The 72,089-nt window shown below is 38.7% G+C and overlaps 2 long non-coding RNA genes and 1 pseudogene across 3 annotated transcripts; 1 reads left to right on the top strand and 2 right to left on the bottom strand.

Moving 5' to 3' along the window:
• Nucleotides 1-13,295: 13,295 nt before the first annotated feature.
• LOC115287017 lies at nucleotides 13,296-19,336 on the bottom strand (annotated as a pseudogene).
• Nucleotides 19,337-22,750: 3,414 nt separating this feature from the next.
• On the top strand, nucleotides 22,751-53,361 carry LOC115287779. 2 transcript variants are annotated; one of them, XR_003906652.1, is made up of 4 exons: nucleotides 22,751-22,898; nucleotides 44,057-44,170; nucleotides 44,510-44,572; nucleotides 51,607-53,361. It is a non-coding gene; the product is annotated as an uncharacterized LOC115287779 (long non-coding RNA). The 2 variants fall into 2 exon arrangements; XR_003906653.1 differs by lacking the exon at nucleotides 22,751-22,898 and adding an exon at nucleotides 35,238-35,312.
• On the bottom strand, nucleotides 36,761-38,074 carry LOC115287781. The gene is made up of 2 exons (XR_003906655.1): nucleotides 37,986-38,074; nucleotides 36,761-36,965 (listed from the first exon to the last, which is right to left on the bottom strand). It is a non-coding gene; the product is annotated as an uncharacterized LOC115287781 (long non-coding RNA).
• Nucleotides 53,362-72,089: the final 18,728 nt, after the last annotated feature.

The following is a 72,089-nucleotide window of genomic DNA, read 5'->3' as shown; positions in this document are numbered from 1 at the left end:
ATTTCCCTTTAAAGAGGCACTATAAGTTGGTGGTTCATGCTTAGAACCACCTTAAGTTAGAATTTAGGCTCTGTCATTCACAAGTTGTGGTCCTGGGTAAGACACTTAACCTCTCAGTGCCTCTGTGTCCTCACTTGTAACGGAGGGATAAGTGATGGTAACAGTACCTATCTCACAGAGCCAGCAGGATCAGTGGATTAAAATTTTGTAAGGTATCTTGAGCAATTCTTGACAAAGTGTTAAGAACTAAGTATTCATATAAGTAAATAATTCTGTGATTATCTGCTACAAAATCTGATTGCTTATTATCATGTATTCTCCCTCTGATCACAGGAGCAGACTTCTTGTATAAATGTCCTGTTCCCATGCTTCTCACTTAGCCTCGCAGCTTGTACTGCTAACGGGCTGCAGAAGGCTTCAGGGATCTTCCTGGGCACACTCCAAGACCTTGCTGATCCAACCTAGGGATCCCTGATTGAGCCCTTCAGGGCCACAGGCCGCTTTGGGGGAACTGGGCTTGTTGCAAAAGACCTGTCAGTTTGGTCGCTTTCCTCGAAGCCTCTATCTTACAGTTTAGTCCAGAATCTGCTGTCTTTTGGCAACTGGTTTTCATAGTTTGTGGTCTGATGTTGTGATTATTTTCTAGCTTCATTGGAGATGAAGTTTTAGTCTCTGTCTTTATCATTGTTTTGTTGTTTAGGTTGGTTTTCAGGACAAAAGCAGGGGTAGAAGTGTCTTTACTAGGTTGTCTGAAGCTAAAAGTTGAGTCAACTTGATTTAAATCACTTTTATTAAATCAAATTCTAAATTGCTGTTCAGAAACGAGAAAGCTGTATATTTATGTTTTATAAATTAAGCACTGCAATTCACAACTTATAGGAACAAGTTTCATTTTTAAGTTTATATATTTTAGGCAGTAATTAAAGGCCTCTTATTAAATAATAACTCATGTAGTTACAAATCAAATAAGACAGAGAAGCCTAAACAAAAATTCCTCTGCCCCTTTCCTATTTCCAATTCCTTCAGTCCCACTTCTCAGGAACAATCATTTTTACCTATTTTTTCCTTTGTTCTTCCGGCAGTTACCTTGATATATTTAAATGATCAAGAATGAATTTATATATGTGGGGGGGGGGTTTCTGGTTAATTTTGCAATGCATAAAAAACCAAAATGGCAGACTGGCTTGTTAAAACATGTTCTGCAGATTGCTGTCACAATTCCTCTGATAGAGTTTCACCATGTGAATTTTACATGAAACTTCATTAATCCAGTCTCAAATACAAACTATTCTTGATTTGCTATCAGAGTAGATTTTCCCTCCTGCCAGAGAACTGATTCACCGACTCTCAGGTAAATGGGGGCGGTTTTCTGAAGACTACAGGAGTAGTCTGTTCAAAGCATTCTCTGCTGTTTCTGCTTGTGTTTAAGTCAGACATTACTTCCTTACTCAGATTTACTGGGAGTTTTCCTGAACGCACTTTAATTCAATCTTAGATGTAAAAAAGTTGGTCTTTTGATTAGTCCTTTGGTAGTGTTTCCTAATACAAGTTTAAAATGCTTTATTACAATTCAAAATTAAAAAGCTCTGAAAACCCCAAGTTGTGTGTGTGTGTGTCTGTGTTTAAACTCATTTGGTGGCAAAACATGACCCGAACTGATTTGAGGGAATATTTATTTCCTCAAGTGTTTAATAATGATGTACTATCCCATATCCCATTGGAGCTATTACACAATTTAATATATAAACACTATTGCCTTTCTAAAATCTGAAATATTCTGGATTCTGAAACATTTCTAGCTTGGAAAACTTTGAATAAGGATGTTGTTGATGTATTATGAAAGTGAAGTGTTTTTAGTACCAGAATTCTTAGCTTAATACATGATTCTTGTGTGCTAAATGCCATTAGGCTTATAGTGCTGTTTACATTTGCATCCCTTAGTGTCCAGTCAGGGAAAAGACCAGTTATTTTAATAGGGATAATTTAAAAAAAATAATTTATTGTCAAGTTGGCTAACGTACAGTGTATATAGTGTGCTCTTGGTTTTGGGAGTAGTTTCCTATGATTCATCACTTACATACAACACCCAGTACTCATCCCAACAAGTGCCCTCCTCAGTGCCCATCACCCATTTTCCCTTCTCACCCTCCCCCATCCACCCTCAGTTTGTTCTCTGTATTTAAGAATCTCTTATGGTTTACCTCCTTACCTCTCTGTTAGTAAGTTTTTCTTCTTTCCCTTCCCCCATGGTCTTCTGTTAAGTTTCTCAAGTTCCACATATGGCTGAAAACATATGATGTCTGTCTTTCTCTGACTGACTTATTTCACTCAGCATAATACCCTCCAGTTCCAACCATGTTGCTGCAAATGGCAGGATTTCATTATTTTTCATTGCCAAGTAGTATTCCATTGTACATATAAACCACATCTTCTTTATCCATTCATCAGTTGATAGACATTTAGGCTCTTTCCATAATTTGGCTTTTGTTGAAAGTGGGGAGTACATGTGTCCCTAGAATCAACACTTCTGTGTCCTTGGGATAAATTGCTAGTAGTGCTATTGATGGGTCATAACAGGGAGAATGTAATCTAAGAGCTTCGTAAAATGGTTGTTAAAGAATGAAAAAGCAAAATGGGAGATATTACATTTAGATGGAGGCAATGGTGGTAAGAAGAATTACTATTCCAGGATGAATAAAGGGAAAAGTTTGGAATGATTAGAACCTAAAAAAATGAATAGAGACACTGGGGATTGGAATTTAAGTCTCTAAAGAGATGGCACTACCTGTCCAAAACTGGTATGTTATTTATTTATTTGTTTATTTTGAGAGAGAGGGTGAGAGGAAGCAGGTAGGGGCAGAGAGGTGGGGAGAGAGAGACGGAATTCTAAGCAGGCTGCGTGCTAACAAGAGGCTTCATGGGGCTGGAATTCACAAACCCTAAGATCATGACCTGAGCTGAAACCAAGAGCCAGACACTACCCAACTGAGCATCTCAGGCACCCCTAGAGCTGGTATGTTTGAGGGGGCATTATGAGATTGGTACCAGGAGTGCCAGAAAAAGACAGCGTAGCACCAACTGCTGCAGCCAGGGTGAAGGGCAGTTGTTGGAGTACATGGACAAGAACAGCAGGCAAATAGGAGGAATCCATCTTCTCTCTCCTGTGGCCTTTCTGTCTCCCTCCAGTGCCTTCCAGCAATACAGCCTATCAAAGAGCCAGCGGGCAAGGGAGGGATAAAGTGCAGATTTTTATTGGCAGGTTTACAAAGCAGAGTATAGAAAGGTGGGTTTGGAAGTGAGGGCCAATCACTGAAAAATGGGCACAGTTCAAATTTGGGGCCACTTGACATCCATATACCCCTTCAAAACAGAGAGAGAGGGAGACCTAGAATGTGAAGCAGGCTCCAGGCTCTGAGCTGTCAGCACAGAGCCTGACGGGGGGCTCGAGGTTACAGACTGAGAGATCATGACTTGAGCTGAAGTCAGACGCTTAACTGACTGAGCCACCCAGGCGCCCCTCAACAGTGGTCTTATCTTGGAACACAGGGATCTAAATGAGATATGTTAAAATGGTATGAGTTTAACGTGCTTGTTTTGCATGTTGGTTTAGGATAGTTAATCTGTTTTGTGAGTCCTGGTACAGTTTTGCAAATTGTGTTCTCTGCTTCAATTTTCAGATACCTTCTCACAGCTACCATCTGGGGTTTTTGTTTTTATTTTTATTTTTGTTCTTTTTCTTGTTTTTGTTGTTGTTGTTTTGTTCTTTACTTTACTAGACCCCATTTCTGAAAGATAGACTGATTGACTGTTATCATCTGAGGATGTGATCAATCCAGATTGGCACTGTTTTTTGAGAGGTCATTATTGTGTATTGAATTTTGAATGGTAGCTGTTTTCATCTCTTTAACTGTCAAGCCTTCTTGTTCTCTTTGTTGGATGATCACTAGTTGAATTACATTACATGGCAGGAGCTATATAACAATTAGGACTCTGGAGATAACATGTTTGGCTTCTGCAACACAGACAAATACTAAGAAAAAGCTTAACATTAAAGTTTACATAGTACTTCAAAAACAAAATACAAGACTTCCAAATCTGAGCCTTGAAGAGATGTCTCATAGTCCTTTTATAATTAGATGACCTTTCCTCTTAACTTGGATATGGATTACTCAACTTTGCCGGTGTCCAAATAATCAATCCCATATCTGTTGACGGTCATGGGTAAGGATCTTAAGAATACTGTGATTAAAGGCCAGGGATGCCTACAAACTATTTTGAACCTAAACCAACTAAGAAAGAAGAAAATAACCCAAGAGTTAAAGACCAGAAATATGTAAAGAAGTGAGAAGCAATTAGAGGTTTTTGACATCTGATGGGTCTTATTCTGATGGTTGTGGGTGAAATGAGTCTGCCTCTCCGAGTCTTCTTCTAAAGCTCAAAAGAGAGAGCCACCTGCACTGCAAACTGGACTTGCTACAGAGCCTTTTCTTCTGTGCCCACTCAAAATTTGCAGGCTTGGAAGTTGTTTGGTAAATGGGTCAGAGAAGCACACACAAATGTGGTATATATTTTCCTCTGATTTGAGAGTCCTAGGTTTGGTACCAACAGACAAAAGTTTAAAAATCTGCACAGTATTTAACCTTCTTGGACCTTAACATTTTTAGAGAGAGAAGAGAGCTGGACTCTAAATGTATCCAGATGAATAGATCTGTTGTCTTTTAGTTCCATTATAATAAGCATGTTAAGAAGATTGTTCTCAGCACATGCTAACTAGATGAGATTCGTTACATGCGTTATGTCATTTAATGCTGCCCAGACTAGAAGGAAGTAAAATTAGACAAATTTTCAAGTTTATCCTTAATGATCCTTGGCTCTTGGAGACACAAATTCATAATTTACAAATTCAAAGTAACATCTTCACTGATGCTCAATGAGAATTTTAAGAGTTCCTCAAGGCTGGTCTGAAACTACTTAACACAGAGTAATTTCAAAAGCTTAGTGAAGATTAAGATGTTTAGATTTCATGCTCCAATTTCCTTATGGGTATTTTTGAGGATGGAGCCTTGGAATGTTCAATTCATCAAGTTTCCAACATGATTCTTATGCACAGTAAAATTTGGGGACCCCTGTTTTACCTGTAGTCATTCATTTCAGATTTTCATTGGGCATGTTATTTATTTATTTGTTTGTTTATTTGTTTATCTTTTTTATTTATTTTATTTTATTGAGAGAGAGAGAGAGAGCATGAGTAAGGGAGGGGTATATAGAGAGAGGTGGACAGAGAATCCAAAGCTGGCTCTGGGGTGAGAGCAGCAAGCCCCATGTGGGGCTCAAACTCACAAACCTTGAGGTCATGACCTGAGCTGAATTCAGATGCTCAACCCACTGAGCCACTGAAGTACCCCAGTATGTTAATTTTTTAAGAGAAATTTCCTAAGTAATCTAGTGAAATGCCTAAGGAATTTCATAATATTAAGTTTTTAACAAAGTCTTTGACCTCTTGCACTTATTAAAAACACCTTAATAAAACAGCTGTCTCAGTAAATATCCAACATGTTATATGATAGTCCACCCAATTTGTTAGGTGTAGGCTCCTAAAAGTACCATGGAAGGAGAGTTTACAGGCAACAAATTTTAGAACTTAAAGGAATAAAGAGGTTAGAAGATTAAAGTCCTACGTGAAACTATTCTTTTCTGCATTCTTTCCGCGAACACAAATTAAAATGATAAAGATATCTGGCTAAATAAAGGGATTATCATTGGGCATTTTACACGTCTCATATTAGTATTTCAGTCTGGGTTCTCTCTGCTGCGAGTGGCAGATAGCCAAAGCAGGCTGATGTGACTTAAAAACCTTTTCTTTGGTTGGCCTACATAATTGAAAAATCAAGTTGGTGAGCTCAGTTGGATCCAGGTGCACACATGAGCACTTTAGGAATCTGTGTCCCTTCTTTAAGTCTTTCTTGATGTACCATGCAGTGTCATCATTTCAGACATGCCTTACCCAATAGCGCAGAATGGTGGTCACCATCAAGGCCAGGCCTGGAATACATTGGTTTGGCAATCTCTGGGGTGAACCTTCTCTTTCCCAATAATTCCAGTAAAACTCCTGTGGCTGGTAGACTCCCCATACACATTGACAAAAGGATGCAGAACTTTTAATGGTCAGATCTGGGCCATAGTTCCAAGCTGGGAGTGGAGTTTGCTCTGAGATGGTGGGGGAGGGTGATTTCTCAGAGGAAAATCAGGAGGCTCATTTCAAAGAAGTATAGATCATGAACAAAGGCAAACCACAGCTACAGACTGTAAATGGAGGAGTGTGTATTGGTTTCTGTTAACTGCTGTATGATATTTTAAGAACATCTTTAGAACCTTCTTTATACTTTCAATAAGATGCTTGTTAAGTTTGTTTGCCTTTGTTGTGGATAGACTTTATACAAAGACTTCCATCTTCCTTCCTTCCTAAGTTCCTTCCTTCCTCCCTCCCTCCCTCCCTCCCTTCCTTCCTTCCTTCCTTCCTTCCTTCCTTCCTTCCTTTCTGCTTTTTGTCTTTTTTTTAAATAGTCAATGATTTTCTAATTTTTGACTCAGTTTTGAGTTTTTTTCTCCTCTTTCTGGGTCCAGAGATAAAAAATAACCAGAAATCTTAGCTTGCAAAAACCTTTATTTAGCTTTGATTTAAACTTTTGGCAAAGCTAATGAGGTATATCTCACACTCCACCCCCATACAGAGAATTATATATATTTAGTCACAAGGATGGTGTTGTACTGTTTAAGCCCACAGTCCCTGGAGTCAGACTGCCTGGGTTCAAATTCTGTCTTTGCCGTTTGCTAGCTATGACCTCAGCACATTTTTAGACTTTATATGACTCAGCATCTTTATCTATAGAGTGAGGCTAACAGTGCCACTCCAATAGCACTGCCATGGAGATGGATTAAGTGGTCTGACCTGTGTGGTGCATGGTAAAAGCTCAGTGAGTGTTAACAAGAGTCTTTATTCATGCCAAAGCTCATGAAGTCTAGTTTCCCATTTGCTTTCCTTTGTAGATATGTGTGTATAGCTCCAAGCATGAGGTCTACTTTCTCTCAACATTCTTTTCTTCTTCACAAAAGATTTTTATTGCAAAACTCTCTACTCCAGTTCTGCCGCATACTTTACCTTTTTTCTATTTCCAGCTCTCAGGCTCACCTTTCCTCATTACTGCTGAGAAGACTGACTCAGCAGTTTCTTATATGGAGCTGAAATTCTTGATTTTGCTAAAAAAAGGTATATAAAAGTAAAGCCACACGAGCAAAATTTTTGGTGAGGTCAACTCAAGGTGGGGGTAGAATGTGTTCTGTTGTGCATTGGTTGTCACATACATTTCACAATCGTCCTGACTGCCACAGACCTCTGACTGGAAGAGAGTTATGGAGATGCAAAGGGAGGTAAAAGCTAAATGCTGCATACACTCTGTTCTTAAGGCGAAGAAAGTTTTGCACCCTTTTCTATTATTAGGTATTTGAGTTTAACACAAATTAAAGCCATTTTTATAAAATGATTTGATTTTATAAATCTTTTAAAAATAATTTATTATTTTCTCTGCATCTGATGAATCAGCTGAGGATGATGAAGATGATAATCACAATTGTCACTAATAATTATTGTATGCTTAACATGTGCTGAACTCAGTTCTACTTGATTTATAAATACAAATTGTTTCACTTTGCTATACTACTCATTCCCACTTTGCAGATGAAGAAAAAGAGAGGTCAAGTTCCTTGTCTAAGATCATGCAGCTTGTAAGTATGGATTTTGCATAATGACTATACTGAGGAGAGTATTTGCTTATTAGGCATCTACTTAAAGGAAAATCAGAAAGCCTATGAAATAAAATGATGTAGGATTTTTTTTCAAATCATTGCAGTCATCTACAAGATTCCTCATTTTGAAAATTCAAGGCTTTTAAAGTCTCTCGTAATGTGGCATTTCCACTTTTGTCCCTTCTGTCATCTTCTTCTTTTTGTTCCCATTGATTTGTTGCATAAATATTATTGGATGTCCACTCTATGGGAAATCATGTAGGACTGAGATAAATAACAGATTTTTTTTTCTCTACAAGAGTAGGCTGTTTTAAGTCTATGAAGACTCATCTTTGGGAATTATAAGTTGTTTTTCATTAAATATATTTTAAATAATTTTTTGGAGTGATGTTGACAAGGAAGCCTAGGGTAAGTTAATAAGCAGGCAAGATTCTTTTTTTTTTAATGTTTGTTTATTTTTTGGAGAGAGAGAGAGACAAGGTATGAACAGGGGAGAGTCAGAGAGAACAGACACACAGCAGCTGAAGCAGGCTCCAGGCTCTGAGCTGTCAGATCATGACCTGAGCTGAAGTCAGATGCTTAACCCACTGAGCCACCCAGGCCCTGCAAACCAGGCAAAATTCTTAACAGCACTTTACTGGCAAAGTGTTTTGGGGAGAGGAAAATATCTTTTGGGGGAGGGCTTTTTCTTCATTCTGCCTTGCACCATGTCCACTTTGCCCACATTCATAATTTGCTGTCAAAGAAACTGGCTGATGCACAAGATAAAGAAAAAAAAACTGAAGTTTTTAACCACCCATGCCAGAATAATTAAATATTTTTCTCTCAGTGGTATTGCCTTAAAGTCCAAGCTGACTCTCAAAAAGGTAGTAAGAATTTTCAAGATGGCCTCTAAAATTTTCAATGTTATTCTACACACTTGGTAAAAATAATTTACATGAATGCCTTTATTGTTGTTCACTTGTCTGTTTTCAAAATTTTCTCCGTTACAATAATACCACAGAGAAAATATTTACCCTAACAGATGCTGGCCAATATTTATTTCGTGGGATTGTGTACAGCAGTATTCAGAAAGACAAAAATTCTAAAAAGTAGAGTGATTTGATGATATAAACTATTTTATTTCTATTAATACTGCTACATTCTTGTTCTTTTCTGTTTCCACCTCACCTCTGATAGAATTCCTAGTTCAATAAAACAAAATATCCCATCTCCTTAGTAAGAGAGTAGAGGAAGCATTTCTCAATTCCTTACAAAGGCACGTGGAACTGAAGACACCGATACTGTCTAAGCAGGAAGCTGGGACCTTTGGTCCAGGATTTGGTGAACTACAAAGTTTTGGATCTAGAGGTGAAAAATGCGAGCCCTGGGATACAAAGAATCCATTTCTCACAAAAGAACACCATAATTTAAACAAGTGCAAGACAAAAGTTTGCTAGCTGTCAATTTCATTTATTATGGTTTCTGGAAGCTATGTTAAATTAGTCCATGTTTTAAAATTTGGAAAGAATAGTTAAATTCAACTTCAAGATCAAAAACTCCTCCCTCCTTAAGATAACTCTTTTTAATATATATTTGACTTTAGTTTTTTCCTGTTTGCAAAACATAAACACTTAACACAGAGTAAAGATTGAATACATTCAATTTAGATTTCATGCTCATCTTCATCTTTGACCAGAGGTTAGTGTTTCTGAACATGTTTTTTGGTTGCTGAATAAGATCCACAAACCTAGGTGCAGTTCTGTGATACCAGCTTGGAAAACCCCTAGTGTTCAGTAGAAACCACTTGATTGCACTGACAGAATTGGAAAATATTCTTTTGGCCAAGCGGCAGAGCTGGTTATTGAGAAGGAAACGAGGCGTTGCTCCATATAATGTGTGAATATGCTACTTCTCAGGCTTAAAAAGAATGCTTATTGATTAAAAACTGAGGCCATGTGAGATATGAGCAATCAGCTTGTTCACATAAAGGTGCCAGACCCAGCAGGATTTTTCTGGTTTTGTTTTTATTTTTCCTTCTCCCACTCCATACTCATGGAGTCTGTTCTAGTTAGTAATTTGGGCATCTTCAAAATTTAAATTTCTACCTTTCCATAGAGGATCTAGTGAAAAAACTTTGTTGTTTTTTTTTTAAAAATCCAGGTGCCATTGACTTTTAGCCCAACATATTTAAGCCTCAAATGAGCAGAGCATTTTAAAGATTTCCTCAAGGTTTTGAGGACAGGAAAGACAGAGTGCCTTTTAGCATTAAACATACCTTTAAATTTCTCATTTCCTGTCCCTAATGTGTTCACCTTCAATATTTCTTTCATACCAACAGATTTCTGAATAGCTCTCCAATAGCATTCCATTTGAAATGGAATTGATTTTGTTTTGAGGCAGCTAACATTAGGAGCTAAATGCATATTTCCTGTTGAATCATTTCAAGTTCATTTCCTAAAAAATGAACACCCAGAGTATTTAACCTATTTGGCGGTGGGGGAAAAAAGTACAGACCTTTGGCTAAAAGCCTAAAAAAAATGAAGAAACCCAATAAGAGCTCAAGAGGACGCAGTTTGGGAAGCAGTTAAGTATGTAATTAAAAAACAAATCTAGAATCCTCAGATTGCATTAGATAAACTCTCAGGGTTTCTGAGGGTCAATGTTATAAGACATCTAATCCAATCGCCCATTTTGGATTTGAATCCCATTATATCCATGCCAAGTGGTTGTAAAATGCCTTATCATTGTGAGGACAGGGAACTTAGCACATCTCCCTAACTCTGATCACAAGATTTTCATTATGTGTACTCAGAAACTATGTCATGGTAATTTTTACTAATTGGGTCTGGGAAAATCAGTGGGAGGGGGCACACAAAACAAGTTCCAAATTCTGTTCTACAGATCATTACACTTCTAACGACAGACCGACACCTCCAATTTTGTAACAGCTCCTGCATTCCACGTCTGTTGAACAGACTCCAATGTGTTTATGACAGTTTGTGACCATAGCACCCAATCTCAAACCCCTGTTCAAGTTGCAGACTGAGCAAAACACAGTCAGAACTTCCATCAGCCTCATTTCAAGCAGGGTTTTCGAATTAAATAAAGTCCTAAATGACATGCACTCTTTTGGTAACTGTTCTACAACTGAAATCTATTGAAAATTTTATCAACTACTAAATCTTTCTAACAATCGTTTACTAGGTAATACTGCTACCAGTGCTCCCCACACCCACAATACTAATAACAACTAACATTTTTTTTCTGTTACTTTGTGCCAGGGATATTTAACTGTTCTCCATACATTAACTCACTTAAGTTGCTATGAGTTAGCTATTATTATTACTCCCTTTTACTGATGCAAGAAGTGAGGGAGTTAAGAAGAGTTAAAGGTGCTTGCAGAAGTTTATGCTTCAAGTTATACATACAGGGGATTGATGGCAAAACTAGAGAATGAACTCAAGCTCTTTAGTTGCATATAGAAAACATTTCATAATTAGTTGGCTTTTCTGGACTCAAGTGAAAGGCTGGTTACATATTTCCATTTTATCTGTTTATGTTGGCTTACCACCCTGATTGATCCAGATCTTTCTAGATCCTGAGCTGACTTCTCATTCTTACCCTAGGTTTCAAGTCATTAGCATCAGCTTCTTGTCTAAATCTCATCCAAGATACTTATAAAAATGTAATACCAGACAGGGCCAAAGTAAGACACAGCCTCTGATACATCATGCAGTGCTACCTCCTCATTGACATCTATCCATGAATCAACAACTTTGGATAGAAGTACTCAACCATGTATGTGGCTTTATAATTATACTGTTTTTCTGGCTGAAGCTTTCTCAACTCTAATGTCACAACATACTGTGTGTTGTAATCAACTGTGAGGTGTTTCATAACTAATTTGTTTTTTAAAAAATAGAGTAGATTAAAGATTATTACCAAATTATTCTCATTCACTGCCACTTTGTCAAACTTTCTTGAACATGATAAATAAGGTAGGGGGGTATAGCTAGCATGAGAATAGTGGATATGTCCTTGGGAGAGTGACAAATAGAAAACTCAACTCTCAAATGTGTAATGGTGGAAAAAAAGGTGATAAATGTTTCTCTGGTCCACATTTTTCCATCTTGGTTACAAGGATTTAATGAGAACCTTTGTCAAATTCATTTAGAGTATTTTCCCTCTCCATTCCCATGGTCGTTACCTCATATCAGATTCTTATCCTCTCTTTCATAGAGTATTAGAATGGATTTTTTGCCTTTTTATTCTGAAAAATATCAAGTGTATCAAAAAATGGAAAAATAGTTATAATGAACATCCCTATACCAACTCATATTCAACACTTCAACTTATTTGTTTTATCTGTATTTATATGTATACATTTTGTTATCTGAACTACTCACAAGTAAGTTGCAAGCATCATGACAGTTTCCCCCTGGGGTCAGTCATTTGCCTACTTTATCTGTTTCTTGCTTTCCCTCTGAATTTTCTGTATCTCAGACAGCCAGTGCCTGCAAACTAGGTTTCCCATACTCTCTGGCCATTGGGTTCTGTCTAGGTTTTGGCCAATGGCAAGCACTGGCTGGAGATAAGATGGTAAGAAGAGAGAAGAAGACAGGATATTTCTACTGTGTTTGGGGAAGTGTCTTTGGCAGTGTCTTTGTCTATTTCTGTCAAAAAGCGCCTTTCTCCATGGTCTAATCTTCCACTGGAGAGCCCCTGTCAATTTCTGGACAGCCTTGGCTCCTGGGCTCTGATAACACCACTTCCTCCCATTGTTTCTCCCACTCAAGAGCTTTCTGCTGTCAATCCCTGGATTGCTTCTTTTTACCTCGTTAGCCCTTTTAACTCTTCTAACACCTTTTTAACCAGTTCCCTGGTTTTGAACTCTCTTTCTTGTGGGTTCTGTTTTTAATTTCTTCTTCCTCTTCTTCTTTTTTATTTCCCTTTATGTTGTGCACTTTATCCAGCTGGTCTCCCATCAGTGTACATGTAAGACCTGGCTGCCTCCATGCCAACAACCCCACACCCAGGGAAACCCAAAGCCTTTATGTATCTCCGAGTTGAGGGGGCAAGGAGGAAGGCCATGATGGCAGACCATTCAAAATAAAACAGAAAGAACAAGTATTAAGACAAAGATTAAAACACTTTGGACTATCTAATTTACACAAAAGTACTGCTATCATCTTCCTTTGTGTGGACTCTGAGCAGGACTGGCCCTTCTCAGGGAGAAATGGGTGGCTTTGGGGAAGGCAAGGGACTTCCTATAACAATGCATCCCACAATATTTGGAATGCCTATTAAACAACAACAACAACAACAACATACAATCAAAGTCCCTAGCCACACTGTAGAACTTCCGGGATGCTCACTCCAACCAACTGCTGTCCCCTTCACTGTTTGTTTTTAAACCCCAAGTCACTAAAAACTAAAAACCAAAAGACAAAACACACACACAAACAAAGCCAAATAAAGCCATGTCAGTTTCATCTTGTTTTCTATCCAAGTTAGGTTTTGTCAAGAAAGAGTGTAAGGCACGAAAGGAACAGTCCCACCTGGAAGCCTCTGCGGTGGACGATGGAGGGACAGGACTCGGCAGAATCCTGCTTGCCAACCCACTTCTGCTGGAAGGTGGGCAATGGGGCCAGGATGGAGCCACCCATCCACTGGAGTGCTTGAGCTCATACGGTGCCATGATCTCGCTCTTCATTGTGCGGCGTTTCAGGGCGAGGACCTGCATTCTGTCAGCGACATCAGGATAAGTGGTGTTGCCACCAGATTGCACCCTTTTGGCGTAGAGGTCCTTGCAGACGTCACATTTCTTGATGGAGTTGAAGGTAATCTCGTGCATGCCACAGGATTCCATGTCCAGGAAGGAAGGCTGGAAGAGCGCCTTGGGGCAGCGGAACCGCTCGGCACGTTGCCCATGGTGATGCCCCACGGGTCTGGCAGCTCCCACGTAGCTCTTCCCCATAGCTGTCCTGCTCCAAGTCCAGGGCAAGTAGCACAGTTTCTCCTTGATGTCACGCACGATTTCCTGCTCGGCAATGGTGGTGAAGCAGTAGCCACTCTTCGTAAGAATCTTTACGGGGTTGTCCGTCAGGTCCCAGGACAGCCAGGTCCCGACGCAGGATGGCGTGCGGGAGGACATTCCCCTTGCAGATGGGTGCAGCGTGGGTGTAGGGGACCCAGTCACTGGAGTCCATCGGGGTACTGTGGCACAGCCAGATGCATACAGGAATAGTACCGCCTGGATGGCCACATATACTTGGCTGGGGTGTTGAAGGTTTCCAATACGATCTGGGTCTACTCTCATGGTGGGTTCTGGGGTTCAGGGGGCCTCGGTCAGCAGCATGGGATGCTCCTCAGGGATCACATGTAGCTCGTTGTGGAAGGTGTGGTGCCAGAGCCTCTCTATGTTGTCCCAGTGGGTGAAGATATGCTCCTTGGGGTACTTCAGGGTCAGGGTGCCCCTCCTGCTCTGGACCTCATTGCACGCGTGGGAGTCCTATTGGTCCATGTCCACCATCATTCCTGGGACGCACCACAATGTAGGGGAAGATGGCTTGGGGGGGGGGCATCGTCCCCTCTGAAGCAAGCCTTTGCAGTAGCCGTTGTCACAAGAAACACAGGAGCGTCGTCATCCACCACTGCGAACTGATGGTGGTGTAGACTGAGGCATAGCAGCTGAGGTGCTGGAGCAGCGAGGGCTTAGGGGCCTGTGCTCACGCGGTGGACTCTGTCACTGGGGTCGCAAGTTCTGTTTTCTTGATTCTGAATACCACAGCGTTTAAGTTCTTTGACAACCTTCTCCTAAAAGTAAGTTTTCTATCAACCTCAACATCATTATCACTTAGGAAAACTAGTAATAACCCTCAAAGATCATCTAATACTCCAGTCTATATTAACACTCCCTCACTTGTCCCCAAAATACTTTTTATAGGATTTCTTCAAAGTAATGAAATCAATGTTCAATCGTTGCATTTGATTATTATGTCTCTTTCGCTTCTCTTGATCTAGAACACTTCCAGGACTTTTTTTTCCCTCTATGACATTGGCTTCAAAAAAATTTTTTTAATGTTTATTTAGTTTTGAGAGAGAGAGAGAGAGAGAGAGAGAGAGAGAGAGAGAGGGAGAGAAGGAGTGTGCTGGGGAAGGACAGAGAGAGAGGGAGACACAGAGTGTGAAGCAGAATCCAGGCTCCGAGATGTCAGAGCCCGATGTGGTGTTCAATCACACAAACTGTGAGATCATGACCTGAGCCAAAGTCAGATGCTTAGCCAACTGAGTCACCCAGGTGCCCTGACATTGGCTTTTTGAGATCCAAAAGTTGTCTTCTAGAATTTTCCACATTCTTGATTTTTCTGATTTTTTTTTCTTTTTGTTGCTAATGGACTTATTTCCAAACTTCCTACAGCATTTTATAATCTGGAAGTTAGGCAGAAAGGCTGGATTAAATTCAAGTTAAAATTTTTTGGCAAGAATGCTTATTAGATGTTGCTATTTATTTCATATTGTGTCACAATAGGAAACAACATTATAGGATGTCCCACTATGAGTGATGAAATGTTTAATCACTTTGATAATATTATGATTACTAGATCTTACAAAGAGTTAATTATAAGGCTGTTTGACACTTTTGCATTTTGTTTTTGGCATTTTTGTAGCCCTACATGATACCTAATTGAATGCTAGTATTATATTTCTATTACATTTTAACCCTTGCTTCATATATATAGCTGAGAGACCTAAGTAATTTCTATAGAATTGGAGATAGGGAGTGTTTTGTGAAGATTTGTGAAATGAATGGCCAGCCATGAGTTTCATAAAGTGTGATTGATTGCTTTTATATCCTAGGGCTTCCTTTACTGATCTCTTTCCTTTTTTGCTAATTTCTTTTACTCTTAGCCTTTACACCCAGTAAGAACAAACAAAAAACAACAACAAACCACAGTGAAATAGAAATGAGTTAGGACTAAAGTCAACTTGCTTTCTGCCCATTCAAATTAGTTGACTCAACATGTCTGAAAATGAACTCATCATCTTTCCTACCAAACTTGCTCTTCTCCCTTTATTGCTTAATAAGGTGATTAGCATCATTCAGTGGCACCGACTGCCAAATGAGGCTGCATCCTTGACCTCTGACTGTCACTCACACCCCATATCTAATTATTCCCCAAGGTGTGTCCATTTTGCTTTCCTGGCTGTGTCTTCCTCAATAACTTGAATCTTATCATTACTCAAGTTCAGTTTTTCACCAACGCTTATGCAGACTACTTCAAAAACTGCCCTCCCTGATTCCAGGCTCACACCCTCTGATCTTTCTTCCATGTTATTTTCAGAAAGTTCATTCTGATATGCAGATTTTCTTATTTCATTCTCCTGCTTAAAATCTTTTAATTGCTCTCCATCACCTACAAAATGCAAGGCACTCCATATCAAGGTGCCTGCCGTTCAGCATTCCGGTCTCCCATCTTGATGCTCTGTTTCTTGCCCCTACTGCACTGAAGCTGACATGTTACAGTTCCACAACAGGCTGCACTTTCTTGTCTACACACTTATATCCATTATGTTTTTCCACCCTGAAATCTCCCTCCACGTCGTTACCTCACCTGGTTACCTCTGCTCATGCCTCAAGTGTCAGCTAAAGAGCTATCTTTATGTGAATCCTTCCCTGACACTCTCAGGCAAATTACTCTTGGATCCCAGTACCTAGCACAGGGCTGGTACAACGAAGTGAGCAATACTTCTCACCAGCCCCCTGAAGTGGGTACTCAGTCCTCAAAAGGCTTTCCCCGACCCTTCCTTGCATCTGAATTAGCCTACATCCCTACAAATTGTTCTCTCAGTAAAATTTTCCCTATTTTCCTAGACTTGTGATCATTGGATATAAATGTAAGGATATTAAAAATATAAAAACCTACCCTAAAAATCTCAAGGAGCAGAGATCCTCAGGCCAGCATCAATGCTCCTGCCTAGGCCTGTAGAGAAGCCTGGGGACAGAAGCCTAATGAGGTCACAGAAATCATCAGGCCAGAGTATGCCATTGCCAGGAGTCAAGGGCCAAGATCCAAATCTGGATGCAAGAACCACAGCAGGGCTAAAGCCTGGGAGAAGTAGCCACGAGAATCCCACTGTGCCCTTCTTTTCATTTCGTCTTTGGGGCTGTGAGGCCAGTGATGAGTCTAGAAGTTTGTAGTTTGTGCCAGTTCCATGAAATCACAAGATAGGGCCGACAATAGTTGTATAAGAAGGAAGACTGGGCATTGGTCTTAAATTGTGGTACATTAAATAACCATTTCTTTTTCTTGAATGAATCACACTTTTTTCTGCATCTTTTAGAGCATAGGCAAATGAAAAACAAGGACCTAAGGAAGAATAAAAATAAATCAATGATGAATTTTAATAAGGCCAATTCAGAAGAATGCAAATACTACTGCACGAATCTGGATAGGAGAAGGAAAAATGTTTTAAAAAGTGATTATACAAAGAATGATAAAAATAGCAGTATAATGTATGAGAAAATGTTACACATGAAAAATAAGAAACCACTATCTCCTTATCCCTTATTGGCTTAGTATCTGGTAATCATGTTACTCTTCTTCCCAAAATCTTCCAATGCTTCCCTAATATATTTGGAATAAAATCCAAAAACCTTAGTGTGACCTGCAAGGTTCTGAGACCTGTCTTCTGTCTCCATTTCCAGCTGTATCTCACCCCTCTCTTCTCTGTCACTGGGTTCTAACCACACTGGCCTTTCTTCTGTTTTTCAAATACACTAAGTCCCTTCTTTCCTCAGAGCCTTTTGCAGATATTTCCCCCTCTTCCTGGCATGGTCCTAATCCCCTGCCCCCAATTCTGTGCCAGCTTTTCCTCTGGGCTGTTCTTCTCCCCATAACCTTCAAAAGTCTTTCCCTGATCCCTCTTCCCATCTAAATTAGCCTCTATCCCCATTAATCTCTCTCGCAGCCAAATTTTCCTTTATTGTACAAATCAAAGTTTGTAATCATATATTCATCCAGGTGATTATTTGTTTGATATTTGAGATCTTCATAAGAGTAAGAACCATGCCCATTTGCTTAGTGCTATACAGTAGGCAGGGGACCTGGTGGCTCAGTTGGTTGACTGTCCAACTCTTGATTTTGGCTCAGGTCATGATCTCATGGTTCGTGGGATCAAGCCCCATGTCTGGCTCTGTGTTGACAGCACAGAACCTGCTTGGGATCTTTTCTATCCCTCTCTCTCTCTCTCTCTGCCCCTCTACCACACATACTCTCACTGTATCAAAATAAATGAATAAACATTTTAATGTTTTTAAATTTTTAGTGTTTATTTTTGAAAGAGAGAAAGACAGAGAGATAGAGCATGAGCAGGAGAGGGGCAGAGAGAGGAGACACAGAATTCAAAGCAGGTTTTAGGCTCTGAGCTGTCAACACAGAACCTGACAAAGGGCTCAAAGTCACAAACTGTGAGATCATGACCTGAGCTGAAGTTGGCCCCTTAACCGACTGAGCCACCCAGGTGCCCCAATAAATAAACGTTTTTTAAAAAGACCTCTAGGGCTTTGACTTAGGACATAGACATTTCTTTTAAAGTGCCCCAGATGAATGTAATGTTCAGGTAGACCTGAACTCTAAAGAGAGCTGGTAAACAATGGTGCCATATGCTGTTCCGGGGCTTATTCTAAAGCCAAAGGAATAGTCTTATCTCGAACCCCAAACCTGTTACGTATGCAGAATGCTGTGGAAGACAGAGAAGAATGAGAAGAAAAATTGCAAGGATCTCAGTGCTCATCATCTGTTGTCCCCCACCACAACTGAAAGGGCTATTTGTGTTTTCTCCCAACCTCTGCCATGCTCGGAGGGGACGTGGGGCTCTAATATTGTGTGTAAACATCACAGTCTTGTTGGAAGACCTCAGGTGGACATCTCCTTAGACAGAGGACATGTTGATTTACCCAACATCTGCCCAAGCGGGGGAAAAAGACGATGGGACAAGATGGCAGGGCAAAGGGAGAGGGTGAGACGGAGGAGTCTGCACTGCTATCAGCACTGTTTGGCCAGCATGTCCCACACACGATGGACTATCACACCACTATCGTTAAGCTGCAGTCTTTGGGCTGTTGCTCCACCTGAGAGAGAGAAAGGCTGGTTGAGGGAATCCTAACAGTCAGGGGGGCGCGGTGAAATGCTGGTGAGGAGAACTCGGGGCGGGGGGGGGGCAGGAGGGTCAGTAGGAGCAGGCCCTCAGAGCAGGGCAGTGGGGAAGCACTGAGAGCCTTTTGAAAAGCTCTCACGGATGCCCTGTGAGGAGCCGAGGCTTTTGAGGTTAGTTCAGCATTAGACAGAAAGGAAGTGGGAGCCAGCAGACAGGGGAGCTTAAGAGCTGCCGGCTGTGTGAGAGGCCCTCATCCTCGGTCAGTTCCTTCTGGTGTCAGGTTCTCAACCCTGGCTGCTTGGTAGCATCACCTGGGAGCCTCTAAAACTATTGCTACTCAGACCTCACCCCCAGACACCTCACCTCGAGTCTGACTGACTCTAATACCCATGTCACGTTACCTCCCAAAGACATGGTGCAGGGTGTTTCCCTTCCAGGGCCCCTCTCCCATCTGGGGCACTAGTAACCCATGAAAGGTGAGCGAGAGCCCAAGGCCTGCCTTCAAAACCAAGCCACTAGTCACAGGTTCCTATGGCTTCTCCGCACTGAGTGGAAACATATGACAGCATAGACAGAGGCAAGCGGGAGAGATTACAAAGTAAATTTAAAAGAGTGCAAGAAAAACATGACAAACGAAAGTCATACAGTGAGAGAATGGGAGGGTCGCTTGGAGGCTCGCAGGGCTTATTTTGCATGTGCACAAGGAGTGAGTTATTAGCGATAGTGACAATCGGGCTTTCTCAGAAATGGAAGATGCCTTTTACTAAAAGAGAAAGTAAACATTACTTAGAACAAATCTCCTATCATACCTTAATGTTTACAAAGGAGACAGAGGGAGAGAGGGCAGGAAAGAACAGATTTCCCAGGGGAGGAAATTGCAATGAGAACAAGTAATCTGGATCAAGCCAGAGCGTGTTTGAACAAAAAGAATACCCGAGGACAGAGGAAACACTATGGATAAGATAGGATTTTACAGAGCAGGAACCCCTACTAGATGGGGTTTAGGCTGTTTTAAAGTGGTGAATGTAGTCAAATGCCAGAGCGAGAGGTTCTATAAATGAATGCTATTTCCTACAGGTTTTGATGCAGAATAAATATTTTTAAATTAAAGACAGCTTTAACTTCCATTTAGGGCAATGGTTAAGTAAATCATAGTGCACAGCATGAGCACTATACTATGCTACCTTTAAAAGTGGTGCAGGTGACGGTGGCTCAGTCAATTATGTGACTCTTGATTTTGGTTCAGGTCATGGTCTCATGGTTTGTGAGATGGAGGCCCATGTTGAGCCCTGTGTCAGGCTCCACACTGACAGCACGGAGCTTGCTTGGGATTATCTCTCTCCCTTTCTCTCTGCCCCTCCCCCTGCTCATGTGCACTGTTTCTCTCAAAATAAACAAAGATTAAAAAAAGTGATGCAGATGACATAAACCCAGGATAGCACAGACTGATTAGGTTTAAAGAAACAAGACACAAACTCTGTGTGCTTACAACTATGTGAAAAATGTGTATACTTCTTTGCTGCCAATTTCTAAGTTTTGATCAATGAATATATATTATTTTAGTAATCAGAGAATAAAAAGATAAATATTATTTATAATCTTATAGCCCTCTTTCATGTTTTATATATATTTTTTCCCCACCTATGTGCTCACAGAAGGTATTTTCGACACCCCTGCTAGGTTCCGGGCTATTTATCTCTCCCTAGGCTACAAACACTGCTATTTATGTCTCGGGCTTCCGTCTCCCAGTGCCGCACTTGCCAAGCATTTTATTCCTCCAATGGCTTTTTTTCCCAAAGATACCGTATCAGTTTCAAGGCAATCTCTTAGAATACCCCTCTGCTAGGTAGGCATCCTCCAACCTTTAGCACATATTGTTTTCCATACAGTTTGTATTAGTTTTCTATTGCTGAGAAACAAACTAGTACTAATGTGGTGGCTTAAAATAATTCTTTTATTATCCCATGGTCACTGTGGGTCAGGAATCCAGGTATGGATTAACTGGGTCTTCAGCTCAGGGCCTCTTAAGGCTGAAGTCAAAGTATTTTTGACTTAGGGTTTTTTTCAAGGTCAGTTTTGTTGTTGTTGTTGTTTGTTTGTTTGATTGTTTGCCAGAATTCAGTCTTTTTGAGACTTTGGGGCCAACCCACCTTTTCCTGCTGTTTATTGGCTAAGAATTACTCTTAGCATGTAGAGGCTACTTCCATGTGACCCTCTCACAGTATGTCCACTTCCTTCTTCAAGGCCAGTGGAGAGTAGCTGCTCTTGCTCGGTGTATCTTTTAGAGGCTCACACAATTAGGTAAGGCCCATCCAAGATAACCTTTTGATTAGCTCAATGTTGACTGAATAGAGTCCTTGTTTATACCCACAAAATCTCTTCTCCTATGCCACATAATTTAACCTAATTATGAGAGTGCTGTCCTGTTGTATTTAAATTTTATAGAGTGCTGTGCACCAGAGGTTGGAAATCTTGGGGTCCATACTAGAATTTTGCCTAATACAAGATTACAGAGGTAAATCAAGGGCTCTACAAATATTGGATTAGAATTTATTTAAAATATATTTCAACTGAAATTTATAACAAAAATAACATGTCTTTAATACATTACATACTGCTTTTATGCATATTTCAACATTGTCTTGCCATTTGTGTTTGCTTAAAGAATTTCCCAAGAATGTAAAATAAGCTTACTTAAAAAAAAGAAGTGCCATTCACAGTAGTTATCTCTGGTAATCTGGATTTTCTTGATACTGTAAAATCAAAGAAGGAATAAAAGAATCAACCAGGTAACCAAACACAACCTGGAAGTAAATTGGAGGCATGGGGGGGTGGATTATATTTCAGTTTTCCTTTGAAACAGAAAAGTCCTGTTGTTAAAAAACTGAAAAATTTTCAGAACATCTACTGAGGTAAGGTGGGAGTGTGTGATGTGTGTTGAGGCAGTGAAAAGTTGATATTTCCTGGCCCCGTCTGGGGTTAAGAGACAGCCTGCTCTCTTACCTCAGAGCCAAGTAGCACTCCAGTATTCCACCCCAGCTGGGAAAACAGCGTCGGTCAGCACTAAGATGACACTTACTGTGTGTCAGGCATTGTTCAAAGCTCTTCTTATGTAGTAACTTACTGAGTCCTTCCAATAATTCTATGAGGTATGTGTACTATTACTATTAATACTGCAGGTTGAATCCATTATCTTGTTTTTATCCTCATCTTTTCTGCTTGGCTGCTCTCTCTATTCTACTTTTCTTCACAACACTGTAGCTGTAGCCCTTGCTTCCCATTCTCTTATTTGCATCAGCCATTTTGTGCTGTCCCTGGTCTTGCAGCTAACTTTCTTACCTGTAAGCATTTAATACTTTTTTGACAAACCTTTCCATGGTCTTAACTAGTACTCAATCTATTCCACATTCAGTTTACTTAGATGAGAGCCACACTCCCCTTTCTTGGAATGGCCCTATGGACAGTGCAGTCTCCTGGACATTTCCACCATTCACAAAGGAACCGATTTTAGAGCATTTTGCTCTAAAAATCTTAATCTAAATCTTGGTTGCAAGTGGCTGAAACCCAAGTCAAATGGTCTCAAGCATAAAATAATGTATTAGTTCTTGTAGATTTTCAGCATAGTGAAGGCTCACAGAAGGGAGCTCACAGAAGCAGCTCAGGAAGATCCAGTAGCTCATAGAACTTTGGGCATCACAGTCTCAGGGACAAGAACTATGGACTCCTTTCTTGACTCTGGCCTTTGCTTGGTTCATGTTGCAGGAAGGCCCTCTGCACGTGCCAGAGAAGACCACCATCACTAGCTCCAGGGCCGCCTCTTCTCCTTTTATCCAACGCCACAGCAAGAGGGCTTCTTTCATCTGGCATCAGTCTCAGGGAAACGTTCCGATTGGCCTACTCTGAGAAGCCTTTGATTGGCCCAGCCCAGGAGCGCTCCCCTGTGTGTTTCAGAGGTAGAGGTGAAGCTATGCCTGTGGGTTCATGGAGAGAATCAGAGCTTCTCAAAGGAAAGCCAGCTGTGTTGCAAAGGGGAAGGGGAATCATGCTAGGTGGCAAATCCTCCGGCTGCCACTGACCAAGAGCAATAGGGAGATCTTCAAATATAACTTAGCCTCCAATGAAGTGTCTAAATAATTTTCTCCCTAACACTCAGTTTTCACTTGTGTGACATGATTTAAGATATGGTTTGCGCTGAATGCAACTGTAGAACACGATTCAGCAAGAGAATCACAGTGCTCCTGCGGCCATATTGGGCTTTATGATGGTGCAAACCCATAAAGTAAAAATCGCTGGGAATCAGTGGAAATTTTCCGTACAGGAACAGGAAGGTCTCAACCCCAGCGGGGAGAAAGATAAAAGAGTTGGCACAGGAGCCAGAATAAGGCCTTGTGGAGCTCACAGTTAACATTTGATATATTACTATTTAAGGGGATGAGGTATACAGCAGATATAGTGCACCATTGCCTGGAGAGTACAGAGCTTGATGGGAGATGTCAGAAAGCCACTTGAGCAGGAGACTGAAGGCGTTTCGATAAGTGACAAGGGTACTTTGTGCCTTTGTCAGGAATCAGCAAAAACATCCAGTACATTCTGTGCTTTATTACTGGTTTTGCTACAATTAACAATCAAGGGTCTGGAGGTAGAGAATGAGGTAGGACTGGGAAAGGGGGAAGAGGCATTCATGAAATACTTTACTAATTTTAATTTGGGAAAAGAGTTTTGGGATTTTCTCGTAGGACCACACCTTTAAAGCCTCCATCTGGGTAAAATCAAGATGAACTATTTGCTGACTGCTTATACCCTAAGGGGGATGGAAGTGGAGTGAGATGTTCTTTCTAAGAGCTTCTGAAATCTTCTTTTCAAGGAAGCCTCTGTCATAAAAAAGACAATAGAATGTTTGTTGTTTCCTTCCTTCCTTCCTTCCTTCCTTCCTTCCTTCCTTCCTTCCTTCCTTCCTTCCTTCCTTCCTTCCTTTTTTCTTGGTAAATTCTAGCTGATGGTAGCTCAGAACCATGTTTTGTGTTATTTAGTTTTCTTTTGTGCAGAAATGCAATGCTTGGACATGTTATGAACTTAGCAAAGAAAAAGAATATGCTTTAAAAAAATTTAGTACCCCAAATTTGGAACCCAGAAAATTGGAATCGATGAAGATTGCACACCTAAATCTTTAACTTGGCACCTCCAGGGGGTTGTGGGTGGGAGCAGGGTGGGTGGGTATAATTCAGATACCAGCCTGGAGGAATCATTTTGATTATGATGTAAAAAATGTAAGAAGTTATTGTAATGAGGTCAGTTCTGGTCCTTATGTTATTAGCCGACCAGTGAGGATGCAGACGAGGTGGAACAGAAATTAATTAGAGTATTATGGGGGCTTTACAATCTAAGGTATTCAGAAACTTAGCAAAACTAGGTCTGTGTTCTTAAAAAAAAGATTATAGAGAGACCTTATTAAAGCACAGAAGGCTCAGCTATTTAAGATGGTGACATACATAGAGGCAGGAATGTGCAAAGAGAAGCTGAAAGGCAGCCAGGCCCTGAAGGAATTTCAGTGGAATTTCTTCACCGGAGGAGTAGTTAATAAATAGAGCAGATTTCTAAGGGCAGAAACTGGAGCAGCTACTACAAATAGTTTTTTTTTTTTAAAGGAAGGGAGTGATAGGAAGTTAGAGAGGAAAATGTTGAAACAAAGAAAACAAGCCTTTTAGCTAGCAATCCCTGCCACCTCCCAAGCAAAAATGTCTGCTCCCTGACATTGAGAATGTCACGTCATTTAATAAGCATAAAACACACTGTGGCGTTGGCCTTGGGTGTTAGTTTTAGATTAATGCTAGATATCATTAAGAACTGCATGTAATATAATACTTTTCAAAATCTGAAAGACCATTTGCTTTATCTTGCTGCCAGCATTTCTGCAATTTTCCATTGCACAGAAGGACAGAATGGAGGGCTAGAAATCCTTTTGTGCTCTGGGATGGTCTCTCCTCCCGCTTTGACGTGTTCCTCATAGTCTGATAGAGGAAGCCTTGTCTGGGGGCAGTTTTAATATACTGTGTGCTTACGAATCTGAAGCTCTGCTGCTTTTATTTTTATTCTCCTTGATCAGGTAGGTTGGGATGGTTACCAGCTCATTGTGCACCGGGCTTTTTTTCTTCAGATTGTCAAATGATGACAAAAAGAGAATGGATGTAAGCGTGTGTATCTTTCAGCCAACATGCCTGCAACTTCATCAATATGCAGATTTCTTCCCGCCTCACCAACCAAAAAATTTTTAACCAAGATTCCACTTGCAAAAACCAGCTTTAAGATTTGCCAATTGATTCATAGGGTTGGAACTGTTATCTGTTATTTCTGTTAGCAGTTCTCTATGTGGGTTCCTCTCACCATCCATGAAAACTGAAAGAAATATTTCCCCCAAATCTTCAGATTTCATGGCAGAAGGATTCTGTCAGGGCAGCAGCCCCTGTGCTTTACGGCGAGGCGACAGGTCTGTGGGATGACTGGCCTCGGAGCACAGCAGCACTTCCTAGACGGCGGGCTCCTGATCGTCTCAGTGTTGAGAGAGACGCAGATCCCTGTGCTCCAAGCTCAGACCTGCTGAAATAGAATTCCCGAGTTTGGGACCTGTGGGTCTGCCGTTTTTCAGTCACACAGGTGATTCTGAGACCTGTAGGCCCAGAGGACCTAATTGGAGAAGGAGAAGGAGAAGGAGAAGAAGGAGAAGAAGGAGGAGACGTGACAGGGGCTGAGGAGGAAACCTTGTGGGTATTTGCTTGCATTTCAGCTTTCATTTCCCAAACCTTGCTGGGAAAGGCAATGGCAGGGGTCACAGTGGGTCCCGCGAAGCAGTGATTTGGAGGGATCAGGCAAACAGGATATGGAATTGTGAGAATCTGTGCAGGAGTAGACTAGGGCCAGGTGACAGGCTTGCAATCTGGGACTTTATCAGAAAAGGTAAAATAAGTGATGAATGGAACATTCTGATATCACATGTGTATTAGAGATTGCTAATTGTAAATCTGGCAGACTCAAGTTCAAAACAATACACTTGCACATGGAAGGAAAAGCTGTAGAGTGAGCTAGACTCAGAGGAGTTGAGGATATTCCCGGTGATCTTTCTTGCAGTTCCCTTGGCTGGGAGAGGTCATGGTGCTTCTATCAACCATCCCCCAGTCTGTTCCAATGGAAAAGAAGGATTCCCATAAAAAAACTCAGGATGCACTCGTTGAAAGTAAGGTTGTAAAATGGATTGGATGTGAGGCAGTCAAAATAAACTATTCTTTCAACCAAAATGCAAGCAAACCAAGGAGAGTCAGTCTTACTGTGTGAATAGCCAGCAGTCAGAGGCCCTTGGGTAGGCAGGATGAGGTTGAGTGGTCCAATGGGCCATATTAAAATCAGGAACTTCATAGGAACAGGGGCAGAAAGAGATACAGTTAGCTAGAGAGCAGGCACTCTGCAGTCGAAGGGAGACTTGTCATCAAGTTAATCTGCTTATGAAAGACATAGGGGGCTGCACTTTGCTCCTCTGCCACTAGACTCTTCCCTGTCTGTGATAGTTCCATGTTGTGAGCCCACCCAGGGAAGGGGTACCCTCTGCTCTGCCACCTTCACTTCTGTTTGGTTCCCAGCTGAGACACTGTCCAACCTCTTCTTGCCTCCTCTGCCATGCATTTCTCCATGTTTCCCCTGGGACTGTTAAATTGCCAGGGTTTCCACTCTCTTGCCTATTCCCCTCTGGGCCAACCTTGCTAGACTTAGGGAACCCTGTGGCTTAGGACAGCTATGCCAGCACCATAACTGGTTAAATAGGCCTTTTGTAGATTGGCTTGGGAATCATACCACTATTTATAATATTTTTTTTCCTATGGGGAAATTCTTTGAGTTCCAAACACCCCATTGACGGGTGACCTTTTAGAACACAACAGTCCTATCTAGGCTCCACAGTGGAGTGAGATCACTAGGAGTCATCAGAGCCAAGCTAGGAACAGCAAACCAAGGCCAGGCCAAGCTGGGGATAGATGGTGAGCTCATAGCAGAGAGATTTGAAGTCAGTAGAGATTTGAACGCCTAAGTGTGTGGATGAATCTGAGATTAATCTTGCTGGGAAAGGGGTTGGGCAGGGAGAGGGTGGGTGACACGATAGCAGACCAACTGAGGGAAACCTGGGTGAGTAAATAGTGCCTTGGGTCTCGAGATGTATGTTGGCGGTGTTTTTGCTATCTCACCACCCTCTTGGAGCCTGACTGCTTTGAAGTGGCCACTGTTCTCACTGAGTAAATAAAGCACAATCCCTAGGGATCTGGAGGCAGGGAGACCTTATCAGGAGCAATGACTTGGGTTGTTGGTACATTTCTGTCATTGCCATTTCCTCCACCCAGATCCCTCTGGCTCATCACTCAAATTCCCTGTTGCTGCTTCTTTCTCTCTTGATTCCTCTTTCTCCCTTCCTTTTCACAAAGAATTTTTTCAGTGCAAGACCACCAATTTTCCAGCTGCTGTGCTTCTGTAACCATACTCTCTTGCTTGTCCCACTACAATGAACTGAGCTGCAAGGCAGGGCTTGGACTTCAGAGCAACTTCTCTACTTCTGAATGGATCTCATCACCTCCTGCCTATTTGTAAGTGTACTTTCTCCAGTGCATCACCACTCACTGGAACATAAATTAAAATAAAAACATGCAATGTCTTCCACTTAGAAACTAGCCATACCTTGACCCTACATTTCTGTCCAGCTTCTGTCCCCTTTCTCTGCCTTTTTATAGCAAATTTCTTGAAAGAGTTGGTCTTCTCAATGTTCTCTAATTCTCTCATTTTCTCTCTTCCTTTTCAGTTACAGCATTATTGAGATATAATTTACATGGCTTAAAAGTCACACATTGAAAGCACTGAGTGATTTTTAGTATATTCACCAAGTTGTCAACCACCAGTATAATCAATTTTAGAACAATCTCATCACTTCAAGAAGAAATCCTTTACCTAACTGGTGATTTTGCCCCATTTTTTCCTTCAATTTACCTCCATGTCCTAAACAACCCCTAGTCTACTTTCTGTCCCTATAGTTTTGCCTATTGTAGACATTTCATATAAATAGAAACACAAAATATATGGTCTTTTATGACTGGCTTCTTTCACTTAGCATATTTTTAAAGCTCATCAATATTGAAACATGTTTCAGTATTTCATTTCTTCTTATGGCCAAATAATATTCCATTGTATGGATATGTCTTATTTTATTCATCTATTTACCAGTTAATGACTGGGGGGGGTTGTTTCTTTTTTGGGACTATTATGAATAATGTTGCTATGAACACTCAAATACAAGTTTTTGTGTGAGCATAAGTTTTAATTTCTTTTTTATTTCTCAAGGTTTTGCGTGAATAAATAACTTACAGATCTAGCAATGAAATTGCTGGGTCATATAATAAATCCATGATTAACATTTTGAGTAGCTGCCAGACTGATTTCCAACATGGCTGCACCATTTTACATTCCCATCAGCAATGTACGATGAGGTTTCCAATTTCAACAGTTCTAGCCAACACTTGTTTGTAATCTCTCTTTTTATTATGCCGTTCTAGTTACTAGGAAGTGGTACTGACTTACATTTGATGTGATGATCACCGATGGCAAATGATTTTGAGTATCCATTTATGTGTTTATTAGTCATTTGTATATTTTCTTTGGGGAAATGTTCACTCATATTCTTTGGCCATTATTTTTAAGTTTATTTATTTTCTTGAGAGAGAGACACATGGTGGAGACAGAGAGAGAGGGAGAGAGAGAGAATCCCAACCAGACACTGTACTATCAGTGTGATGCAGGGCTTGAACTCATGAACCATGAGTTCATGACCTTAGTTGAGACAAAGAGCCGTATGCTCAACAGACAGAGCCACCCAGGTGCCCCTCCTTTGCCCAGTTTTTAATTGGGCTGTCTTTTTCTTATTGAGTTATAAGAGTTCTCAATATATCCTATACATACATTTCTTGTTAGATATATGATTTGCAGTTATTTGCTTCCATACTGTAGGTTGTCTTTACAGTTTCTTAATGATGTTTTCTGGAGCACAAAAGTTTTTAATTTTGATGAAGTCAAATTTATCTATTTTTTCTTTTGTTGTGTATACTTTTGATGTCATATAAAAAAGCTATTCATTAATGTTCCTATGTTTATTCCTATGTTTCTTTTAAGAGTTTTGTAGTTTTTGATTCATTTAGTTATTAAATTTATTCTGAGTTAATTTTTGAATACAGTGTGAGGTAGGGGTCCAACTTTATTCTTTTGCATAAAGATACCCAGTTGTTCTATATCATTTGTTGAAAAAAAAATTTTGAATTGTCTTTGCTCTCAGTTGAAAATCAATGGACCTGGGTTTATTTTCAGAGTCTTGATCCTATTCGATTTATATATATACATATATATATATATATATATATTCTCATAGAAGTACTGTATTGTCCTGTTTTAAGTTTTGAAATTGAGATGGGAGAGTCCTCCAACTTTGTTCTTTTTCAAAATTGTTTTGGCTATTCTAAGTATCTTGGACTTTATTAATTTTAGTATCAGCTTATCAATTTCTACAAAGAAGTCACCTAAGATTTTGATGGAGAAAGCACTGAATCTGTAGAAAAATTTGGAGGATTGCCATTTGCAACATTATTTTCCAATTTTTGAATGTTCAATGTCTTTCCATTTATTTAGATCTTTAAAATTTCAAAAATGCTTTGTAGTTTTCAGAGTATCAGTGTTACAATTTATTTGTTAGATTTACTTCTAAATATTTTATTCTTTGTGGTGCTATTATAAATGAGATGGTTTCCTTAATTTTATTTTTATGTGACTCATTGCTAATGTATAGATTATACTTGCTTTTCACATATTGATTTTGAGTCCTGCAATCTTCTTGATCTTGTTTATCAGTTCTAATCATTTTTAGCAGATTCCTTAGGATTTTTTATACACACACACAATCCTTAAGATCTATATATAGGATTATGCTATTTGCAAATAGAGATGGTTTTACTTCTTCCTTTTCAATAAGAATGACTGTTATTTAATTTTCTTACCTAATTGCCTTGGTTATAACCTCTACTATAATGTTGAATGGAAGTGGTGAGATCAAACATCGTTGTGTTGTTTCTGATCCTAGGGGAAAAGCTTTAAGCCTTTCACCATTATGTAATATATTAGCTGTGGGTTCTTTGTAAATGTCTTTCATTAGGTTGAGGAATTTCCCTCTCTGCCTAGTTTGCTGAGTGTTTTTAGTATGAAGGGATATTGATTTTTGCCAATTGCTTTTTCTGTATCTATTCAGATAATCATATGGTTTTTATTTTTTATCTATTGATATGGTGTGCTACATTAATCGATTATCAAACATTAAACTAAACTTACGTTGATGTGATAAATCCCATTTAGTTATGGTATACAGTCATTTTTGTACGTTGCTGGATTCAGTTTGCTAGTATGTGTTTTAAGGATTTTTGTGTCTATATTTGTAGGAGGTATTAGTCTGTATTTTTCTTTTCTTGTGATGCCTTTGTCTCATTTTGAAATCAGATCTCATAGAATGAGTTAGGAAGTGTGTTTTCTCTGATTTCTTGACAGAGTTTGTGAAAGACTGGTGTTAACTCTTCTTTAAGTGCTTTGTAGAGTTTGGGCCTGAATGTAATTATTTGTGTTTTTTGATTACTAAATCAATTTTTTACTGTGAGACATCTATTCTGATTTTCTTCTTGAATCAGTTTGAATCATTTATCTCTCACTAGGAATTTACCTATTTTAAGTTACCTAATTTATTGGCATAGAGTTGTTCATGGTAATTGTGATAGTTCTTTGTATTTCAGTAAGACTGGTAGTTCTGTTCATTCTTTTGTTCCTGACTTTACTAATCTTTCTTTTTACTTGGTGGATCTAGAGAGTCTGCCAATTTTGTCTTTTTCAAAGAGCCAACTTTTGCTATCATTGATTGCTTCCATTGTTTTCCTGTTCTTCTCTTTCTCCAGACATCAAAATATTGCAATGGCTCAGGGTTTGCAGCTGATCCTGTTCTCATCTACCTTCAATCATTAACTATATATATATTTCTCTACATAACAAAACTTCTAAAGTTATATCCTTAAAACCAACCTTGCTCTAAACTTGAAACTCCACATCTAATTCCTTCTTTACATCTCCACTTGAAGTTTAATAGGCATCTAATTTTTAAATTTTGTTTAAAGTTTTATTTATTTGAGAGAGAGAGAGAGAGAGCATGTGTGAGAACACATACACTCACAAGCAGTGAAGGGCAGAGAGAAGGAGAGACAGAATTCCAAGCAGGCTGTGCACCACTAGCACAGAGCCCAATGTAGGGCTGGAATCCACAAATGTGATATCATGACCTGAACTGAGATCAAGAGTCAAACACAAGTAGAATACTTAACTGACTCTGCCACCCAGGCACACCTGTAGTCATCTAAATTTTAACACATTTAAAGCCAAATTGCCAAATGTGTTATACCCCCCAATTTCTACATTCCAGTATGTTCAACTTCAATTTTTTTGGATACTTAGACCAGAAATCTTGGAGTCACACTTGACTTTTTTTTTTTTTTTTGTCTCACACTCCACATCCCATGCATTAGCAAATCCTCTCAAATTTATCTGAAATTTAAATACTTCTACACTTTCTGCATTGATACTGCTCTAATATAAGCCCAAATATCCCTTTATCTGGAATCCTGTAATTATCTCCTTCCACCATTTCCTTCCACATTATATTCACAGAACAGCTAAGGTGCTATTTTTAAAAAGATCATGTACCTTCTGTATTGAAACTGTAGTACCTATACATTGCATTTAGAATAAAATGAACAATCCTTACTATTGTCTACTAGATCCTATATTATCTATGTAGTAGTTTTCCATTGCTGCATAATATATTATTTCAACACTTTGTGGCCTCAAACAATAAAAATTGATTATTTTTCACAGTTTCTGTAGGTCAGAGAAGACAGAAAATCTTAGGTAGGTGGTTCTAGCTTGGAGTTTGCAATTGACATGTGGACAATGTAGACTGGGACTGTGCTCATCTAAGGACTTGGTTGAGGATGGAAGATCTTCTTCTGAGAAGGTTCAGTCAAATGCATGGCGTGATGGGCTAGTTCTTGGTGAGAGGCCTCCATTTGTCCCCGTGTGTGCTTCCTGGTAGGTTGCTTGATGGTCTTTATAACATGGCATGTATTTTTCTTCAGAATGAGTGACCCAAGAGAAAGGGCAAGCACAAGCTGTCTTTTTTATGACCTAACCTCAGAAGTCACATAACATCCCTTTATCACATTTTAGTTATTAGACCCAAGTCACTAAATCTGGTCCATATTTACAGGGAAAAGAATTAGGCTCTCCTTTTTGAAGGGAGAGGCATCACAGAATTTATAGACAAATAGAAAACCACCACAACTTTTTCCTTATCTTTTTTTTAAAAGTTTATTTCTTTTGAGGGAGAAAGAGAGCAAGAGAGCAGGAAAGGTAGAGAGAGAGAGAAGGAGAGAGGGAATCCCAAGTAGGCTCAGCACTGTCAGCACAAAGCCTGATGCCGGACTTGAACTCACAAACGGTGATGTCATGACCTAAGCTGAAATCAAGAGTTGGATGCTTAACCAACTGAACCACCCAGGCTCCCTCATATATATATTTTTTTCTGATTTCATTTCTTTTCCCTTCTCCTTGTGTGCTCAACCATGCTTATCTTTACTATTCCTAAAACATGACAGAAATGTTGCTACTTCAGAACATGCACATTTGCTGTTCACTCCACCTGAGTTTCCCTCCAGACAGCCACGTCACTCATTTACTCACCTTTCATATCTCTGCTCAAATGTTACCTCATCATTGAGGGCTTTCTTGACCATTATAGCTAAAATAGCATTTTTCTCTACCACTTCTCATCTGCTTTATTTTGCCTTGTTTTTTTCATAGTTCATATCACTACCTGAATACATATGTATATATGTTCACACACACCTACTCTTCCTGCTTTTAAATATAAACTCCCTTAAAATAGGGATCTGGTGTTTTTTATTCATTCTTGCAATCCTGTTACTTTGAACATTTGCCAGGACCATTGTAGATACTTGATACCTATTTTTTATTGATAGAACACATAAAATTACTGTGTTCATAATTGTCTTAATGAGTGTATCTACCACCCGATACAATGAGCACTGGGGAATCACACTTTCAGTAAAGTAACTGAGAAGAAGAGATTGTAGGGATGGCACTGCTAAACAGCTTTTTTTCTTAAATTTGGGCAATATCTCTTCTTATATACTTGCATGGAATTTTACCCAAAATGATAGTTATAGACCTTCAAATAACTTTAGAAAGTTAATTCTCATACTTTCAAAAGGCTTTGGGGATTGTTATTAAATTACAGTATTCCAACAAAGCATCTATTATATAAGCATTTAAAATCATCATGCCTAAAAAATTTCTTTCTTTCCACAAGCCCTTAATGAGCACTCTACTATGAATAATGCTTTGATAGATAAGATAAAGTGAATTAGCTCCCAAATTTTAAAAATGTATGGATGCATGCTCAGTTAGAAACATTTTCATCACAAAAGTCTTCAAGTCAGTAACTTTTTAATGTTTTGCTTTTTCATCTGAATTATGTATTTAGTGAAAAAATGTATTTGATATCGTTGGAATTCCCCTCTGTAGGTATTACCATTCTACTTGTTTTAAGAAAAAAAAAAAAAAACTTTGTGCTAGGCCTCAATCACTACTCATTAGATAGTAATATTTTCTAACCATTTTATTTTATTTTTAATTTTTTAATGTTTATTTAGTTTTGAGAGAGGAAGACAGAGACAGAGACAGAAACTAAAGCAGGCTTCAGGCTCTGAGAAGTCAGCACAGAGCCTGGCACGAGACTTGAACTCACAAACTGTGAGATCTTGACGTGAGTTGAAGTCCAACGTTTAACCAACTGAGCCACCCACGTGCCCCTTCTAACCATTTCAAAGGACAGTTATTAGTAAACATCACTCTATCAGAATAGGCACTAGCATTTTTTATCTTTCTTAGTGACTGAGTGGTATTTTGCATCTTAAAATGGCTGCCTGTATCTTGACTTTTTTCTATTTCAAATAGAATTGTGTTTTTATTAATAAAAATTGTATCAATTTAAATTCTTTTGAAATAAATGTATTAACCTATATTATCTTCATTTTCTGACTCTTTGCTAGCCAAACCCAAAAATGTAATAATCATTTTAATAGGTTTGTAAAGAACATTGTGATGCTAACCATGCATTATCAAGTTAGAACATAAAATGTGTGTGTCTACATAAATATAAACATGTATCTCCTCAATGGTCTCAAAGACATTTGCTACTGTAATTGTTTACAAGTAACAAGAAGCATACAACAAAAAGAGTGTATTATTACATGCATATTTAGGGACATTTCACAGACCCTGAAGTACTGGAAGAGACTAGAAATAGATCTGAAAATTAAGAAGACTTCTTCATATCTAGTCTTTACTTCTTTCTGGAGATGTCTCTTATTCTTCCATTTCTGTAGAATAGTTTTAACTGCTACTCTAACCCAGAGTTCCTGAGTTATGATATCTCCATCCATAAGCCTACTCAGACCCAGCCTGGAATTCCTGAGTTCCAATTCCACACTCTCAAGAGAGAGAATCTGATTGGTTAGGAGTCTGGTTTTTGTAACCAATCAGCTCTGGCCAGTTTTGTGCAGCGTAGACATGCTTGCTTGGGTTCCAGCCAGTGAACAGGGCAGGCAGATTCTGGAGAAGAGGGAGTAGGCAGCAATCCAACATGTGCTCACTACTGCTTTTCTTTAAATGTATATGTTTTTAAAACTTGAGAAGTGGTCTTATACATAATGATGCTATAAAATTAATTTTAAAACTAAGCACTTTCTGTAAGCAAACAGATTATTACACAGGTTAATACTGATTGAAGGCTCTCTTTATACCCATATCCAATCATTTCAAAAATCACTGATTTAAAAACAAATTCAGTTTACTATGTATTCCCCAGTGTGACTGCTCCCTAATGCTAGCTAATGTTTGTTGAGTTTGACGTATGTGTTGGGCATATATCTCTCTGTAAGACACTTAACATTACCTTTAGTTCTCATAATTTCCTGTATGTAGAAAACTGGGGCTCAGTAAAATTAAATATCTTATCTATAGATACATTCCTAATTGGTCATGGGTTGGAATTCTAACACTTGTTACTATCTCTGATCTCTCTTTACAAGTAGCAAGGGATTAAACTATAAGCTAAATGGTACCATGACACACATCCAGAACATGGGACGTTATGTAGGACAACTAGCCTCGTCTCTTTAACAAAGGTATGTTATTAAAAAATATATATATATATATATAGTGCTACATTAAAAGAATCTTAAGAGACATAGAAAAAGATGCAGTATGTTGTCCTGGATTGGATATTTCTTTAAACAAATCAACTGTATCATTGGGTCATTGGGAAAATTTGAATGTTTTCAGAATCAGTTAGGAAAAAATTTACTGAAATGCTTGTTGTCTGAAAAAGCAGATTTTGGAACTAGGTGACAGTATGATCTCATTTTGATAAAAATAAATATGTGTATATACAATGGGATCTGGAAGTACTGGCTCTAAGATGTTACACTGGTGATTTCTAAGTAATAGGAATATAATATCTTAATTTTTTCAGATGTGCTTCTCTGTATTTTAATTTTTTTCATATTACACATGTACTGCATATGCATTAATAAAATGCTATTTAAAATTTTTTCAATGTTTATTTATTTTTGAGAGACAGAGAGAGAGATAAAGAGAGACAGAGCGATAGAGTGTGAGCAGGGGAGGGGCAGAGAGAGAGGGAGACACAATCTGAAGCAGGGTCTAGGCTCTGAGCTGTCAGCACAGAGCTTGATGCCAGGTTCAAACTCACAAACCATGAGATCATGACCTGAGCTGGACATTTAACTGACTGAGCCACCCAGACGCCCCTAAAATGCTATTTTTTTTGAAAGGGAGTACAAGTACTGGCCTTGATTCTGGACCATGGCTCTGGTCCTGATTTAATAATGTGACCCTGGGCAAGTTATCTACTTTTGTAAACGTTGCTTTTCTGAACTCTGAATGGGCACAGATCATAGGAGACTTGCATACAGATACTGTGAGCATCAGAGGGATAACAAATGGAAAGCACATAACAAAGTTTATCGTCTAGTCATGGCTTAATAAATGTTAATTATTATTACTATGCTCAAGTGTTTGGACGTAGTCTTCATCCATGAAAATAAGTCAACTTAATGCTTAAAACCATGGTTTTGGGGCATATTGAGCCATTTTATAGAGTCAGATGTCCGTGAATGAGTGTCCTTAGTTTAACATGCTAAGGGCCATTCTTTATGACCTAACTGCAAATCAAATAAGCACCCTGAACCAAAGCACACTCTGTTCCTAATGGTCTGTGGGATCCAGACACATGCCAATGCATGTAAAGCATCTGATGAACTTGAGAGTTTATCCAAAGCATGCTTCTCTTCAGTACCCATAATCATGCTTCAAAGGTTTAAGTTTCACAAAAAGGAATTTCACCATGACAAGGGCACTACTTCTTACTATTTATATTACAGAGCGGCACCATCTGTCTTAAAACCACAATTTTGTAAATTGTTTTTGATGACTTATTGTAAGATTGCCCTGCATATGCAGTTTATGATGAAACCCTTCAGTGAAACCTCTTTGGTTGAGTCAAAATCAACTATTTAAGATTTAAAGAAAAAAGGCAGCATCAACATTCTGCTTGATGAACCAAAGATGCAGGTTGCAAATTTCATTAAGTGAAGGTTTGTTTCCATCAGGTTGACATCAAGAATCTGTGTTACTATCTAGATCACCTTGAACCAGGTACTCTTACTTGTCCACATGACAGTAAGGTGTTGAATCAAGTTCAGAGGAATTATGAGGTCCACCCCTTACTCTTCACTCTCTTCTTCCCCTTAGACATCCTGGTAAACATCAAGAAAATATAGTTCAGGAATATATAGAAATAAATGTAAAGTGGGTCCACTAAAGGTTAAAGAATAGTAGTGAGGGAACTTTATCTATCAATCAATTAATCAAATCAACACCATAAGAGATAGAAAAGACTAGAAGAAATGGAATACTCCAACCATTCCATAAAGAAAAAATAGGGTAGTAATCTTCTTTTATTTGTTTAATATCAGTTTCCATTTCAACCTTGAAATCCCAGTAATTTAACCCAATTCAAGTTTACTCCTTGCTCCTCTCACAATCTGCTGAAGGGTTTCCTGGTCAGCAAACTTGTGTGGGATTAATCAGGGACCCAGTCTCCTTCCATGTTATATAATCCTCACAATTATTTAGTATCTATTTTGGTCTGGAAGAAGCTTCTATCATGTTCTATGGGGAAGAAATACACATGAACTATGTGAAGGAAACTAGAAAATATGGTCCATGGCTGGGAAGTCATTTAATAGCAACTCAGCTAAACATCTGCTTCCCTTTCTTTCTTTGCCACCTTTTAGGAGCTGATACCTCACATGTGAGGGTGGTAGCGATGGTAAAACCTTTTATGGTACATCAATAATATAGTTTCACAAGGCTCAAGTTAATAATATTGTTATTGACATCACCAAGCATTACCCAATCCAATACACATTTGTTGAGAATCTAGTCATGTCAGATTCTACTAGGTGCTGATGGAGAGATGAATGGACTTGGTCTAACGAAAAGTGAAGAGACAGATACATGCATAATTAACATTAATTGAGGGTGAGATAAAAGTACCAAAATTGAAGTATAAATCAAAAGGTTAGTAAATGCCAACCCAGAAGATATTAAATCTTGAACAGTGAGCAGACAAACCTGATCTCCATGCAAGACATTGTTTGACTTTCCCTGTTTTACTTAAGATCTACTCTTAACTCAGGTAACAGAGAAACTGTTGAAACAATATGAAGGTCACAAAAAACGAAAATACCCTCCAGGGTAAAGAGGAATAGCACCTGAGGCAGATGAACAATAGCAGCTGTGATTCTTCTTTCTGCTTTTCGTTGTCCCTCTCTATTTCTGCTAGCTTCCCCTTTCACTTGGCCCTGCAGTGTTGCTAGCCTTAGCCTCACAGAACTTTGTGAGTCTAGTATTCTGTACCATTTTGAAAGGTTCCTATCTTTAGGGAGGAACCTGATTGGTTGCTAATCAACAGATAGGCTGCCCTCTGGCCAGCCATTGCAGAGAGGCATGAGTGTCAGGAAGGTGGGATCACATGGCCATTGAGCTGCCCCCTGTGGGCATTGTGATAGGGGCTGGCAAATTAACTGACCAGGATAGGAGGCAACGTGTAATTCAATATTAAAAGCAGTACTGAGAGGCACCTAGATGGTTCAGTCGGTTAAGGATCTGACTTTGGCTGAGGTCATGATCTCACGGTTTATGAGTTTAAGCCCCACATTGGGCTCTCTGTTGTCAGCACAGAGCCCTCCTTGAATTCTCTAGCTCTCTCTCTGCTTTTCCCCTGCTCTCTCTCTTTCTCAAAAATAAGGAAAACATTTAAAAAATAAAAGAGGTACTGAATTTTAAATGGGTGAGGAAAGGCTAGAGAACTTTTTTGACTTGAGCAGAGCATAAACAAAAGCAAGAAAAAAGGAAAGTCCAAGTATATTTGGGGAATAATTAGGTGTCTAGAGTGATTGGATGTAGCCACTGGGCCACTCGATTTGAAGTGGATTGTGAAATTGTGAAGCTAGAGACAAGGAATTTAAATCTATAGGAAACAGAAAGACCCTGAAAATGTTGCTGAAGATTATGAATGTAAGAGGTAGTCTACAAAAGATAAAAAGCATAATTCTCTCACAGGTGATGTGAGTATTCAGCACAATTTCTTCATGGATAACTTGTCATCCAGCATTTTAAGGGTCACAAAAAACTTCTTGGTATGGAGCTGGTCACTCTAACAGGAGGAAGTATGGTATAGTAAAAGGAAAATTATCTCAAACTTCCAAACCAGGCAGATCTGTGTTCAAGTCCTGATTCTGCCATTTTCTAGTTGTATGTATTGGGCAAGTTTCTTAGTTTCTCTAAACCTCAGTTTTCTTGTCTGAACAATGTGACTTAGTATTGTCCAGTGCTCAGTGGTATGGCATGATGACTGGAGGGGTCACATATCCATTAATTTGTCAGGCCAGTGGTGTAATTACTAAGGAGTATCAGGAATGTTATCCTTAGGTTTGTGGTAAGAATTAAATGGTGTAATGTTTGTAAAATGCTTAGCAAAGTGCCTGGCACATAGTAAATAGTCATTACACAGTAGTTTTTTTCCCCCTCCTCTGTCCATCTCTCTTTGAAAATTTCAAGTCTTTATTAGGATGATGAGAGCTTGAATCACCGAGTCTTTGAACTGGCTAGTTGTATGAAGACTCTCTAAGGCCCCCAGCAGCCCCCAGCCCAGCACAGGCAAGTAAGGAACCTTCTCACTGTTGTATCAGAGGGATTGATCTTTTCAATATGACTCTTGCTGAAGATTATGAATGTAAGTTCTGGAGTTGCCCAGTCATCACTCCTGGGGCCTTTAATGCCTCACCCACATACTGATTTCTAGACCTCAGATGTATTATCTCATTTCAGTAATTCCTTACTTTTGCAGTTGGCAGAGGACAAACTCGTGGATAGATTTTAGATAGGTTCACATCATAATGATAGTTAGCTGTCAGGGGGGAAATAAAGTGATCAGGAACATCTCATGTCACCTTCAGAAGAAGCTACTGGTATTAATTCCAGTCAAGAAAGAGAAAATGGAAACTGTGATAGACCCAGATTGTAAGTAAAGTAAGAATGTGGTCCTCTTAGAGTAATCAATTTTATAGACTAAAAGGAATGCACCAATTTTGGATTTCCAAGCATGACTTTACTTTCTGGAATATAAAAAAAATCCATGGGCTTTTGAGTCTGTGGTATCATAAACGTCACAATTTGCAGTAAGAAGTCATCCACTGGTAATTCCTCGGGCTCCTCTTATTGTGTGTGTTTGTGTGTGGGGGGGGGTGATGATTACTAGTATCACGTAGAAGGTATCGTGGTGTCTATTATTTTTTTTTAAACTCAAGAGGTTTGAATATTCCTATTGCTATAGCCTAAAGAATGTCAATTCATAACAGTATTTAGCAAGAACAAGATATAAAATTTCAAAGGGAATGCAAAAATCTATGCCCCCTTTCTTGTCACTTGTGACTATCTCCTCTACCTTTAAAGCAGACATGAATGGAACAAGAGAACCACGTTCAAGGTCGGTAAGCAGCAGGCTTGTGGACTCCTTGGTATTCTATGAGGACCCAACTTCTTCCCTCTCCCTCTTTCTGTTTCACCTACATTTTGATAAATCTCTATTTAAGTGAGAGCACTTTTTCTGCTCCTTGCCCCAGGCACAGAACTCTCAGGGTGACAGAGAGCTGCAGCACTACCTTGTCATCCTCAAGAACTGACTAGACCATCAGAACATATCCAAAAATGTAGGATGAGGACCATGCAAAGTTCTAACGAGGGTGTCAACTGGAGCAGAACTATTCTCTTAATCACTCTGGTTAAGGCTGTCATTACTTCCTCAGTGAGGCACACCTGAGCACTGCATCCAAAATCACTATTCCTTTCTTCTAGTTTGGTGTATACAAGCCCGTGAAGGAAATGGAATGGAATTCTCATTACTGACTGTGGTTTAGTCATTTTCAGTAAGTCCTTTCGTTTTCTTCATCCCAAGATAAGATTCAAAACCCTAATTGTTTACTTGTGATTCCTGTGTTGTTTTTCAAACCTGACCTTGTAATTCAGTGTTTGGGTACTCAGACCAAACAAAACTAGGCAAGGCACTGACAAATGGATTAATCTTCAGGACTTATTTAAACACTAGTATGTGGTTCGTATGTTGAGATGACCAATAACCACTATTTTTTTGTTTTGACACTTCATCTCATGATGTTGGGGCTGGGCATAGTCAGGTGTAAGTGCAGAAGAGTGATGAGACACTAACTACCTAATATTCAAGAACTGTGTAATCCATAAACACAACTACACAGAAATTGATTGCAAAGCCCTTGCTCATGGGAAGTGCCGCAATTACCTCTAAAGGTGCCTCTAAAAAATTTGTGTTGATTGTAATTCTTTTTTAGCTTCTCTTTTAGAAAAGGAAACAAACCGTTTAATTATGTCCCTCTAAAGAAGTTTATTACTAATCTATTTACTGCTCTTTACTACTGCAAACTTGTCTGTAAATCTGGAAGAACATCATCAAATGTCTTTGAACTCAGGCCTTTCTCCAGATTCCAAATCTTGTGATGCCGCCTCCACTGGAAATTTCAGTGTTAGAAGGCTTCTCTGATCCCTGTGTTAATGCTGATCAAACTCTGTGATTAGCAGTGTGGAATCCCACGTAGGAAATCTTAAAATAGATGTGGAGGAGGTAGAAAGCCATTCTGGGGAATTCAAATCAGTCAACATGATTTATCATTCATAAAGGATCCTTTTATGGTAACTTGACAGTTATTCTGGAAAATAATTGTTACTTTATTTTAAAGCCACAACACTCACAACACATTCGGAAATTGTGTGGAGGCAGCTTTAGCTTTTGATGGTGAATTCTGGTATCTATATTATTCACTGTAAAGAAGAATGTATGTATCACAGGTTGAATTGATTGGCAAATATGTCAAAGGCACTGGTTTTTCCACAAAAAAGTGAGCATGAACTCACTTTTGATATTTGATTGATTATTGATTGTTGCATAACAAGGATTTGAATGATTATTCAAATTTGGAAGAATTTGCTTATGGTATCTTGTGTTTTGAAACCAATAACATTTTGAATTATGTAATTATGAATTTTGAATTATGTAACTCCAGGCATCTGCATAATAAACAGAATATTATTTGCAACATGCATATTGCAAAACTCTCTAATAAAACTTCTGCACTTACTTCATGAGGCCCTACAGGGTGCTAATGTAGGATTCCTACAAGGGTTTTGGTAGTCATCCTGGAGGACTGCTGGGAAGAAGATCAGTATTGCTTGATGGAGCAAGAAGGACCAGGATCTAGGACTGTAGGTAGTGGCAGGAGCAGCAGCCATAAGAACTATCTTGAAATTCAGGGATAGGCCCTTTCCCTGTTGTGAGACATTTACATAAGCATCTCGGATTCTGTAATGCTCAAAGGAGAGGCTTCTAAAATATGACGCCCCACAGTGAAGAGGAAACCTTGGTGTTAGAATTTATTTAACTTAAAGATCAGGGGTGCCTGGGTGGCTCAGTTGGTTAGGCATTCATTGGCTCAAGTCATAATCTCACAGTTCATGGGTTCCAACCCCAATCGGGCTCTGTCCTGACAGCTCAGAGCCTGGAGCCTGCTTTGGATCCTTTCTCCCCCTTTACCCTTCCCTGGCTCACACTCTTTCTTTCTCTCTCTCAAAAATAAATAACCATTAAAAAAAATCAACACATTTTTGGAATGCTTCTTGCTCCCAAGTATTATTGAGTAAATTTGTACTCTTTACACAAGTTAAAATTCCTTTTATAGAGAAGTTACATAATTTCTCTTTTTAGGCTCAATATTACTGGGCATTCTCTTCCTTTTAGGTGAAGATTTGTGCTGAAGAGTTCTTTATAAAAAAAAAAGCATTATTTCATATATGTCTGGTGTTATATTCACAAACACACTTCCATTAATTCTTATGGTAGTTTTCCAACTTTGTTGGCTCTTTCTTTGGACTTCCCTTCCAAAGCTGGCTTTAAACACCCAAATTTTTGTGTTAATCTTTGTCTATTGTTTAGTAACTGGGGTCATTAATTCACTAATAGCATTGGAGAGGTGCTAAAGTTTTTCAAAACTGCAGATTGACCTAATTAATGTCTTTTCTGAATTGTGCTAATTCCCCCATTAACCACTCTGGGGCCTCTTAAAACTCCCCAGTCTCTCCCACCATCTATTCAGAAGTGTTATGTGCTTAGAACAGGTTGTGATTGCCTTGATTATGTGTAAAATAGCAGTGTTTTTAAAACGTTTGCAAAGCATTTTCCTTCTTGTCATTTATTGCTTGGGTTGCTCATTTATAACTCTCACTTACTTTTACTTTGCCAACTTTTAGCTGTCCTCCATTATGCTTTTCTGTACTCACCGAGGTCTGCCCACCACCACCCAGCAGCTACTATTGCCTGGTGATTGACAGTGAAGAGGATTAAGCATAGGCCCAGATCAGAAATAGTCTCAGAACGACACTGATTAAAGATAATTATTTGACAGTGAGCAGAGACTCGAGATTAGTGCCAGAATCATTGTATAGCTTTCATTGTTCCTTATCTAGGACTGTGTATAGTAAATCACATACAACAATAAATTCTTTTGTCATTTCCATGCCATGCATTCAGAGAACAGTAGTTACATGTGGATCTTAAGGTGGAGGTGCTGAGATTAATATTTGAGTGCAGAGGATGGAAGCGTTAGGTAAGCTGCTGTTTTTGCAGAATGACAAATTAAGGGTCCTTCCTGTCTGGGTGGCATCTGTGCTACACATGTACATAGATATCCCAAAACACCCTTTCTTCTTCTTTTTTAAATGTTTATTATTTTTGAGAGAGAGAATGAGACAGAGCACAAGAGAGAGAGGTGAAGAGAGAGAGGGAGACATAAGACACAGAATCCAAAGCAGGCTCCAGGCTCTTGAGCTGTCAGCACCGAGCCTGACTCTGGGGCTTGAACGCACAAGCCATGAGATCATGACCTGAGCCCAAATCGCATGCTCAACTGACTTAGCCACCCAGGCGCCTCCCAAACTACCCTTTCTTATTTAATTTTATCATGTTGTGGTTACTCACAGAATGTGCTTTATTTTTCATATGTCCGACATTCTCACCTGCATATCAGTCAATTCTACACTGGCAGCTAAGGACTAAATAAAAAAGTCAAAGGAAACCTAAACCTAGTCTAAGGAAAATGCACATGTCCATTTGGTGGTTTGTTTGGTAAATATTCTAGATTTGGAGATGATTGTTGACTCTTCAGCATTATTTCTCATCTTTGCACTCTTTGTTTTTCAGAGCACCGTACTCACCATGTGTTTCTGATGTTTTGACATCTGGTGCCTTCCTGACCCTGGGAGAGACTGTGCCTCCAGGGCTAGCCAGTTCCTAGAGATAGTAAACAGCTGGCCTGTAAGTGCATCTTTCATATGCAAACCAACGTGCTCAGAGCCCACGCGCCCAGAGCCCACGCGCCCAACTACCCACCCTGGGATAATATTCCCCTACCCTAATTATCCCAGGGCTCGGTACCTATACCTACCCCAGAACCTGCTGAAATTATTCAAACCAGCCAATTTTAAGCCTGCTTCACTAGCCTCACATGTTACTTCCTGTAGAAACAACAGTAGAGTCTCTTGTCCACATTTTCCCTTTGTTTCCTCTGTCTCCTGATGGATCCTGGTGGTTCCCTGAGTGGCCCCTGTGGTGTGGTGGGACTTGGGAGGATAACAATTATCTTTTTAATGACAGTCATCTTCTGATCTGCCGCCATCGCTGGAGCTGAATACAAATAAAACTTCTGCTTTACAACAGGTACCTATTACCTTCAAAACTAATATGTTAGTTAATTAATCATATTAATTTTCACTGTCTAACTCCTTCCCTTTCTGCCTTCTGTCTGCTAGAATACATTGGAAGATGGACATTTTGTTCCTTTTGTTTACTGACGAATTCTAAGGGTGTAGAATGGTGACTGGCATATTGTGTATGCCCAGGAAATGTTTAACTGAATTAATTACTTCTTTGATTTCTTTTGTTATCTTTTTTCCAAAGGTGCTTTGCAGAGACTAGCCAACTTGTGGCTATTGGCAGGAGCAGAGCAAAGAAGAAATTTTGTATTGTCTTGTGTTCTTGATACACACGGAGAAAGCAAAACAAAAAACTCAAAGATGTCTTCCATTCACTTTCGGTTCACACTACAGTAGCTGCCCTTGCCTAGGTGTGCTACCCAACACAAGCCTACATTCTGGCCCCAACATCAGGCTAGCTGAGGGGTCCTGAACAAAACCCATCACTTCTTAGTCTCTTTGGATTATTTATTTGTAAACTGAGGGGATGGACTAGAAAAGCAAACATTTAGTATGCTAAATAATTTTCTATGAATTTTACTCTTTAGCAATATAAAGCCAGTAAGTAGTGTTGTCTTATTTACCTATTTATTATTATTATTATTTTAATGTTTATTTATTTTTAGGAGAGAGACACACAGAGTGTGAGTAGGGGAGGGTCAGAGAGAGAGAGAGGGAGACACAGAATCCGAAGCAGTCTCCAGGCTCTAAGCTGTCAGCACAGAGCCTGATGCAGGGCTTGAATCCACAATCTGTGAGATCATGACCTCAGCTGAAGTCGGCCACTTAACCAACTGAGCCACCCAGGTACCCCTGTTATCCTATTTTAAAGATGAAAAATTGAGGCTAAGAGAAATGACATAAATTACCCAATGTCACACAGTTTGTAAATGAGAAATGAAGATTTCAACCCTTAAGGGTCAGTCTATGCTTCTCCCTCTCTTTTAAATTTTTTTAGAAGTATGATACTTAGAAAAGTACACAAAAGTATGTGTAGCACAATAAATCATCACAAAATGGTTCCATGTGTGAAATTATAACTCTTGTCAAGAAATAGAAAAATCACAGAAGCATCCCTGTCAATGCTATCCCTTCCCTCTACCCCAAGGATAAACCACATCCTAAATTCTAAAATCACAGTTTAGCTTTGCTTTTTTTTTTTTTTTTTGAAATTCATGGAATTAATTTCCTAGTTATACTCTTTTGTGTCTGGCTTTTTTGCCCAACATGATGTTTATAAAATTTACTAGTTTTATTGCATGTAAGTACCGTTTGTCATGTGGTATGTTGCTGTGTGAGTATACTACAATATGTTTATTCATTGTACTATCGATGAACATTTGGGTTGTTTGTAGTCTGGGGCCATTATGGCTGATACTACTCTGAACATTTTGCACATAATTTTGGTGTACATGTGCATACAATTCATTTGAATACATACCTAGGAGTGAAATTTCTAGGTCCAAAGGTGTCCTCATCTTTCCTACCAGCAGTATGAAAGCTCCAGTAAGGGGCACCTGGGTGGCTCAGTTGGTTAGGCAGCCAACTTCAGCTCAGGTCATGATCTCATGGTCTGTGATTTTGAGCCCCATGCCAGGCTCTGTGCTGATAGCCTAGAGCCTGGAGCCTGCTTCTGATTCTGTGTCTCCCTCTCTCTGCCCCTTCCTTGCTTGCTCTCTGTCTCTGTCTCTGTCTCTGTCTCTCTCTCAAAGCTAACAAACATTAAAAAAAAGTTCTAGTCGCTTCATATCTTTATTACATTGGTATTATCAGCCTTTTTCTAGTTTCATCTTCTACAGTAGAGTTGTATTTAAATAAATCTGAATTTGCATAATTTGGATGACTAATGAGATTAAGTAGTTTTTCTTATATTTATTGGACATTGGATATCTTCTTTTTGAAATATGTCAAGTCTCTTCCCCATTTTTCTATTGAGTTTTCTGTGTTTTTCTCATTGACTTGTAGAGTTCTTTGTAAACTTTGGATAGATTTGATTTTATATATTTTCCCACTGTAATAACATTACTCTATCACTTGGTGACATCAATACTGGAACTAATTTTAGTACTCTAGTGTTGGGTAGATACAAGTTGACTCATTATTTACCACTTAATTGTTTTTTATGTCATTATTAGGCAATATTTAACTTCCCAGAGTAATTCTGGGTTGATTTCCTCAGTGCACTTTTTTTTGGTAAAGTTCTCTTCCCACATATATGGACTTTATAGAGACTAAAAACCACTTCTTGAGATTCAAATTTTGGTGAGGAGAATGAAGAAAAAAGTGTGTGGATTCAGCGACCTTGATATAAAAGTCCTTAGCTACAAACACCAAGCTTTCCCTGAGCCTTCTTCCACCTGAGCCTCATCTTGATTCTGACCCTCACTTTATCCACACTTCTCTTCACCTATAATAGGAGGTGGGACCCTTCACCTGAGGGTAATTGAAGTTAAGGATTATAGTATCAGGGATGAAGGGAGTGTCAGGGATAAGTATGAGAATTACAAAGTATATTACATGAAAATTTTAATTAGAAAATTTATGTTTACTTTTTATTTTGAGAGAGAGAGAGAGAGAGAGAGGGAGAGAGAGACAGAATGAGAGAGAGGGAGAGCAGGGGAGGGGCAGAGAGAGAGGGAGAGATAATCCCAACCAGGCTCTGCACTGTCAGCACAGAGCCTGACATGGGGCTAGAACCCACAAGCCATGAGATCATGACCTGGGCGGAAAGCAAGAGTCAGACACTTAACTGACTGAGCCACCCAGGTGCCCCTGTATTTGAAAAATTTTAAATCTGAAAGAGTAATTATTTTTAGATGTAATGTCAAATGTTTTGGTTTTAAGTTTCAAAATGGTGGTAGCATGAAGCAGCACAGACACTACGTGGAGTTGAAAGTTAGTGCGGGGTAATGCTGTGCTGCTACATCTTCAGCCTCTGTGAACTCCCTCCTTTACTGAAATCCACCTTTACTGAATGGAGACTACTGCACCAACAGGGCATAGTTTGAAATTCCAACCTATTCATATATTAGCTGTTTCTTATTTCATTGTGGTAGGAGTTGGTATTTGATGTATTTAATGTGCCTAAATCTAATGTCTATAATCTACTGTCTCCAATGTGGAAGCTGATCAAGAAACCAAAATCATAGGTTTTAAAGCCCATATTACCTTAGGTTGTCTGGCTCAGGGGTTTTAGACCAGGATTCGATTCGATTCGATTCTATTCTATTCTATTCTATTCTATTCTATTCTATTCTATTCTATCTCATCCCATCCCATCCCATTCCATTTAAGAGAGTGTGAGCGCAGGTGAGCATGGGAGCAGCATCAGCAGAGAGAGGGAGAGAGAGAGAGAGAGAGAGAGAGAGAGAGAGAGAGAGAGAGAGAGAGAGAGAGAGAACTTCAAGTAGGTTTCATGATCAGCATGGAGCCCGACATAAAGCTTAATCCCAAGACCCTGGGATCATGACCTGAGCGGAAATCAAGTCAGACGCTCAACCGGCTGAGCCACCCACGCGCTCTGTTCTTTAATAGGCTTCTGTTGATTTGTTCCTGCCATTGTATGCATATTCCTGCTTCTGCATGTGTGTACATGTTTTTTTCTGGGGAGCGGGTCCATAGCTTTCATAATATATTTACAGGGATCCAGGGTTCACTAACAGTGTCCTTAAACTAGTCTAGTTCAACACCTTCCTTTGGTGAGAAGACAGACTTACTTAGGTGTCACATCTAATGACTAGAGTCAGGCATCACTATTGCTGACCTGGCTAGGCACTTCAGCCAGACAAGATTACAAGGTTAGAGGTAGGAGATTGTGTAGGGAGATATCTCACAGTCCCTATTAATGGGATTAGACACTTTTTTCTATCAAAATTCACTTTCAATTATGAGAGGATTCAGTGGAAATAGGGGATGTAATATACAAAACATTGCTTTCTTGCCAAGCCAGCCATTTATTTTGTAACTTGGGGGAAGCCTGTAATTAGAGTTAGCAGTAGTTCTGATTAATAAGTTCTATCTGCTCTCATACTGTGCTAGGGTTCCTTCGAGTGCTGGGACATGTTTTATTAACACGGAAGGGCTGTTGCTGCTCACCTCTTGTCACTTGAATCAGTTGCCTGCTGGCCTGGCACTCCATTTTGTGTGGCAGAACCTTACTGAGTCTGCATGATAATGGGCCTTTTAAATCTTAAACAATAAACATTCATTTTACCACTCCACCCAGCACAGAAATGCTCTCTAACCTCAAATCAGCCACAAATAAGACTTGGAAATCAATTCATTGTGCATCGGCTTCCTGCCTGGCTCCTGCTTTGCAGCAAATAATTTTAGTAAAATATCTGCAGAGCAAGTCTGTTTTGAATATGCACAAGTTGAGGTATTGTTTGTAATGGGGTCTTCAACTCTTTTGCAATATTTCTGTTTTTATCCATTGAACAAATATTATTGAGCAAAACTGATTTTTTATGCATTGGTAACTATGATTAGAAAGCTCTGAGATGGGTTTCAGGGGAAGAAAAAACCCTCTAGTGATTCCTCCCAAATTTGGGAGAATTTTCAGCACCCCAAAGCCCCCTGGTTGTTTAAAAAAGTGTGTTTCATAGAAAAACAATTTATTATATTTGTGCTGGTCAGATTCATTAGAATATTCTCATGCATAAGGTGTCAGTTGTTGGAGAAACCAGTATGAGTGTATTTGGCCCTGAAAAGGAATATCTTGTCAGGTTGAGACAGGAGATCAAATGGTTATGTCTCAAATTCCCTTCTGCTGGGGCTTGAAGTTTGAGCCAGACTTTCTTGCTCATGTCTCCTAGGCCAGAGTTCCATTATTTCCACACGCTCTGGTGCTCTTGGGGGCTTCCAATTTCTTAAAATTCATGAGAACTCAAATCCAGGAGGGGCGAGTCCCAAATGTTTTCAGTTAGAGGACCACTCAGGGAGGCCAAGAGCCCTGTCCCAAATATTGCTATTGTAATCACTCTCCTCCTCCTCCTCTGCCTCAACAGCGCTGCAATTAGTGGCAAAACTGATGCTGCTTTTGGGAATTTCAAGGAGCTGATGTGTGTTTTTCATTAGCATAAGAAAATTAGTAACTTATGCCAGAAACTGAAACATTGGCTCAGTTAAACTATAATGTAAACCTTAATATGCAGGAGATCAACCCAAAACAACATGGGGGTCCTCTTGGCCCACAGTAAGATGGATGTTTTAGAGCAGGGATGTGTGGCTCAGCCACAGAAGATCACCTAACCTTTTAATGATATTCATCCATTCTCTCTCTCTCTCTCCACATTTGCTTTCAAGTAGGGCTTTTTCCTCATTTTAATCATACATTCTAATTAAAAATGGGGAGCTCTCCAAGTTTATTGTATGCTTTTTATTTTATGTTTTAAGAGCTCATCTTGAAAAAAGGAGAAACAGAGAGGGCATGTGCCAGGGCTATTGTAGGGTACCAATTCTATTTTAAAATCACAGCAGTGTATTTGAGATAGAGGCATGATATGATGATCTCCCTTATTGTGGTTATGATTAAACATAATGAGTAGGATCAGTCTGCAAGCTTATTATTATTCTGTGTTATAAAGTTGCCCAAGAGTAAAATGCAAATACAAACAAGGAGTTTTAGTGAGCCAAAGTAATAAAAGATACAGGCAACAGGAAGCTGGGTGGCTGTGCTTTGGTTCCTTCCCAATGGGTGGCTTGAACTGGGCTTTTTCAGAGCAAGTCTGAGTTGGGGTGAGTCAGTTTCCAAACATAAAATTTAAAGTACTGAAGATTAGCTCTAAACAATATTATTTACTTAAAAAGATATTTATTTCATTTTCTTTCATGTGAAGAGTTCCATTGTACTACTCTGAAGGATACAAAAGGCAATAAAGCCCATTTCCTTACAGTATTTTTTCTTTTGTGAGTGAGTATAAATGTTTTGGCCACTTTAATTGACCATAATTGATAATGCTGGGTTAAGAAAAGGCCTTTTGGAAGCATTAGAACTAGAATTCTTTTCTTTTGTTACAATCATCATAAACTGAAGTGTTTTTTTTATTGTTGTAGTGAGAACAGTTAAGATTTACCTTCTTAGCAAATTTCAAGTATCCAATACAGTGTTCTTAACTAAAGTCATCATTCTGTATATTAGATCCCCAGAAGGTACTGAACTTGTATAAGTGTAGCTTTGTTCCCTTTGACCGACATCTTTGCACTTCCCCTCCACCCCTCCACCAACCATCCTATCTCTGTCGACCACCATTCTACTTTTTGCTTCCAGGAAACTAAAGACTTTGTACAATTCAAATAATATTCTAATGGTCATCTCTTTGTAGAACAGCAAAAGCCCCTTAGCTTTCTTTTCCGTGACTATGCATAATTCTGTCTCCATACAAATATTCTAGAAGTGCCAAGGATGGACCCGAGTAAATGGAGCACTCAGCTTAATTCAACATGTGATGAGTTTTTCTTTTTAATCTTTTGCCCAAGAACAGGTAAGATTTTAGACTTGGGCAAAATGGAAGGAGGAGGTGATGTGAGTCTGTTCACCCTGAGTTGTATTACCAACTCAAGGAACTAGGTTTCTGGTGAAAGTTCTGTGATGGATAAGGAGAAGCATTCATCTGCTGACGTGGGAATGTCTTTTATGTGACTCAGGGCCATTCTGGGTATATAGGTTTGTGCGGACCTTGGTGCAAGCATTGAACATCTGCAAGAGTGGGGGAGACACCTGATGACTTTTTCTGTGCTAGACCAAGAATGTCTACATATTAGACATTTGGGTTCTGGTGCGAAATTCTCAGGGAAAACAGAACATAAGTTGTCTTGTTTAATTATGTTGTTTAAACTTTTGGAAAAGAAATAGCTTTCTAGTATTGTTCATAATTTTTTTAAACCTGGGGTGCACATCCTGGAGCTTTTGAATTTTAACTATATCCTCTCTTTTGTCTAACCTTTCCCTGTACAGAAACATTTGATTCTGTAAAGATGCATTTATCTTTGTGATTGCAGAGTCTCTGTCGAGGATGACCAAGAGCTCTTACCAAAAATAGATCCCAAAATGTGAAAGTAATAAATGAAGTCACCGTTTCAAGAGGTGCAACTCATCTCACTACACACTGGAGGAACAAACGTATTGTTAAGCAGGATTTTCTTCTTGTTTTGAAGCTAAGAATATAATTATCACTTGATAATTTATGGGGTGCCAACTCTTTAATGGCATCTAGTAAGCACTAAATTGCTTTAAGGGACAAAGACATTGTGTCACCTGCAATTCATTAAAAGGTCACAGGACGTTGTCAAAAACAGCATGTTTGAGTTCCCTGCAGTGATTTGATAACATTGTCTTCTGTCTATAGAGTCCAGAGTCTGAGGTTTTTCTGGAATCTCCACTTCCTGGGAGCATGATGCCGAAGACCTACAGTGAATTGGGATGTTTGAATGGAACCAAAGAGTGACTTCTGTTTCAGAGAGATGCCCTTTAAAGCTCCAGAGGACCCAATCCAACTGGCTTTCAATATGTGTTAATCTGACCTCACTGCTCTGACAATTTCAATGAACAATTTCCTGTTTTATGGATCTTGATTTGTATAAAAATTATTTTGTGCTATGATATTTCAACCTTATGAATATACCGGAGACTTCAGAATAAAGGAATATTTTACCTGTTGGAAGAAACCATACTTCTGGGGCACTTAAAGTATGTCTAATACCCATGAAATGAGGAGAAAAAAATCTTGGGAATACTAAAAATGTCAAGTATCAGTCCTAAAAAGTTCCCCTAAATTTAGACTGGGATATATTTTCATAGGGCTTAGGTAGAGATGTAAAGGTGTTGTCAGAGAAAATTTGACAAATGCATAAGCATGGCAGCGGTTACTCTTTTAGCTTCTTTCACCTTCTTTTTTGAGTCAGATTTCCCTGATGGCCTGTCTATCCTCCAACGACCTCTCAGTTGTTCCCTCAAAATGCACCACTGAACGTTGTCAGATACACACATACACAGATAACATATGGGAAGAGTCACACATTTCCTAAAATGTTGACAGGTGTCTGCAATACTCATCATTGGAGATACTTACTGCTAAAGTTAAAGTACAATATTGAGATTGATAAAGATCAAAAGAGATGGGGGAAAAGAGACTTAGCTAGTTCATGTAACAGCTGCAACCATTCCCAAATGTTTTTCTGCATAATCATGCAAGAAATTCATCATGCATTTCCTATTAAATATTCATGCAACTTGCTTCATAAGAGGGCTGTGGTATTTATTAATTCCCTGGTGTTGGTACATTTTGGTACATCTACTGCCAGCAATAAATGTGTCATGCCTAGCAAATTCAGTTCTTGGCAGAAAATATTAGGATATAATGCTTACTTACAGGATATTGCAAACTTTAATTATGTCTAGATGATTTTCAAGACCACCTTGAAATAAGCAATTCCCTAGCTTTTAGATGAAAGCAAGGGTCAATGGGGTGGGAAATGGATGGGGAGACAGCATTTTACTTTAAGTGCCCCATCTTGGTAAGAGGTGATCCATTTTTATATAAACTAGTAATTACTGTAAAAAGAGTTGGGTCTAATGAATATCAGCAAGTGAAGTCATCTGTTGTTCTCCATAATTGAAAATTCTTCATCCTAAGATTTTATTAACTGAAAGGATGCAATAGAAAAGCTAATTGTCCAAAGTTGTCCTCCAAATTTGTCAGCATATAACATTATGAATCTCTATGCTTTATCAATAAAGATTGATAAAAATCAAAATGAGTCTTATAGCCTGCCCTTCAGAATTCTTTAACATGGGCAGACACACGGTAAGTTGGCATTTTTTTCAGTAACACACTTAAACAATGTCTATTTTGTGAATCACACAAAAGTTGAAACTGCAGGGAAGAAATGGAAGTAGAAAACACAGACCGTTGTTCTTAGAGTGTTTAGAGTCTAAATAGGGGAGAAAAATATTCATCCAATGAATAGCTAGATAAACCAACAAATATTTGATCATGTAGAACTAATTGACCGAACTCATAATTTGTATGTTATATACCTTTCTAAAACACTTAAATACTTTTCTCCTGACAACTACATAGAGGCGGAAGAGCAGATAATGTCCTTATTTATTTAGTGGAGAAAGTTGAAGGGCTAACTTGTGCTTATTCAGCCAGCTATTGAAGAGTTGTGGTTACAACCACTTATTCTGACTCTTGGATACAGTGAGGTGAAACACCACTAAGACAACCCCCGGGGGGTGTATCCCGGTAGCTCTGTTTTGTTTCATAGCAAAGGCTCCTCAGAACTGTTTTAAAAACAATATGGATCTTTGCTTCTGGTTATAATAAAGTAGTTTGCAACTGGCCACTATCTAGCCAGAAACAACGAGAAATATCAGATAAAACAAAACAAAACAACTAGTTTCAAGGGAAAGGAGAGCTGCTGAAACAACCCAAGACTGGGGAAGGAAGGGGTATTCAAAAAAGGGAAAATCAGAGATTTCAATCGAGTCTATATCCATTTCTTACCTGGAAGCATTTGTTGATTATGGGAATGGAGAAAGAGGATGAGAATCTGGAATTTGCCTCTCATATGGAGTGATGGATGGAAAAACCATCAGGAATCATTTTTAGCAGGGAAGTGGAGTGGCTAAGAAAAGAAGAAGGTGGAGAACTGAGACTGATGTAAGCTGGATATCTCCTTGATACATTTGCTAAAAATATAAAGCTGTGGCTCAGAAGGCCACGAAACTAATCAGAAAGACTCCAAAAAGCGGTGGAAAGTTCTTAGCAGTCTTGCCATGCTCAGACATCAGGATTAGAGTTCAAGATTCATCCAGAAAAGGACTATGTCTTAGGAACTGAAATAAACCAGAGGTGGACTGAACCATCGCAAAACTGCCACCAGCCTGAGTCAGTTCACACCTTCACTGAATTAAGTAGATGAGTTCTCACCCTATCTGCCTAGTGGAGTAAAGTTAAAACTCTCTGGATGTAATTGACATTATATGGAGCCTCTACTACCATTTCTGTATCTATATCTATCTATCTATCTATCTATCTATCTACCTATCAATCATCTATCTATCATCTATCATAATCATCTATCTCTCTGTTCAATGTCTATCTATCTAGCTATCTAGCTAGCTATCATCTATTTATCTATCTTTCTATTCATTCTGTCATTCTATTAAAAAACTATGGATGTGCTAGAGATGGAAACATATGACCACAGATAAGAGGAAAAAAAGATAAGATAAACAGACCTACAGGAAATACAGATATTGATGTCAGCATACAAGGATCTTAACTATGGTTAAGATGCTAAAGAAAATAGAGAAAAGGTAGAGAAAATAGAAAACAAGATGAAAACTTTTACCAAAGAGTGTGAACTATTTAAAAAAATAAAAATAAATGGAAATTCCAAAATTGAAAAACAATGAGCTCCATAGATGGGTTTTCACAACAGAAAAATATCGAAACTGCAGTACAGAGAAAAATAAAAATGAAAAATATAAAAAGAGCATGAGGAACACAGGGAAGACAGTAAAAAATTCTATCATATATGTCAACTGAATACATAAAGAAAGGTGAGAGCACAAGCAATATTTGAAGATAAACTGGCCAAAAATTTTCCTAAACTGATAAATCTACAGATTAAAGAAATGCCTAAAACCCAAACAGGGTAAATAAAAGAAGAACAAACCAATATACATCACAGTAAAAACTGCTGAAAACCAAAGATGATAATATAAACTTTAAAATACCAAAAATAGATTCATCATCTTTAAATAAATAACAAAAAGAATTATACCTGGGTTTTCACAGAAATGATGGAGGCTGGAAGAAAACAGAATGATACCTTTGAAGTCACTAAAAAAAATGTATCTGTCAACCTAGGATTCTATGCTCAGCAAAAATCTTCTTCAAAAATAAGCTAAAATAAATGTATTTTTCAGGAAACACAAATGAAGATAATTTTTTGGTAGCAGATCTCCACCTAAAAAAAGAAACCATGGGGAGATTTTATGTGAAATTTTTAACTAAACTTTAGAAGAAAAATCACTCTAGACAGAAAAACAGAAATATAAGGAACAAAGAACAACAGAAAAGGTAAAATATAAGTAAATCTTGACTGGAAAACCATTAATACTAATATCTTCTGGATTTATAATATATAGAAAAAGTAAAATGAAAGCAATAATAATGCAAAAGGTGAAAGAACTATATAGAGTTAATGTGTTTTAAGGTGTAGCATTTTCAAGGAAGTCAGAAGAGAAAAAATTTGATCTCATAAGTCAGTGATGCATGCTGTAATCTTTAGGATAAGCATTGAAAGACTATTAAAAGAAAGTATAAATATAAGATTCCATAAAGAAAGATGAAATAACAACAAATAGATTTGTTTAATTAAAAAGGAGACAATAAAGCAGAGAAAAAGGAAGGTAAAACAGGTTGGATAAATAGAAAACAAATAAAAATGTAACTATAAAACCCAATTTATTATAATTACACTAAATAAAAATGGGCTAAATACTATCACAAAAACACTTGAGAGAATTTCAGACATGATATAAAAGCAAAACTCACAACATTCTAAGTAAAAAGACATACCTTAACTGTAAGGACACAGAAAGTTATAATAAAAAAAATGGAAAGAGATACGCCATATGTAACACAAACCAAAAGAAAGATACAAATTTCAGACAAACTACACTTTAAGGTAATAAGTGTTAAAACATTGAAAGAGATACTTTATAATGAAAATAGTTCAAGTGCATGAGGAGAATGTCATAACTCTAAATTTGTACTCACACAATACAAAACAAAAATTGATATAAGTAAATGAAGAAACAGATAAATATACAATCATAGTAGTAAACTTTTACTCACCTTCTTAATAGATGATTGGATAGGTGAAATAATCAGTAAGGTTATAGAAGTTCTGAATAATAAAATTAATGAACTTGAGCTAATTCATATTTATAGAACAATGTTCCAAACAATGTCAGAATACTCATTTTTTTCAAGTGCAAATGGAATACTTGCCAAGTTTTTTGTGCTGCAACATTAAGCAAGGTTTAAAAAAATTTAAAAATTCAGTCATTTAGAATTTGTTCTCTGATGATGGTAGAATTAACGTAGAAATCAATTAACTAGAAAATTCCCACTTAAAATTAAATATTACATTTCTAAGTTAAGTCACATATAGAATTAGAAGATAATAAGGAAGATCAAAGCAATTTATCAAAATTTGTGTGATATACTTAAAGTAATTGAAGATCTATATTAGAAAAAATGGCAGAAAAAGAATGATCTAAGCTCTTGTTTCAAGAAACTAAAAAAAGAACAGCATATGCAAATAAAATAGAAGAAAATTAGCAAGACTGTTCTTGAAAAAGAGGAGATACAAATTGCAAATATTCGGAATGAAAAGCAGGCATCACTACAGATCATTGAGACACTAACGTAATAAAAGTAGGATAGTTTTACATAAAACTGGCATATGACTTTATGTCAATAAATTTGATGATTTAGAGGAAATTGACTAATTCTCAAAAAATTTAACAATTAAATCTGTTATTAAGGATGTTTTAATTTCATTAAAGAACTCAAAGCTGTTATTAAAAGCCTTTCCACAAAGAAAACTAAGCATATGTCCATCCACTGATGAATTATTGTAAACAATAAAAAAAAAAATACCAGGGCACCTTGGTGGCTCAGTTGATTAAGCATCCAGTTCTTGATTTCAGCTCAGATAATCATCTCATGGTTTGTGGGATGGAGACCTGTGTCCTGCTCTGCTCTGACAGCACCGAGCCTGCTTGGGATTCTCTCTCTTTCTTTCTCTCTGCCCCTACCCCACTCTTGCTATCTCTCTCAAAATAATTAAATAAATATTTAAAAAATAATGAATACTACCAGCCTTATATATATTCTTCTAGAATATAGGAAAAAAAGGGAGAATTTCCCAACTCGTTTCATGAAGCCAGTATAAACTTGTTACTAAGACCTGAAAAGGAGTTTACATGAATAGAAAACTACAAGCCAAACAGTTCCATGAATTTAAAAGCAAAAATTCTAAACAAAATAGTAAATCAAATTTAGTAATATCCAAATGTATAGTTCAACAAAACCAAGTAGGATTAATTCCAAGAATATGAGAATTCCTTAAGAAAAATTCAGGCAGGGGTGATTGGGTGACTCAGTAGGTTTAAGTGTCCAACCCTCAATTTAGGCTCAGATCATAATCTTACAGTTTGTGAAATTGAGCCTCGCAGTGAGCTATGTACTTGACAATGTGGAGCCTACTTGGAATCCTCTCTCTCCCTCTCTCTGTCCCTACCCTACTCTCTCTCTCTGTCTCTCAAAATACATAAATAAACATTAAAAAAAAAAGGGGGCACCTGGTGGCTCAGTCTGTTGAGCATCTGACTTTGGCTCAGGTCATGATCTCACCGCTTATGGGTTCGAGCCCCCTGTCGGGCTCTGTGCTGACAGGTCAGAGCCTGGAGCTGCTTCCAATTCTGTCTCCTTCTCTCTCTGCCCCTCCCCCATTCATACTCTGTCTCTCTCTCTCAAAAATGAATACATGTTAAAAAACATGTTTTTAAAGGAAAAGAAAGAAAAACAAAAGGAAGACAGCCTGATAGAAAATGGGCAAAAGACTTATACAGGCACCTCATAAAGGGGAATTGCCTGAATTGCCACAAATATAAAGAAAGGTGCTCAACTATATTGAACTGCAGGGAAATGCAAATTAAAACCATAATGATATATACTATACATTCAAATGCAGTTTTGAAGTAATTGGTGGTAACAGTGTAAGTTTGTGTAACTATTATGGCATGCCATTTGGCAGTATCTACTGAAGCTGATTCAGCAGTTCCGCTTGTGATGCACCATCTAGTTATACATGAAGTGTGCATGTATGTTCACCAAAAAGATATATACAATACTGTTCATCGTACACAATTCATAATAGCTCCAAATCAGAAATAAACCAGATGTTCATCACGAGTAGACTGAATAAATACATTGTGGTACATTTATAAAAATGGCATGACACATAGCAATGCAAATAAACAATTGCTGCACAAACAACATGAATGAATCTCAAAAACATAATGTCGAGCTAAAAAGACAGAGAAGAGTACATAATATGAGAATTCATTTATATAAATTTCAAATACAAGCAAAACTAATAGATGGCATTAGACGTTAGGAGAGTCATTTCCTTTCAGTTAGTTACTAAAGTGGACACCAGGATGGTTCTAGAATGGTGGTTATGTTCTATTTCTTGATCTGGTGCTGATTATGGGATGTGTTCTCTCTGCACTCTTAAGACTGGTGCCCTTTTTTGTATTTGTTGTACCTGGACACAAAATTTACTTTGAAAGATATCATGAAGCTCTTAGATAAATTGTTGAGAGTTTTTGGACCAAAGAGCATTTCTCTCAGTTGACTCAGGAGACTTTTTTTTTCCCCAATAAGGAGAACAAGAGAAGATGGGTCACAAAAGCTTTCCTTCTTTTACCCACAGATCCTACGCATGCAGAGGTGTAAGAGGGTAAGGTCAGTGTGAGGCAGATGTGAAAGGGAATTTCAGGTAAATGAAAGATTGGTGTTATTGGGAAGAAAAGGTTTGAGACAGAGGCCTTTTGGGTGAAGTGGGGAATCTATCTGAAGAAATTTATCTGTTCACTATTGGAGTTTTGTGACAGTCAGATAAAGACGCCCTTGAGATACAGGGAATGGGAAAGTTTCCTCAAAGCAATAATAAAGTTGGATGAAATACCAACTAGGGTAGATGGAAGATGGTCAGGTGATCGTAAGTCAGATTTTAGCATAGAGTATCTGTTCATTTCCTATCTACCTTGTGCTAAGAAGACTGAGTCCTTCCTAAGAGATGAAAAACTAGTTTATGTGTTCTATTTTTTTTTGGCTTTCCAAGTACTGTTGTGTTTTAGGCATAGCATGAAGTGCTAATCAGACTACAAAAGAAAGCTCAAATTCTGCTTTGAAAAATAATAAGCTTTTGTAACTTTTAAACATCAGTCAGGTTTTTACCATTAGCTTATTTTTTTCCTCTTAATTAGAGTACTGATTGTGTGTGTATGTGTGCCTGCTAACAGAAGGGGATATTAATTTTCTACTCGTTTCTTTGATCATGAAAAAAAAAAAGTTCTCGGTGTACTATACTTGAGTCTCCTTGATTTCTTGGTCAATTTAAATCTTGTTTCTACTTGTGTTAAGTCTCCTGAAAGTCATTATTAGGTTCTTACAGAAACAAAGAATGACATGAAAAACTTGTTTTATTATAGGGCACAAATATAAGCTTATCTGGGTATAATACTAATGTATATATGTTGTTAATACAGACTTAAATGACTTGAATGTCTATATTAGAAGAACCAATTTTAAAATGTAACCAAAGATGAAAGGCAAACCCACTCAAGATAGTTTATGATTTCAGCTCTCAGAAAATTGTAAATGCTCAGCTGCATTGGATGTAAAGAAAATCCCTTCCATAATATTCTCTGAGAGAATAGTACATTGTAACAATGCATATACCAATTTACCACTCAGAAGTCTTAGTAGGTAAAATAGTAAGTTAGAGCGCAACAATATACAACCTAAAAACCTTCCAGAAAGGTCCACTGCAATAACGGTACATTATTTTCAAGAGCTATTAAATGCTCTCCTCATGTCAGTTTATTAATCTTTACAATCTTCTGAAAGGAAATAGGTAAGAAAGGAAACCTCTATGGATATTCGTGAAAATTTTGTGACAAGAGCACCAGCAGGCGGCTGAGCCCAGTCTTCCAGGCCCTGAGCACAGCGCACGCGGGATACTGAGTGGTGAGCAGCTAACTGACCTCCAAGCAGACCATCTAGAAGTGTGGTCTGTGCTTGCACGGGCATCACCGGGGAACTGGAAACAAAACCCCACTGCCAATGGCAAGGTCCTGGCACCCATCTGAGTACGTTTTGGACTTTGATCCAGAACCTCTGGGTGTGAGGCCTGGGGATCTGCATTTTTACCTTATTTTTTTACCAAGCGTCCTCCAGTGACACTGATGCTCACCATGTGTGTGAAACGTACTCCCTTAGAGGTCATCTAGCCCACTTCCTCATTCTCAGATGAGAAAGTTGAGGCTCAGAGAGGAGAAATGACCTTTGGAGGTCACCAGCCATTTAATAGGAGAGCTTGAGCACTTCCAGGTATGGTACTCCTGCCAGGCCACCTCCCCCTACCACACCTTGTAGCTTTTGAGAGAGTTCATTTCCTCCAGTGAGGGTCATCAACACCCTAATGCTTAGTGCTATATATTCAGAAATATAACCCCAGATAATTCTGAATTTCTCCAACCTCACATTTTATTGGATGTGAAAAAATACTGTTAAAGTCCAAAGAACATGGAATAATTAAAACCAACTCTTTCCTTTCAGCTCTTCAGAAAGTGATACTGCTGGGAAACCAAGAAATTCTCCTATTGCACTCATGGAAATGCGATCATTTCCATCAGTGAAAAAAGAGAATTCCTAAGGTTCCAGTTTGCTATACGATAGACATTAACCAGTGTTGTATGTAACTAAGCAATCTTATCCTAACATTCCTTTATTAAGTTGCCTATAAATACTTGCTCTTCTAATTCTCATCGGAACCAGGTTTAGTATCTCACTGGTTCCTTCATCAGTTAGTGAGTTAAATACAATCTTTGACATATTCATTATGTAGTTGAATGAGTGCCGTCTAAACTTTTAAAAATTATCCTTTAACATGATAAATAAATCGTTGTAGATGGCATCAGGGAGGGAGTGGCAACTCTCTGAAGTCTTCCGTGACTCCGCTGCAGCACTGGCACCTTCTCTTCTCAGGGACCATGACGTGCCGCACGCGCAGAACACGCCTCTCAGGCATTTATCGCATTGCTGCCAGCACCTGCTTGGGGCGAGGGACCCTCAGTGGGCTTTGCATTTCAGTGTTTGTTATTTGCACATGGTAGACAATACATTTTTTTTTTTTTTTTGAGAGAGAGAGAGGGCGAAAGTGAGCAAGGGGCGGGGAGCGGAGAGAGAGAGAGAGAGAGAGGAGAGAGAAAGAAAGAGAGAGAGAGAAAAGCAGGGCTCATTCATCCGGGGCTTGTGTTTTACCCGATGTGGAGCTTGAGCTCACCCGGGTGCGGACAGGAGCTCACAAACTGTGAGATCATGACGTCAGCCCCAAAGTCACATGTTTAACACCTAAGCCACTCAGGCCCCGACACATATTTGTTTCAAGAACGATTCACCTGCTTTCTTAGTGAATGAAGATCCATCATGAAAGCTACAGCTGAATGAGGGCCAGGACCTTATCATACATATTTTTGCACTTCCCACTGCGCACTCTTCTACTGTGCTGAATGAAATAGGGCCAATGTGGACACAATTGTGAAGAAGTTGCTTTGGTTTTGGAGACCTCCTTCTTAGTGGAAATAATAATAATATATACTACTACTCTTTAGTGCACACATATTACCTATTATGCAAAGATAAGCACCTCTAGTCATACATATATTTCAACCTCACAATATACTAGATGCTAAATAAGTCTTCTTACCCCAATTTTCCAGAGGAGGAAAAGAAGCACAGAGAGGAAACTTATCTGACGAAGTTACGCATGTAGAATAAGAGACAAGAGGATTTAAACTCGGGTTTCTCTAAATACAAAGCCCAGGAGTCAATCCAGATTTTATCAATTGTTGGCTATAGATGCCTAGGCAAGTTACCTGACTTCCCTGAGCTTCCATTTCCTTATGCTATCCACATTGCAGGCTTATGAGGATCAGAAACAATGCATGAAAAGCCAGGCCATTGTCAGTGTGTAATTAAAGCTAGCAATCACCTTGATTGGCGCGGTCACCCTCTTGGGACCTTCTTTCCTCACTCGGGCTTGCCTGTCCCATTCACCTGACCTTTCCTTCACTTCTAGCATTTACCGTCCCCAGAAGCCAAAGGCTCCAAGCACATGCACAATACCAGGCCTTGTGCCTTTGGAGATACTGCCTCAGGGCCTAAAGCAGTGCCTCAGAGATTGAAACCTGTGCAAGAATTGCCTGAGGGTCTTGTTACAATGCAAGTCTTGACTCAGTGGGTCTGGGGTGGAGCCCAAGCTCCTGAAGTCTACCAAGCTCCCAGGCTTGTGCTCCTGCTCTTGGTCCCAGCTCCATACTTAAGGGCCCCATCTTTCTACCACTTTCCCTTTCTCTCCTTGTTCTTCCCCCAACCCAGTCTCATTCACTCAAAGACTTATTTTTGGCTGCTGAGGTAATAGAAAAACTATAGAGAATCATGATTTTCTCAAGTAAGATTTTAATCATTCTCCACAGTTCCTGTTTTCCAAGCTCTCTTTGCCACCTCCATGCTTATGAGGCAGCGTCACTTATAATTTTAAACAGCTATAAGGAGGGACTAATAATGGTAAGTAAGAAGGGATAAGGGGTGAGTCCCGGGCATGGAGAGGAAGTTTTTTGTTTCTGTCAGGTCGTATGTCCTAATGGCCATGTACTCGTATGGGTCTAGTTACTGAGTGAATAAGATAACTCACCGTAGCTTCAACACTCCTGTAGCAGGCTAGTGAATGCTCTTCTCATACGAACCTACCCTTCATGTCAAAAGTGGGCTATGGGCGCCAGCGCAGTATTCCTGTTGAAGATGTTGATTATCTTTTCGTGCCGTCGAGCTGTTAATAGGCAGTCCTGTTGCTCTGAAAAATCTAACCAATATTGACAGAGCCCAGGGAAATGGTGTGGTGATTATCATACCCTTTCTCCCAAAGACCAACGGGGGCTCTCCTACAGCAGCATTCAGGCAAACTCTGCCCTTGGGGAGAGATCCAGTAACTGACATAATGAATCCTTCTTTATCCAAGGTTTTAAACAATTCTCAGAAAATAATCCATTTTGAATATGCATATATACACATATATATGCCTTCTCCAAATGTTATTCATGCTGTATCCATTTGTATAGATCAGGACATTGATTCATGGAGTTTACATATTTGGAGAAATTAATTGATCTCTAAGGGGAAAAAATTAACCATTCAGAAATACCCAGTTTTATTGACCATTGCTTAGAAATATACTTTGCAAATACCAGTATGTTATGTATTTATCATCATCATCTTCTTCTGGAATGTGGTAATGCGTCTTTTCTTTATTACCTAATGTGCAAACATAGCAATGCATGTTGGCAAGGGATGCTATTTGTAAGTACAAAGGAGCATACTTTAAATGTTTATGGTTAAAAGCAGTTAACTCACTACTCATGACACTGCGGCTGTCCTCCCAATTGCATCCTATAACTGTTCCTGCTGCCTGCCCAGCATCCATTTTTATCTTGCTGTCTAACTTTGACAGACAAGAATCGAAGACAAGGAGATGACCAATACTGCTTTTTAGCTTTACAGCTGGGGCTTCAGCATGTACTCAAATCAGTCCAAAGTCATTCAACAGGAGGCTTCTGGTAAAGGACCTTCTCTGAGATAAAAAGAGATGCATGGAAAATCTTTCTTCTACATAGCAGCAAAGCTCTAAGTAGGGAGAACAGAAAGATGATAGAACCTGGCTCCTCAGTGACATCGTGGAGTTCTTGCTTCGATTGTGGAACGACCCTTGCTTCCCAATGACTTGTTCTGTAAAATGATAAATGCTCTTTTGTTCCAGCCACACTTAGTGGGTTCTCCTGTTCCTTACAGCCCAGAACACATGAACTGCTGTGCCAGTCTTCTAGAAAAGGGCCCCTGAGGTTGTGACTGAGCACTTTTAAGGCAGGTTAAGCCATGCTGCTGAGCTCTTCCTGACATGGCAGACAACAGAGTTGTGGTCGGCTACACTTGGAAACAGGTCTATCTAGTGGAAGCCATGAAAATTGGCTCTGTTATCCCTGATCAAACAGCCTGACCTTGCTTTCTTCCCCTGCCAAGTTCCTGGTGTCATTTATAATCAAATCTCAGGTTTGGGGCCAGTGGTGGTTTTTTAGAACTTTTATCTTCATGGATAGATAGATGGTTGGGGAAGTCTATTTCTCTGAATATAACCTATACAAACAATAGTCTCTACAGTCATGTGAACCTATTTTAAATAGAATTTAAAAGTAAACTATTAATAGGCAGAGGCCATTTATGTCCTTTGCAAGTGATGTCACATATAAAGGTCTTTTCCTTTATGTTTTAATTGCTACAAGAATTATCTAAAATTGAGCCCATATCCTCAGACCACACTGTGATGGAAGGGGATTTGTGTTTATGAACAAGCTGGTAACTATGAAGTGAGACAGCGCAATTTTTGGAAACTCACAGGAGCCATTTGTAAAACGTAATTAGAGGGCAGGTTGATCTTGCCTGTCCACTTTCCTTTTGATTTTTATTATCACAAAAATTGCTTCTTGATTTAGACTAATCCCTTTTAGAAAGATAACTTTTGACTTTCCATAATCATGCATTATTGTAGTTACTGTGTGTGTATAGGATATTCAACATTCAAACAAAAGTGAAGATTTGGAATTGGTAATTTCTTACCATTTTGGACTCACAGCTTCAAGATTTTAAATGTTGACATGAAAATAGTGGTTAACCTTTTTTATTTACCTCATTTTACCATGATACTTTTCTAAATCTACTTTTATGTGCCAGTGAATTTTATAAGAAAATAAATATCATTCTGCAGGCATACAGAAGAAAATAAAATAAATTCAGCACTAGAAAATCACACTGATAGGTACTCATTAAATTGGGAAAGTATAAGATCTAAGTCATCAAACAAACAACAACAAAAAAAACCAATGTAGTGTCACAGAGGACATTGTATAACAAAAGCTGCAAAGGTATCATTGCATCAGCTCTGGCTCTTTGGCTCTGTGTTCCTTCTTCCAAATGGTGAGGGAGAAAAACTGCTAAGGGAAGGGAAGGCAGAGGAAGATGAAGGCTGTAAGGCTGTGGTTTCTGTTCCACCTACTGTATTTCTCTCTGCCTCCCATCCATCATCTCCATTGTCAATGACACCTTTGTGTTGTAGAAATTTTTGTTTTATTTTTATAGTGCAAAATAAATAAATATCTAGTTGAGCCCTACAGTAGTCCTTCAAACATAAAATACAAATAGGAATCTTGATTCTTCCAGCAATAGAGAGGCACTGAAAGAATTTTTTTTTTCCAGGAGGATAGGATGTTCAAAATTGTGGATTAGGGAGATTTAAAAGGCAACAGTATGTAGGGTAGACTGAAAGGAATGGAGGAGTCTAATTGAGAAAACAGGTTATATAGAGAACACTGCGTTGGTTTAAATAAACTTGAGAAGTTTTGGTGGGTTGAATTAGGGTGGTGTTTGAAGAAAGGAGAGGAGATAGGTGCAGGAGCTCAATATATCTTAAATCTTGCATTCCACTCTACCTCATCTAAATTTGGTACTTGAGGCCAGCTCTGCTTGAATACCCAGGAAACCTCCCATCAGATGCCAGACCTGCTAATCCAAATCCATCCACATAGACTGATGGCTACACTCATAGCCACACTTGCTACCAATGCAATGCACATGAACACCTTATAGTTCTCTAGGCACCGATCTTCAGCACCTTTGATATACTGTCTGTCTGAAGAACCCTCTCTACATTGCCAGGGCTTAACTGTATTTTAAGAACCTGCTTGAGCACCATTTCCTGTATGTAGCCTTGCATAAGACTTCCAGGTGCTATAGCTGATACCCCTCCTTTGGACTCTTCTGAATCTTGTCTGAACCTGGATTTGGCACTGAATAGTACTTCCATTTAAATTCTTTTTCAACATGCACCGTGATGGCAGTTGGTAAATATTTATTGAATGATTTAATTCTGATAATCAAAATTCCTGATTCTTATTCTACTTTATTCTTGGGTCCTATCTTCCTTGCTTCATTACACAGTTCTTACAACTAAATTCCTGCCTTAGCCCCTGTTTCTGAGTTCTCTTGTGCTAATTGCTTAGCAACACAGTTCATATTTAAGGGCTGTTCATCTGTGTTGTTTTATTGCCCCTTTCACCTGCTATTGAGACCTGCCTGATAGGAAGACTTCCAGTGTCAATCCTGCCACTTGTCAGTAGACCAACTGTGAATCATGTGACAACCATGTGACAGCTTCCAAGTGTCACCTGCTTTAGACACATGATGACTCAACTCCTAGTTGTTGAGTCACCCCCACCCCTTCCCCACACATATCTTGGCAGACTACCTGGTTTATAGTTGGAGAACTCTACACACTTGATCTTACCAGGCTGAACACCTGCCACTAGTAACTAACACCTTCCCTAGTTTGTGTTCATCTCTCCAACCACCCGCCAGTGGTCATAAGTATGCCTAGTCTATTCTTCCTGCCTCTCCAGTATATAACTGGTGGTTCCCTGTAGAATCTCAAGATATGACACACATCCTTTGCATTTGAAAAACTGCTTGGGCTTGGAAGAGAGGCAGACAAATGTGGGGCAGGAGTCAAAAGCCAACTGAAGCTAACAGGATGATTAGGAATGTGGAGGTGGCATGAAAGAAAGAAAGCACACAAGAAGGAAACATTTTAGGAAAGAAGGTAATGAGTTTGGCTTTTAAGAGGAGATGATGAGTATAATTTTGGATATACCCAGGGCTAATCCTAAAACATTTAATGAAGTATACATGGCATTAGCCAATCAGCATAGATGCCAGTGTTAGGTATAAGGGTGAATACCAGCCTAGGATATATTATGTGGGGTGGAGTGAGCAGGCAGAACAACTTGCTGGAAATTAGAGGACTCTGTTGTAGACTTGGGCCAGCTAGTTTATCCCAGGTAAACTTCCCACTTGAACTTCAAGTTTATTTTCCCTTCCCCTTCCTCTAAGGGTTATATATCAGTGGGTGGTAGTCAGCCTTTTCTTCATCCTCTTATCAACCCTTAGGTAGTTTGTCTTAAAATTACTCTCAGGTTACTAGTTAAAATACTCCATTGCACCCATCTTCATACTACTTTTCGTGACTTTGTAAGAGCATAGTCAGCCCTCCCCTTCAGCATGTGAAGACCTCTTTTATCCATACAAACAAAGGAGGGCTGACTGCTATGGATTTATGAAAATTCAGTTTTTAACCTGCCAGCCAAAGAATAGGGCATAGAGATTAATTCTTAAGATTTTTTTTCCAGCTTTTGAATTTTGTGTTTCAGGGAGGATGTTTTTTATTTTTCTTTTTGGCAGATTTGATGTAGACATAAAGATGGAAAGTTAATTGTTAGCTCTGGGCATTCAAAAAAGGTGAGGATTTTCACCCACTCTTCCTAAAAGGAAAAACCTATTGCCAAAAGGATTTAATTCTGGATTAATAGCTTTTGATTCAAATTGAAAATATAATACATATCAAATAACCAAATTGGTTGCATTGGGGGTCACTCTGAGAGAACACGGCTAATGTAACTTTTTAACAAGTGAAGCAAGAATGCTGGCTTCTAGTCTAACTTCTGCTAGTGCCAACTAGGAACTCCAGAGTGTGAGACTTTGGTTTTTCTAAATTCTTTCCAAGAGAGATGTGTATTTGTCGACCTTTTACTGTACAGGTGTGTAGGAGGTTTAGGTATCTGGAAAGCACTAGCTTGTGTGTCTACTGGCACCTCAGGTTGATTACAAGCTTTTGCCCTTTTATTTCAACTGTTTAATGGGTATAAGAGGCATTGATAGCAGGGCTGTTTGTCACTGACCTATTCAGTCACTGACCTATTCAGTGAAGACAGACTGCCACTTGGGTCTTGACTCTGCTATGAGCTTTGTTAAGTGATGACATGAACACCCACTCAAACGTCTGCAAAATGTCTGCCTCATGAGTGCTCCATTTGATCCACCTCCCACCCCACCCTGAACACTGGTTTCCTCGCTGACCTTGCTGTAGTCTCAGGAGTGAGCTCCTTGGCCTTGATCCTATGCTGGCAGAATCAGCTACCTCCTCTAAATGTTCAAAAGGCCCCTCTTGGCAAGCATTTCTCTCCCAGATGAGTCACAGGGCTTTGGAGGCACATTACTTCTTAGTGAGTTTCTTAAGAATGCACTCCATCTGGCTTTAGGCCCAGGGTTATCTGGAAGGAATGATATATTGGCTGACTACAACATTTGCAGAGATAAGTTTAATGAATTTCTCAATGTTTTCAGGTGTATTCTTTACAGTTAAGATTGACTTCATGAAAAAAACCTCTATGTATTCTGTGCCTGTAACTATGCCTAGGTTTTTCCCTACCTTGGAATATAAAACTTTACTCATTGCCTTCTGAACTACTGCATCCAGACAACCGCCTTTCATTAACTAATTTCTGAATAGGTAGTAGGTATTATTGATTGTGTTAATTTCTTCATCATCTATTCTCATATGAATCCTTGGCCATCTGGTTTCCATTCCTAGTGAACAACTGAAATGATATTTTTTTGTGCTTTTCTACTAGCCCTTTGTCACTTTCTGTTATTACCCATTAAATCTCTCTGTGGCATTTGGCACTGTTGATTATCTTCTTTCCTTAAAAATGTGTTCGGGTCTCTGATTATAACACGGGATCCTTTCCTCACCTCTTCAACTCTTTATTTTTTCCTTTGATGGCTCCTTTTCTTCTTGTAGTCATTGACGCAGGCTTTGTTCTTATCCCTATGCTCATCCATTTTCAAAATGAGTACTTACATCAAAATGGTAGTGACTCCCTCTAAATGTGTTAAACTATAATTTCTCACAGAAGGTCTGTTCTATAATTCTATGTACCAACTAGTCATTTCCACCCGGATATCCAATCTATCTTCCCAAATTTTCCATTTCAAGAAATAGACAGATTGGTTTTAAGTCTTGGATCTAATCACCTATAGGTTGTGGGTCTTTGGGCAAGTTACTTTATATTGCTTAAGTTTCCTCAACTGGAGAATGGGGTGGTAATGGTGATAATAAAGTCCCATTTAGTGGACTCAGCGAGTAAAATTAGCACAGCATCCAGGCACCATAGCAAACGCTTTAGAAAAAAGGTAATTATATTACTTGTCATTATCTACAATATTGCCTTCTCCTTGGTTCTTAAATCTAGTAATTCACCAAATTTTCTTTTGCCTTAATGACCTGCTTTCCATCTCTGCTTCATTTCCATTATTCAGTGAGTGACTGTTTCCATATCTAGAATTTAAGAACCTCTTTCCTGTGTGTTTATCATTTATTAGGCTGCTTTCCAGTTCAAAAAGGTTTACCACTCTCAATGAATCCTATTCAAATTCTTCAACTATCCAGGCCTCAGCATCCTGTTCTTGCACTGGTAATCCGTTTCATCTCCTGCTACTTATTGTATAAACTTCTACTCCAGACAAGTCAATCAACTTCCTTGTCCCTGAATATGCCATGCTATTTCTGCCACCCACGCACGTCCTTTGGATGGCACTAACTGCCATGGGTGGGGAAGAGGTGACATGAGCCCCATGTGTTTTCTATGTTTTATAACTTCTTAACAAATAAATTGTTGAGAATTAAATCACTTAATTTTTTTAACAATTAAATCAATTGATTTTGTTAACAGTTAAATCAACTGATTTTAAAAGAAAGAGAAAATCCTTTTGAAAGTCTTGGAAAGAGGATGCAAAGTTCTAGAGGGCATAAAAAGCATAAAAAATAGAAGTAGTTCATTTTATTAATTCTCTAAGTTAGACTGTAATAAAAAGTATTGGTTAATTGATTGAGCACTTTACAGTTTGCTTGGCATTTTACAATAAATATGACCAGAACTGTTTTCTTCTAGTTGCATCTAACTTTGCTTTCCAATATCCTTTCCAAAAAAAAAGGACTACATTGCTCATTATGACCTCTAGATCCTAAAGACAAAATTAGGTTCCAGATTATATGGCACAGGATCTACTGCCAAATCCATAGAATTAGCATATGAGTGGTCATTATCAAACAGTATATACTTATTGGGCTCCTAATATATTCAAGGTACTGGTTTAGTGCTATGAGGAAACCTCACAGAAGAATAAAACATGTCACTTAACATACCTATTCTTGACTTGGCAGTATTTTCAGTGCTTGAGTATATTTTTTCAAATGTTAATTTTTAGGAAAAAATACATCTACAAAGTTAAGAATGTCAAATCCTTTACATAACTTATGATAAAAAATAATAATCTTCTGCTCCACCCTTCTCTGAGTTTCATTACCCAAAGATAACCATGATCAGGTCTTAGAGCTTTTTGTTGAGCTACTTAATTCAATATATATAAACAGTATTCCTTGGTTTTTTTAATTCTTGCAAGATGAGAATTTATCTCTGTTATTATCCCTAACCTCTGCTATTTCTCACCTTCTTCTTTTTAAGATATAATAATTTTTGGAAAACTAAATATTCAGGATTTTAATTACTATATTTATATAAACACTTTTCACTATTCACTAAATAATGTATTATGATCACACTTCATTTCTTATATAACTTTTTTCTTATAGTTAATGATTGCCTCACTTTGTCATTTAAAAATTGTTGTTGTACTTCTAATTCTTAAAAAAAAAACACATAAAATGCTTCTCAATATGGGCAAAAACATTGAATAAACTGTCAGTTTTATCCCTAACAAGATTTCCACTCCCAGGGACTCTCTTGGAATCCTCAATTTCATGTTCCTCTCTGGACTGGCTGTTCTCTTAGCTTCCTGAACAACCATTATAATGGGAAATATCTTAATATTTCTTTTGAGTTGCATCTCATGTCTTCCTCTTTATTGTTTTATTCTTTTTTTTTTTTTTTTGAGGCCATCCTTCACTAGCTTTCTGAGGAAGGGTTTATGAGAAGTCTTTTTCTAAACTTCAAACTTGATGTGTGACTGGGTATAGAACTTTAGAAATCTTCATTTCACAGGATTTTGAAAGCATTGCTCTCCATTGTCTTCCATTTTTCAATGTTGCTGCTGGTAAATCCAAAATTGTGCTGATATCATTCCTCCATCATTACCATTTCTTGTCCTTTTTTTCTTTTTAAATTTTTTAATGTTTTTTAAAATTATTATTGAGAGAGAAAGAGACAGCGTGAGCAGGGGAGGGTAAGAGCGAGAGGGAGATACAGAATCCGTAGCAGGCTCTAGGCTCTGAGCTGGCTGCACAGATCCCTATGTGGGGTTTGAACCCACACACTGTGAGATCATGACCTGAACTGAAGTCAGACGCTTAGCCAACTGAGCCTCTGTTGTCCCTTTTTTACTTTCTGACTTTTTGATCTTTTAAAACATATTTAGTTTTTTGTGATGTTTGGATATAATATTATGGGTTCAATCTTCTATCCTTACTTGGAAATCTTCAGTGTCATTTTCATTCTGAAACACTAAATTATATCATTGTGTAGAGTTTATTTTTGAGGTCTTCACAGAGAAGTATCCTGATATGACCATGCATTGATTATTTAGTGACTGTCAATCTCACATGTTTGAAATTAATTGCCCTTTCTCAACGCATCTTATTCTTTTTTTCAT

This window comes from Suricata suricatta, chromosome 3, assembly GCF_006229205.1.
Source record: "Suricata suricatta isolate VVHF042 chromosome 3, meerkat_22Aug2017_6uvM2_HiC, whole genome shotgun sequence".
NCBI lineage: Eukaryota > Metazoa > Chordata > Mammalia > Carnivora > Herpestidae > Suricata > Suricata suricatta.
This window is presented reverse-complemented; position numbering and strand designations above follow the sequence as displayed.